Source organism: Anabrus simplex, chromosome 3, assembly GCF_040414725.1.
Source record: "Anabrus simplex isolate iqAnaSimp1 chromosome 3, ASM4041472v1, whole genome shotgun sequence".
Taxonomy (NCBI): domain Eukaryota; kingdom Metazoa; phylum Arthropoda; class Insecta; order Orthoptera; family Tettigoniidae; genus Anabrus; species Anabrus simplex.
Genome location: NC_090267.1, coordinates 299,719,623 through 299,791,711, shown reverse-complemented (window position 1 = coordinate 299,791,711; position 72,089 = coordinate 299,719,623). Strand labels below are relative to the sequence as shown.

Sequence of the window (72,089 nt, the reverse complement as noted above, 5' to 3'; positions counted from 1 at the left end):
TTCAAATATGTGAGTATTTTCAAAATCGGACAATTACTTTTTGAAATATAAATAAAAACAGCACGCGCTGTTTTGCATATCGCATCAGACGGCGTGAAGTCGGGCAAGGCCGTATTGTGGCGCAAGCTACTTCCTGGCCTTGATTCCAGCCACAGAACGGATACCAGGCATGAAACATAATGTGATGTACCGTAACATACCCTGGGTGTGCAACGTTATTGTATGACTGGCGAACACACAACGGGGAAGGGAGATTAAAGTTGTATTGTTTTGTTTTGAAATGTAATAGGCTGCACTCAGTTTAGCGTTTTTTTGACGGATGGGAATGGGAAGGATTTGGAAAGAAAATCGGCCATGGCCTATCACAAAGGTAGCTATCCGGTATTTGCCTGGTGTTGAACATGGGACACCATGAAAATCAATGTCAGGGTGGGCGAGGCAGGACTCGAACCTACGCTCTCCCGAATGCACGCTACTACAGTCGCGCCGGGGCTCTGCGGAAAATGAAATGGCGTATAGCTTTTAGTGCCGGGAGTGTCCGAGGACAAGTTCGGCTCGCCAGATGCAGGTCTTTCGATTTGACTCCCGTAGACGACCTGCGCGTCGTGGTGAGGATGAAATGATGATGAAGACGACAGATACACCCAGCCCCCGTGACAGTGAAATTAACCAATTAAGGTTAAAATTACCGACCCTGCCGGGAATCGAACCCGGGACCCCTGTGACCAAAGGCCAGCACGCTAACCATTTAGCCATGGGGCTGGACAGCTCTGCGGAGATTAATGCGTGTAAAATAAAACATAAATAATAGTGTTGCTGCATTCTCTCTACGATCAGCTCTGAATATTTGCTTCTCTAGAAGGAGCTCTTCCGGTGTTTTGTGAATGTTTATTTCTCAACTCATAGAGTAGTATGAACTGTACACTAAAACCAGTGACAATTATAGCTTCCGTTATGTTTCTTTCAAGGCAAAGTACTTATTTTTTATTCGTTTTAAACACATCAACCCTTTCTGTCCTGCCATGTGTTCGCCTGTCATGCACACTTTGCAACCCATCACATGTGTACGAGATGCTTACATGCCTGGTACCCATTCTGTGGCTGAACTCACTCCCAGGAAACTGCTTGCGCCTCAATATGTCCCTGCCCGGCTTAACGCCGTCCGATGCGATATGCAAAACAGCGCATGCTGTTCTTATTTAAAACTCAAAAATAATTGTCCTATTTTGAAAATACATATTTGAACTTGCACGCGGATGAACTTTTATATCAGCTGTATAAATTTGTGCCATTCCATTTTAAAATATGGAGTTAGTATCAATATCTCGGTTGCTAATCATCCCATGAGACTAAGTAGAACGTTATTTTACAAGACCCTGCGTACCATTTACGAATATGAAAACAGAATGCTGATATCTTTAATGGTTTAGAAATTTGCGTGTAAAATGTTAGGTGAATAACCCTGTATATAAAATAACTTGTCCTGACTGACTGACTGACTGACTGACTGACTGACTGACTGACTGAGTGATTCATCATCGCCGAGCCAAAACTACTGGACATAAATAAATGAAATTTTGGACATAGATTCATATTAAGATGTAGGTGCTTGCTAAGAGAGGATTTTTGGATATTCCTTCGCTAAGGGGGTGAAAAGGCGGTTGAAATTTTAAAATGAGTGTATCTATATCTCAAAACTTTAAAGGTTTACAGATGTAAAAATTGGTATTTAGAATCTTATTTAAGAATAAGGAAACACGTATTTTTTTGTTTTCAGAAAATCCGAATAGGAGGGGTGAAAAGTAGTGAAAACGGAGTTGAATGACTTTAATCAGGATACGGTACTTATATCTCAGAAACTGAAGATATTACAGACCTGAAAATTGCTACTTTTGATCTCTTTTAAAAAAAGCAGCACGTATATTTTATGTTTAGGAAAATCCAATTAATGGGAGGGTGAAAAGAGGGGTGAATTTTTAAAATGAGTGCATCTATATCTCAAAACTTTTAAAGTTTAAAGATGGAAAAATTGGTATTTAAAATCTTCATTAAAAATAAAGAAACACGTATTTTTTTTGTTTTCAGAAAATCCCAATAGGAGGGGTGAAAAGGGTAAAAAAAAATGGTTGAATGCCTTTAATTAGGCTACTTATATTTCAGAACCTGAAGATATTACAGACCTGAAAATAGGTGTTTGTGATCCCCTCTAAAAATAAAGAATCATATATTTTTTTTTTGAAAATCCAATTAAGGGGGAGGGGGGGGCTAATAGGGGGTGAAATTTTAAAATGAATGTATCTATATCTCAAAACTTTAAAGGTTTACAGATGAAAAAATTGGTATTTAGAATCTTATTTAAGAATAAGGAAACACGTATTTTTTTGTTTTCAGAAAATCCGAATAGGAGGGGTGAAAAGTGGTGAAAACGGAGTTGAATGACTTTAATCAGGATACGGTACTTATATCTCAGAAACTGAAGATGTTACAGACCTGAAAATTGCTACTTTTGATCTCTTTTAAAAAAAGCAGCACGTATATTTTATGTTTAGGAAAATCCAATTAATGGGAGGGTGAAAAGAGGGGTGAATTTTTAAAATGAGTGCATCTATATCTCAAAACTTTTAAAGTTTAAAGATGGAAAAATTGGTATTTAAAATCTTCATTAAAAATAAAGAAACAGGTATATTTTTTGTTTTCGGAAAATCCCAATAGGAGGGGTGAAAAGGGGTGCAAAAATGGTTGAATGCCTTTAATGAGGATACTTATATCTCAGAAACTGAAGATATTACAGACCTGAACATTGATACTTTTAATCTCTTTAAAAAATAAAGAAACACGTTTTATTTTGTTTTTGGAAAATCCAATTAATGGGAGGGTGAAAAGGGGGGGTGACGTTTTAAAGTGAGTGCATCTATATAAAGTTGATAGATGTAAAAATTGGTATTTACAATCTCCTTTAAAAATAAAGAAACACGTATTTTCTGTTTTCGGAAAATTCCAATAGGAAGGGTGGAATAGGATGAAAAATGGGTTGAATGCCTTTAATGAGGCTACTTATATTTCAGAACCTGAAGATATTACAGACCTGAAAATTGGTGTTTGTGATCTCCTCTAAAAATAAAGAATCGTATATTTTTTGTTTTTGGGATATCCAATTAATGGGGGGGGTTTAAAAGGGGGTGAAATTTTAAAATGAATGTATCTATATCTTAAAACTTTTAAAGTTTATTGATGTAAAAATTGGTATTTAGAATCTCCTTTAAAAATAAAGAAACACATACTTTTTTGTTTTCGGAAAATCCCAATAGGAAGGGTGGAAAAGGGTGAAAAATGGGGTTGAATGCCTTTAATTAGGCTACTTATATTTCAGAACCTGAAGATATTACAGACCTGAAAATTGGTGTTTGGGATCTCCTCTAAAAATAAAGAATCATATTTTTTTTTTGAAAATCCAATTAAGGGGGGGCTAATAGGGGGTGAAATTTTAAAATGAGTGTATCTATATCTTAAAACTTTTAAAGTTTATTGATGTAAAAATTGGTATTTAGAATCTCCTTTAAAAATATAGAAATACATATTTTTTTGTTTTCGGAAATCCCAATAGTAAGGGTGGAAAAGGGTGAAAATTGGGTTGAATGCCTTTAATGAGGCTACTTATATTTCAGAACCTGAAGATAATACAGACCTGAAAATTGGTGTTTGGGATCTACTCTAAAAATAAAGAAGCAGGTAGTTTTTCGTTTTAGGAAAATCCAAATAATGGGGGGGGGTGAAAAGGGGTGAATTTTTAAAATGAGTGTGCCTACATCTTAAAACTTTAAAAGTTAGCAGGTGTAAAAATTGGTATTCAGAATCTCCTTTAAAAATAAAAGAACACGCATTTTTTGTTTTCTCTAAATCCCCATAGGAGGGGTGTAAACGGGTTGAATGCCTCTAATGAGGATATATGTATCTCAGAAACAGAAGATATTACAGAACTGAAAATTTGTATATGGGATCTCCTTTAAAAATAAAGAAGCATGCATTTTTTGTTTTTGGAAAGTCTAATTAATGGCGGTTAAACAGGAGTGACAAATTGGGATGAATTTTTAGAAAGACTATATCTACAGAATATCTGAGAAACGTAAAATGTTACAGGCGTATAAAGTGCGTATTTGGAATTTCCTGTAAATATAAAGAAAGATATGTAATTTGTTTTTGGAAACTCCCCTTAAGGGGAAATAAAAAGGGGTGAAATTTTAAAATGAGAATTTCTACAGTATATATAAAAAAAAACTTAACATGTTACAGAAGTGAAAAATGGTATTTTTATCTCTATTAAAAATAAAGGAACGTGTATTTTTAGTTTTCGGCAATACCACTTGGGTGGAGGGGGGGGGGGGGGCTGAAATTGACTGAAAATGGTGTTGAATTTTTTTTAGGCTACTGATATCCCAAAAATGAAGATGTTACAGACGTGAAATTTGATATTTGGAATCTTCTTTATAAGTAAAGAAACACGTATTTTCGGAAAATCCAATGAAGTGGGGGTGGTGAAAGAATTGAAATATTAATTGACTTAATTGCATGAGAATACATACATCTAATACAAATAAATTTGTTACAGACGTGAAAATTGGTATTTGGATTTCCTTTAAAAACAAAGAAAAACGCGCTTTTTGGGGGGGGGGGGGAACCATCTTGCGCGGCGGGAGTGAAAAGGAGTTGAATTCCTTTCACGAGGACACATGAATAAAAAACTGAAGAAGTTAGAGTCGTGATAGTTGGTTTTAGAAGATCCTCTACTATTAAAGAAACAAGTAATTTTTTGCCGGAAAATTCACATAGGGGGGGGGGGGGCGGAAGTGTGAAAGGAAGTGAAAAAGGTGAATTATTTTCATGGGGATACTTATATCTCAAAACTGAAGGTAATAGACGTGAACATTTGTGTTTGGAATATCCTTTGAACACAAAGAAACACGCCTTCTTTTAATTTTTTTTTTTGGGGGGGGGGAATAAAGTTAACGGCGGTGGCCTGTAAAAGGAGGCGGGGCCAAATGATTTTACTGTTCATTATGTACTTATAAGGAGCCTCAGTTGCTCAGGCGGCAGCGCGCCTGCCTCTCACAGCTGGGTTCCGTGGTTCAAATCTCGGTCACTCCATGTGACATTTGTGCTGGACAAAACGGAGGCAGGACAGGTTTTTCTCCGGATACTCCGGTTTTCCCGGTCATCATTCATTCCAGCAACACTGTCCAATATTTCAATTCATTTGTCATTCATCGATCATTGCCCCACAGGAGTGCTTCGGCAGCCGGCTCAATTCCTATTGTCACCGCTAGATGGTGCTTTATTCATTCCATTCCTGACCCTGTCGAATGACTGAAAACAGGCTGTCGCTTTTCGATGTACTTATTCTGATCATAAACCGATAATTTTTAATCTTTCCTGGGTTCGAATTCAACAGCCATCTTTTCCTTCGGAGAACGTTCTTAGATATCAGTAGACTCTCCTGGCATATAAATAAAAATTTGAACACATTTGAAATAAACGATAGGAATTAGATTGACCGTCAAATTGTTCACCTCTATAATACGGTTAATAATGCACGGAAGTATGTCATTCGTATCGCCAGAAATCCCGCACTCTTGCCTACGCGCGACAATGGTGCTGGTCACATTGTCAACAATGAGAATGGTAGCAGATGTAATTTACCGCCAAGTAGCGGTCTTGCATCTTGCTGTGGGGTCCAGAACATCTAATAATAATAATAATAATAATAATAATAATAATAATAATAATAATAATAATAATAATAATAATAATAATAATAATAATGTTCTGGACCGTCGTCAAATTATGCGGACCGCGCTGGAAACGGATCCTGGCCTGGTAATGACTACGAATACAGTCCGGCCGCGGGTTCAGTACCGCCAAGGCACCCAAGACGACACCACGCAGGATCACCTTCGGGATTTGATCCATACTAAGAATGCTTATAGGAAAAGATGGCAAAGATTTATGGACCCAACTAACTGCGTGGAATACCTGGACCTAGCCCAGGAAGTACGAAATCGATTGCTGGAGAGAAAGATTGAAAAATGGGAGGAATTTTGCCGTAATCTCTCAGAAAACGAGTCAGATCGCGAATTTTGGCGGATTCTCTTCGAAAACGAGTTAGGTCGCGAATTTCGGAGGATTATATTTTAAATGTTAAGCATTCAATTATAAATTTCAGTATAATACCGTAGCGAAGCACGGGTATCTTGCTAGTTTCCACATAAAGTAAAAGCGTCAGTCCAAAAACTTAAATCAACGGGACACTAGGTTCAGCATTGTCATAGTCGTCTCGCATGTCTAAATTTACAATTGGGGCCGATGACCTTCGATGTTAGGCCCCTTAAACCAACAAGCATCATCATCATCAAGCAAATTTACAATTTCCCTGTACCTAGATTGGCCGAAATGTAATCTATACCCGCAGCCTATATATGAATTGCATATAACTGTCCAAAATAATGTTTATCTATTATTTATTATTTTCAAATATTATGCAGCGAATTCCTGTGTTATTTACACTTTTCACGAATTCCATAACCGTACCCAGTTCAAGCACTCTTTCTTACACGGCATGTTCACTTGTCCTCTTTGAGCACAAACACTTGCATGCCACGAACGTTGGTAAGACATGTGAGCTTATGCAGCGTTGCCAATATGTATATCCAAACTTTCTCAAAAATATCGATAATTTTACAAAGGGTTAAAGAACAAATGTTAGTTATTTTGTATCACATACAATTTTAAGTTACCCTATTTTTGTGTTTTGGTCCTATACACCCTTCATGGCACTAAAGGTCTTACGGGCTTTGGGTAGCCTTTATATAGCGCTGTCGGATTACGCTTGTCCTCAAATGCACGGCAACGCTCTTCACGTTTGACATACTTAAAAATTTCATCACCATCATAGTTACTTGACTGTTTGTGTAATACAATTTTTCTTACCGCCCACCTCAGCAGAGTAACGGTTAGTGTCATTAGCTGCCGTCTTCGAAAGGTCTGGCTTCGATTCCGGTATTTTCAGAGATTTAAAAATGACAGGAGGTCTGGCCTGTGGTTTAAATCAGACGTCATCACGTAGTTGCTCTAGGGAGCCGGTGTTACCTGCTCCGCACGGGACGGGTGATTGTCACGTGACAAGAGAGCAGCAGTACGGTGGGTTGCAGAACGTGGCCGTACTGTACTTGCGCGACTGGTCTTCAGCACATAGAGTACTACGTCATGCACTTCCCCTACTTCTTCCCCTACTTGCTCGCTAAGCTGCTCTCGTTAATCGAGAGCGGGGAGCAAACTGGCTCCGAAGGCATTTCGCTCTCTATTGACGATGCCTGGTTTAAATTATACATACAGCTCACCTCCTTGATGATTTACCTTGGAATGAGGACACGAGGTTAGGCCTACTTGTCGGGCTTCTTGGTTGAATGTTCAGCATAATGGCCTTAGATTTAGAGGTCTGCGGAAGCATTCTCGGCAAGACCCTGGATTTTAACTTCGTATGATTAATTCCTCTGGATCGGCGGCTGGTTGATTATTTTTCTTCTTAATACACTGACTGACAGAGCAAATGCAACACAAAGAAGGAGTGGTCAGAACTTTATGCCAATTGCAGGGTAGACATACGTCACTGAGGTATGCTCATGATGTGAAATGCGCCGCTGTGCTGCGCACGTAGCGAACGATAAATGGGACACGGCGTTGGCGAATGGCCCACTTCGTACCGTGATTTCTCAGCCGACAGTCATTGTAGAACGTGTTGGCGTGTGCCACAGGACACGTGTATAGCTAAGAATGCCAGGCCGCCGTCAACGGAGGCATTTCCAGCAGACAGACGACTTTACGAGGGGTATGGTGATCGGGCTGAGAAGGGCAGGTTGGTCGCTTCGTCAAATCGCAGCCGATACCCATAGGGATGTGTCCACGGTGCAGCGCCTGTGGCGAAGATGGTTGGCGCAGGGACATGTGGCACGTGCGAGGGGTCCAGGTGCAGCCCGAGTGACGTCAGCACGCGAGGATCGGCGCATCCGCCGCCAAGCGGTGGCAGCCCCGCACGCCACGTCAACCGCCATTCTTCAGCATGTGCAAGACACCCTGGCTGTTCCAATATCGACCAGAACAATTTCCCGTCGATTGGTTGAAGGAGGCCTGCACTCCCGGCGTCCGCTCAGAAGACTACCATTGACTCCACAGCATAGACGTGCACGCCTGGCATGGTGCCGGGCTAGAGCGACTTGGATGAGGGAATGGCGGAACGTCGTGTTCTCCGATGAGTCACGCTTCTGTTCTGTCAGTGATAGTCACCGCAGACGAGTGTGGCGTCGGCGTGGAGAAAGGTCAAATCCGGCAGTAACTGTGGAGCGCCCTACCGCTAGACAATGCGGCATCATGGTTTGAGGCGCTATTGCGTATGATTCCACGTCACCTCTAGTGCGTATTCAAGGCACGTTAAATGCCCACCGCTACGTGCAGCATGTGCTGCGGCCGGTGGCACTCCCGTACCTTCAGGGGCTGCCCAATGCTCTGTTTCAGCAGGATAATGCCCGCCCACACACTGCTCGCATCTCCCAACAGGCTCTACGAGGTGTACAGATGCTTCCGTGGCCAGTGTACTCTCCGGATCTCTCACCAATCGAACACGTGTGGGATCTCATTGGACGCCGTTTGCAAACTCTGCCCCAGCCTCGTACGGACGACCAACTGTGGAAAATGGTTGACAGAGAATCGAGAACCATCCCTCAGGACACCATCCGCACTCTTATTGACTCTGTACCTCGACGTGTTTCTGCGTGCATCGCCGCTCGCGGTGGTCCTACATCCTACTTTGTCGATGCCGTGCGCATTGTGTAACCTGCATATCGGTTTGAAATAAACATCAGTTATTCGCCCGTGCCGTCTCTGTTTTTTCCCCAACTTTCATCCCATTCGAACGACTCCTTCTTGGTGTTGCATTTGCTCTGTCAGTCAGTGTACATAGAAACACGCAACAACGAATACATCGCTCCACATAGGACTAGTGTCAGGAACGATAGCCTACCGTAAAACTGGGCCAGGTACACAAAAGTTCCGACGCAATAAAACTGAGACTAAGGCCGGGGAGGAGAAGAAAAAGGATATCGTTATTTATATTTTATAAACTTTAGATTAGATATTTCTCACATTTCCTTGAAAGCACGTTTCCAGGTGCGAGTGAGTTAAGGCTTACCATCGAAATTGCATTCTCGAATCATCGGACACGACCAGAGACCTATGAGCTTAACTTGAGATTTTAAATTTTTATTGTTAAATTTTTGTTTTATTTGGAAGTTATCTTCCTTGAATCTAACGTTTATTTTATATTTTTTATTGTTCCCATTTTCTGGAGAGGCGCGTTTCATGTTCACTCCGTATGTACGAAGAAAGTATTGAATTAATTAATCAATTTTGTTAGTTATTTATCGTATGGCTTCTAGTGCCGGGAGTATCCAAGGACCTCCGCGTCTTGATGTGGGATGGTGGTGGTGGTGATGATGATGATGATGAAGATGGTAATGAAGTAGGGAGAGGGGTTAAAACCGGTCTGAGCATATAACCTACTCCTGTGGAATAATACTTCACGGGCTTAATGTCTCCATCTGGCAGACGAATCACCGTCAACATCGTCATATTCCCTCACTCCATACGAATACTGCGGGGAGGTTTCTCGTTAGTTTCAGGCTTTTGGCACACAATTTAGTGATTAGAAATTGTATACCGGTACCACTATTTCTCCTACCCTGCCGGTAAACATTCTGATGGTGAAAACTGTTTCCACCAACGGGAATCGAACTGGGTAACTACGGTGTCAGACCATAGAGACTTCACGCCCCACCGGCGTGCTACACAAGCAGTATGTACCAGGGTAATTCCTGGGAGCAAAGGTGGCTGGACATGGAGCTAACCGCTCTATCCCAGTTAGTGTCGATGTTATGAATAGTGGAAACATTTACCTTCCTTCCTCCAGGGGCCTTCATGAACTTTCTTGGGAAGGGTTTACTCTGGATATATGTTCAGATTGTCTCAGTTAATACATTTCGGATTGTTCACTTTTAAAATGGTCTCCATAGTATCTTTGATAGCTAGTAAGTATTAAAGTGGTAGTACCGAAGAATAAAAGGATGAAAGACAATTCAGAGAATAATATTGAACAGCTTGGCGGAAGAACCAGATAGCACTAAACATTAAAATGAATAAAACTATTAAACTTCTAAAACGTGAGGTTAGTCAACGATGAATAGCTAGAAACAGTAGTACGAGTAATATTATACTGTATACAGAATATAAGTGCAGATTCAGCTATACATTTAGTTTAGTCTGTTCCTCCCAGTATGCATGCAATAACTGGTATCATTTATCATCTGTATATGTGTAACAATTTCATTACATTGAAATACATTTCTTACGTGCGAAGTATCCATTAAGTCCCAAGAAGTTTATATCAATACTCATCATCACCATCATCATCCGTATTCACAGCTGAAACTATTTGATTGTAGAACCACAAACAGTCGAGTTTAACATTATGTAGATGCTGTATCTGTAACGTCATTGCCCTTGTTCAAATTTTTTTAACACACTGTAATATATAATAATCTTACCATTACGGTCGAGCAGTAAATTACAGCAACAGCAACAGCAACAGCCAGACTGCTCCAAGCGCTGTCCATAGTCGAGTGCTGGCTGTAACAGAGAAACAAACCCAGGCTACACGATTCTCATTACTACTACAAACCACATCATCGATTATGTCTGTAGAGATAGACAGAGATTTTTTCATGATATTTATAGTTAAAAGTGTATTCAAAAAGTGGAATTGCGTGTTTCTTCCGCTGGCATCTTTAACTAAAACATAAATATAATTTCTGAAAGTCTGAGGAGGGTTAAGGGAAAAATACTGTCTTAAATTTTGTAGTTTATCGTACTGTACATGTCATTCTTTCTTTCTTCCTTTCCTTCTTTCTTTATTTCCTTCATTTTCCTTCTTTATTTCTACATTTCCTTTATCCATAAGAATCCCCTAACATACAGGAAAAATTCAGAAATTTGTTTCAAAATGACTTAAATTTACTTATGCATGCGTTTCCACTTATTAGCAGTTGCCTGTTCTCAGATGCCACGTATTCCTATCTTGCCTGTCTTCTTCGGATGGATATTTTCCTTCCATGGCTTTAGTTATCGTTCCATTCCAGGTTGCCCTTAGACTCCCTCGATATCATCTTTCTGGTGGAGACCAGTTGATCAAATACTGAGGCTATTTCTCAATCTGTCGGACATGTCCGTACAATCTCAGTGCTGAGACATTAATCCTTTCTGTAATCGGTTCTTCCGAGCCCACCTGTATTCCTGTATACCTCAGCCGATACAAACTCTCGTGTTACGCCGTAACACATCCATTTTCACAACCTCAATATCATCATTTTGTGTCTCCTTCGGTGTCCAACACTCCAAGGATAGAATGCACAGAGCACAGAATGCGTTCATTCTTTCTTTCTTCGTCTAGATATGTGCCGACACCAAAGGATCTCATTTAGATATATGATTGCTACCCTTGCTTGACTTATCATGTGGTATAAATCCAAGTACTTGGAAGCATCCACATTTCTCACCCAGCCGAACTCAAAATTCAAATCCTCACCTTGCTCGCTTCCAACAACAATATATTCTGTTTCATCCATATCGACTGCTAATCTACAATGTCTCTTTGACCCCAATACCTTTCGCATTTCATACACGGCGGCATCTCTGTCCAGAGCGAGAAATATTTGATCGTCAACAAACAGCAAAAAGTAGCGCCATTGGTCATGAAATGTTGCACTTTATTCAAAACTTACTTAACTCATGCTAATAAAGAAAATTGTGACTGATGAAGATTTTAACCAGCCAGGACGACTGCTGCCAATCCTGACAATCTACAAATATTGGAGTGAAATGTAGTCAACCTAACGAATTTCTCGCCATATTACTTCGCTTCCCTGTCTAATTTACGGAGATGGCAGTTAATGATGATGACAAAATAACTAATTATTCACAGCTGAAAGAAAATTGTCTAAAGTGAGTTAATCATATTCTAAAAAGTAGAACCTGTTGTTGAACTATACAGTGGCAAGTAGGCAGTATTATTGAACCTTTAAGTTCTCTTATATATAAATGATATGAGTAAAGAAGTTGAATCAGACTTAAGGCTTTTTGCGGATTGTATTATTCTGTACAGAGTAATAAATAAGTTACAGGATTGTGAGCAACTGCAAAATGACGTCTATAATGTTGTGAGATGGACATCAGGCAATGGTATGGTGATAAACAAGGTTGAAAGTAAGGTTGTGAGTTTCACAAATAGGAAAAGTGATCTCAGTTTTAATTACTGCTTTGAAGACGTGAAAGTTCCTTATGGGGATCACTATAAGTACCTAGGTGTTAATATAAGGAAAGGTACACATACACATGGTTATGAGGGTGTTTAGGGGTTGTAGTAAGGATGTAAAGCAGAGGGCATACAAGTCTCTGGTAAGACCCCAACTAGAGTATGGTTCCAGTGTACGGCACCCTCACCACGATTACTTGATTCATGAAGTGAAAAAATCAAAAGAAATGCAGCTCAATTTGTTCTGGGTGATTTCCGACAAAAGAGTAGCGTTAAAAAAATGCTGCAAAGTTTGGGCTGGGAAGACTTCGGAGAAAGAAGACGAGCTGCTCGACTAAGTGGTGTGTTCCAAGCTGTCCATGGAGATATAGCATGGAATGACGTTAGTAGACGAATAAATCTGAGTGGTGTCTTTAGAAGTAGGAAAGATCACAATATGAAGATAAAGTTCGAATTCAGGAGGACAAACTGGGGCAAATATTCGTTTATAGGAAAGGGAGTTAGGGATTGGAATAACTTACCAAGGGAGATGTTCAATAAATTTCCATTTTCTTTGAAATCATTAAAGAAAAGCCTAGGAAAACAACAGGTAGGGAATCTGCCACCTCGGCGACTGCCCTAACTGCAGATCAATATTTATTTATTTATTTATTTATTTATTGATTGATTGATTGATTGATTGATTGATTGATTGATTGATTGATTGATTGATTGATTGATTGATTGATTGATTGATTGATTGATTGATTGGATTGATTGATTGATTGATTGATTGATTGATTGAAGTATGGTCCGATTCATGACCACATGTTTATTCGTCCCATGAATAAATAAAATATTTTTTTGATGACGGTGATAATGTTGATGATCATGAAGACGAAGAACCTGACAGAGTATGAAAAATTATTTGGGTTAAATTGCATTTTTTTCGTACTGGTTCACTATGCATATGAATAATTCCTATAACTTAGTGATCTTGAACACATGAACATTTTTTTATCTGAGGTGTATAAGCAGGAGGAAAATGTATAAAAGTAAACCAATTAACCACATTTCTTTTTACAATCTCAGTAGCGCAGTCGGTTAGTCATTGTCTGCCTGTTCCCAAGATACTGGGTTCGAACCACGCTGAGGTCGGTGGTATTTGACGGTAATCAATTTCGAACACCCGACGTCACTTTCGATCACATTAGAGATGTTCTGCAAGACAAAATTCCCACACCCGACGTCTCTTAAAACCCATAGCAGTTGAAAAAACATTAAAAATGCCGTGCCTTCTTTAGCTCATCAGCCAAGGCACGGTCCCATTATCACACTTGCGGAGTCCGAGTTTGACACGGAGAATGAAGTCCCCTAATGAGGAAAAGGAACAAATTCCCTTATAGCTAGCTGGCCGGCTGCAGATTGGACCACGAAGTAGTACCAACTCCAAAAATGAAATTTGTCCCAGCTAAATCATGTTCCGAAAGGCAGGGCTAGATGGCGCGCAGATGAGGTGCAAGAGGGGTAGACTAATTGCAAGGGAGGCCGTAGGTCGTGTCACACTAAATATTCAGGTAAATATACACTGGCTGAGCAAATGTCATGGGATAGCGGAGCACTGATGCGCAGGTGTGTTGTCTGCGCACCACACGCCCCCTGAGCCAGCGGCAGTTGTATAGGCGACCTGTGAGCAGTGGCTGTGCATATGACAGGTGTAAAATGGAACGTCGTCGTGAGCTAACACCGTTCGAACGAGGTATGGTGGTCGGTGCCCGACGGATGGGAAGTGCGATTTCGGAAGTGGTGCGGGAATTTGGCTTCACACGATCAACCTGTCCAGGGTGTATCGTGAATTGTTGAATGCGGGTGTCAACGTCCACAACAGACGAACGACCGGCCGTCCAGCCACCCTCGATGACCGTGACCGGCGACATCTGAGACGGATTGTCAATAGTGACAGACGGGCAACCGTGCAACAAATCACGGCTCAGTTCAACACAGGCCGTGCTAGACACGTCTTCCAGTGGACGATCCGTATGAACATAGGTTCTATGGGATATGGGAACCGGCGCCGCACACGGGTGCCACTGTGTCTCTGTTATGGTCTGGGATGCATTTTCCTGGTATGGAATGGGCCGCATAGTTGTTCTGGAAGAGACTTTGAATGGTACGCGGTATGTTGAGCTGATCGGAGACCATCTCCACCCATTTTTGGCCTTCCAGCGCCCAGACGGTTCTGCGGTGTTTCAAGATGATAACGCGCCGCCACATCGCTGCCACGTCACCCGGGAATGGTTCCAGGAACATACAGCGGAGGTCCAACGACTGCCATAGCCACCCAGGAGCCCCGATATGATATGAAACCTATTGAGCATATCTGGGATGTTCTGGAACGCAGGCTCCGTGCCATGGATCCTGCACCCAAGAACAGACCAGCATTGGCGGCCGCTCTGCAAAGGATTTGGTGTCAGCTGCGTCCAGAGGACTACCAAGGATTTGTCGTTTCACTTCCACGGCGTCTCACTGCAGTTCGCAGGGCCAGAGGAGGCCCCACACGCTATTAGGTGATAATCCCATGACATTTGCTAAGTCAGTGTACATATGCCGAGCATTATTCATATCCAAATCCTCCCATCAGATTTCCACAGTTTATTACGAGCTTCATCACTATAACTTACCTCTTTCCACTGTTCCATCGGTGTCGCTCTTTTCACCACACCAGGCGGCATTTTTTATTAAGAGAGGAAATATTTTGTTTGTGGGCAGTAGTTCAACCTTGAAGCCCTATTATTTCTTTAATTCTCGACGCACTGTACTTTGCGTGGCACTTTAATATATCCTAGTGATTCTTCCTGCAGATAACCTACGATTTACTTAACACCATATATTAAAAGAACATAAGAAACTGTAATCTATGAATATTGAATTTTCATGACTGCAATGTAATCGTAATTAACTTTCAACCTATTAAGTCTTGTTCCGTACATCTAATACGACCTAATTGGTTGAAAGTTAATATCGAAAACTGAAAACCGTTCCTTTGTAGTCTTGATAGAAACAAGTTGTCATTGCTGTCGCTATTTGTACGTCCAATTGTTTAGAGTTTATTATTCAAGTCTGTTATAATCGCGTGGGGCAATTTCCCTTTTTGTGGTATGAACTTATTTGTTCCCGGACTTGTTAAAAACTTAACGAATTCCCAACTTATTTCACTGCTGTTTATTTACGCTTAACAATTTACTTTTAAAGACATTTCTCAGCAGCAATTTTTTTTTCTAGTTAGAAAGTTTGAGGGCAATTTTCTTGTTAACACTTATTGTCTTGTATAGGGAAGAAAATTGCTTGTGTGTTTTTTTATTACAAAGTGAATTAAAGAATAACATCAGAGAAGTTAACCTACATTCAGTATGAAATGCAGGATTGTGAAATAATTTCCATAGTTATATTTGTTTGTGTGTATGTTTGTGTAACTACAGTATAACTTAAACTATATTTTTTTGCAAAGAGATATTTATGTAACAGTATCCTTTCACGTGAACTCGATGTTTTCATTTTTGTACTTCTTCTAAAAGGGGCTGCCTGGCCGAGGTGGTAAAGGCGTGCTCGGTTCGCCCGGAAGGACCTGGGTTCGAATCCCCGCCACTACGTCGTAAAATTTAAGAAACGATATTTCCACTTCCGGAGGAGCACATGGCCCTGAGGTTCACTCAGCTTACACCAAAAATGAGTACCCGATTAATTCCTGGCGCAAAGGCGACCGAGCGTAGAGATGACGACTCCACACCATCAAGTGCCGAGGTTACGGATAGTGGAAGCCTTTACCTTCCACCCCTCCAAGGGCCTTCATGGCCTGTACGGAGATGACTTTGCTTTGCTTACTTCTTCTAGAGTTGTGCGCGATAAACTTAAAGAATATCAGGTAACATAATTATCAGAACATTCACTCCTGAGTACATCTTTCAGGTAGTCTATGAAGAATATTTACATTCATGTAATCATCATAATAATTGTATTTTATTGTTGTTAATGTCATTGAAAACATCCGCAGATGGCGTTTCAATAAATTTTGAATACTTGTAAAATATATTTAATTTTTCATTCCCTAAGTGTGATGGATAAAATGTCCATTATTATAATTCATTCATAATCGATTTTGACCACCTATGGACCATGTAAGTAACTCTTCATGATTTCAGTTTCCTGTGGCGCTAGTATTCCTTAATTCTCTTGCTTACAGCTTCTTTATTTTCAGACGTCCATTACTGTTCGTTCCTGGTTGCTTTTTCTGGCTCTGTGAACAGCTTAAATGTGTGTCTTGTTTCTGAGGTGGACAACGAAACACGACCTAATAAGATCAGAGTTAATTTCGATTACAATGCGGCCGTGAAAATTCAATATTCATCGATTACAGTTTCTTATGTTCTTTTAATGCATGGTGTTAAGTTGTTAAGGATTGAGACCACGAGTGGAAAAACGTTGTCAATTATATTGATATGACATACTTCTGATGGTATCGCGTGAATTGGGGGGTATAAAGAGGGACATAAATCATTAGGTTTTGAACAGTGGAGTAATCTAATTCAAGAAAGCAGAGTTCCTTAAATTACTGGCCCATTAGAGGAAATACCCTGTTGATATACACAAATACACACAAACACACACAAACACACACACACACACACACACACACACACACACACACACACACACACACACAAACACATAGAGTTGTCCATCTCAAGTTGTTCTGTTGTGGATGTCTTGATCCATGACGTTCATTTCTTGCAGATCCTTCATGGTGTTAATAAACCATTGGTCATAATAGTTGCCTTCCTTATTGGGCTGGTTGAAATGGTAAAAAAGAAAAGAAAAAGAATCTTTGTGAGTCTGTCGTTTGGCATTCTTGAAATTTGTCCAAAGAATTTAACCCTTCGTTTGCGTATGGTGTCTGAAATCCTAATAATGTTATTTGCTTTACGCCTCACTAACTACTTTTACGGTTTTCGGAGACGCTGAGGTGTCAGAATTTAGTCCCGTAGGAGTTATTTTAAGTGAAAGTAAATCTACCGACATGAGGCTGACGTATTTGAGCACCTTCAAATACCAGCGGCCTGAGTCAGTATCGAACCTGCCAAGTTGTGGTCAGAAGGCCTGCTCCTCAAATGTCCGAGCCACTCAGCCCGGCTCTGAAATCCTGCTGCATGTTTTATATACGTATTTGTTACTGCGTAATCGGTTTGTGTCAGTACATTGTTGGTCCGAAAAGTTTTCTTACAATATTTTTTTCCTTCTTCTCGATTTCTTCAATGTCTTTTCTGGTTGTTTATTCTAGGCATTCTGAAGCATACAGGCACTCTGGTTGGATTACTGTAATGATAATATTAAGAGATTTAATAATAATAATAATAATAATAATAATAATAATAATAATAATAATAATAATAATAATAATAATAATAATCTTAATTCGAAAGTCTTGCCAGAATATCTGAAAGAGCATCAGACGTTCCCTGAAGTACATACTGCTATATACTGTGCAGCACTTGCCGCAGTACGACTGAACAATGGAAAGCCACTTTTGCCTAACAATAAGTCTGTCAAGAAAAAATTGAGAGAACCACCTTGGGCAAAACGCCTGAAAGAACGCATCATCCAAATCCTCCAGGACGTGAATCGCCTGCAGCAATACAAGAATGGAGTAAGAGGAAAGCGCCTAAATAACAAAATTATACGAATTCTGAAAATCAGTTCAAGGCAGAGTCTGGAGGAACCTGGAAGCATAGTACTACAAGAAACCCTCGAAACCATAAAACAAAAGTTGGCCGCATTATCCAAGCGCCTCAAAAGATACCAAAACACCACAGAGAGAAAATCGCAGAACGCAATGTTCGAAAGAAATGAGAAACAGTTCTACAACAATCTGAGGGAGAGAACACAAGATGCAGCACAAGATGGAAATACGCCCAGCGAAGAAAAAATTCACAGTTATTGGTCGGGAGTATGGTCGAACCCAATAGAGCACAATGCGGAAGCCCATTGGATCAGTGAACTGAAAGATAGAACTAATGAAGTGAAGCATGTGGCAACCAAGGCTGTTGAGATCGGAGAAATACAACAGAGCATCAAGAAACTGCAGAACTGGAAGGCCCCAGGCATTGATCGTATACACAATTATTACTACTAGAACTTTACATGTACTCATTTCCTTCTGACTCAACATTTCCATAAATTTTTAGACAACCCGGCAACATTCCCAGCTTTCCTGTGCACTGGCATCACATATCTGAAACCAAAGGATGAAAATCTGAAAAATCCAGCAAAGTATCGGCCTATAACATGTCTATCTACTCTATATAAGATATTTACATATATAATAGCCAACAGAATTCGGAAACACTGCGAGGAAAACCACATCATTGCCGAGGAGCAAAAGGGTTGCAAGAAGAATATCAAGGGGTGCAAGGAGCAACTGATTTTCGACACTGTGGTCCTGGAACAAGCACACCATAAATCCAGGAACCTATACACGTGCTTCATTTACTATCAAAAGGCCTTTGATTCAGTACCACACACTTGGCTCATACATGTTCTGGAACTATATAAAGTTGACCCCTCAATCATTCACTTCCTGAAGACGGTAATGGCAGACTGGAACACCTCACTTCACGTTTCTCTAAGAAACTGCAGTGTTACAACAAGACCCATACCAATACGACGAGGGATCTTTCAAGGGGACTCACTGAGTCCATTACGGTTCTGCATGGCATTAAATCCACTATCCTACCTACTGAACACATGTGGGTATGGATTTAGCATTAAGAATAAGCGAGAAGAGCTATTCAGAATCAGCCACCTACTCTATATGGACGACATTAACCCTTTCATTCCCACATTATGAATTCAGCTGTGGAAAATTTTTAATTCAGTATTTTCTGTATTAATACAATGCACTAAACACAAACATTTGTTGTTTAATATTTTTTATCAAATAATTTATTTTTTACATCATGTTGTTCAGGAACAACAATGGGACTCGACGGTCAAATGAAAAGGGAAATATAATACTAACACAACAGATGGAAACTATTAAAAAACTGGAATAATATACACATTATTTGGTGAAATTTTCACTCTTAATCATACTAAGTACAAAAATGAAAATAATAATGAAAAATAAAATACAAACATTATGAAACAATTACATCCGAAATAAAGACACCAACGTTTTTTTCAACATGCAACGACTACTTCTTGTGATAGTCACTGAAGCAATTCTTTTTTGCTGTCAAGCACAAATGAACACCACATTTTCTGCACATGATATGTGCAAAGCCCTTTGGGCAAAGTTTGCACCGGCCTTGCTTCACATCATATTCTGGCCAATGGCCAATATTGTCATATCTGACATCAGCAATTGGATTTGTTGATACTTGCACCTTCCTCTTCTTTGGATTCTTCTCACTACTGCTGGGTCTCCCTTTCCTTTTCGCATCGACTTTCCCACTCTTTGTCAGGCCTGTTGATATATCAGCCTGAAATTGCATCAGAGAGTACTCACACTTTTTCCCTAGTTGCTCTTGATGTCGCCTGTACAACAGCCAGCTGTTTACGACTGCTACCCCTAGACACCAGAATACCAGTCGCATATACCACTTCTTCGATCGTATGTCAATTCTATAAAGCTCCAGAAGCATGTCAGCTTTATCGACCCCTCCCATGAATGTGTTGTACTCTTTTACAACAAATGGTCGATCCACCTCCACAGTCTTCTTTTCTGTAGCACACCACCTCTTACATTTCGATTCAGGCTCTATGGCAGCATATGATGATATGAAATTGATGGCTTTCCGATCGAACCACCGAATCAGGGAAAGGTTAGACTTGGTTTCAACTCTCCAGTCTTTACTACCACGCCCCATTTTCTTCAGATCTTGCTCATTTGCCAAAGGACATTTTCCCATTCTATCCTGTCTAATTGTCCCAACGCAGAGTATACCTCTAGCTTTTAGTGCTACTGCAAGTTGCAGGGATGAGAACCAGTTATCAAAGAAAACTTTGAAATTTTGTCCTTCGGGTAAATCTTGACAAAGTGCCATTACGATGTCCCCAGAAAAACCAAGTCCGAAATCACCACAGGTGCCTTTGCCCACATAAGGACGAAAATTATACATAATTCCAGATGAACCTGCTCGCATGAAAATTTTGAACCCCCATTTGTGGGGTTTGTTTCGAATATATTGTTTCAAGTAGCTGCGACCTTTGAATGGCACAATCTGTTCGTCGACAGAATTGTATTCTTCGACTGGAATTGCATTCATACCTTGAAGAAGAGTGTCAAGCAATGGCCTTATTTTAAATAATTTATCGTGTTCTGGGTGAGTGCTTGGTTTTTGTTTAGTGTTATCCACTATATGAAAATATTTCATAAGTTTTTGAAACCTATTTCGACTCATTATATCTGCAACAGGAGAGTATCTACATGATGAAGACCAGTACATTTTGGTAGCTGCCATTTTTACAATTCCCATATGGAGCAAAATCCCCAGAAGCTGCTCAGTTTCAACCTCAGTACAGTTGAGTACCTCTCCATCTTTTTGATGAGCATACAAATTGCTTTGAATACAGATTTCTTTTATAATATCATTTGTAATAAAAGTTTTAAAATACATTAGAGGAGTTTCCAAATTTGTTGGAGACGGGGGTAAATAATTGCCCCATGTGGTGTTTGGAGGTTCAAAATCTACTTTTTTGAATCTCCACTCATCTTTACGTTTAATTGTTTTGTTGGGGACACTGTTTGTTATTTCTGCACTTATTGTCTTAGACAATGAAGCACCACTGGATAAATTTGAAGTTATAGTAGTCCCTGGTGAAGACGAATTTACATCAGATACACTGCAGGTAGTTATTTCAGGGTTAAAAGGCAGAGACTGCTGTGAATGAACTTCACTAATGATATCGACATTCTGAGCTTTGTCAGTACCACACACTTTATCACATATACGGAAGAGCTCATCATCATCAATATCATCTGAGAAATCACTAATTTCTGATAAATTTCCATCATTTACACCATCAACAAGTTCATGAATTTCCTCAATAGTCATATTTTCTAAATCCAAATGTTCCATTGTAAAACTGTCTTTAGCTTACCAAAAGTTATAAACATACACAAGCTTTCGTAGTTTTAGCCTATAATTGAAACCCATCTAGTAGTCCAGTAATAGTACCACCTGAAATAAAGTAAATGGAATACTTGTGAGAATTGAATCTCCACTTTTCACTCATTTTATCAATCTAAACAGCCAAATATAGTATTATTTGGATCTTGACAATTACTAACCTTGCAGTCCCAATGTTGTTCATGGACAACACACATGTTTATTGAGGTGTATTATCAATTCATAAACTATTTAGTTGATAATTACTATATCACAGCAATAATGCAGGCATAACCTTCAACAAAGTAACAAAGAAATAACAATTCACTGCTGAAATAACAATCAAAAGATTATAAATACACTACACAAACAGCCATCCCTAGACAGCAACTTAACCTGACATCCAAGTCAAAGAGATTAATACATCTGAAGTAGATTCACGCACCACCAAGTGGCAAAATACCATACTAGAAGCTTGTTGTCCCTCAACAACAAGGGTATTTAAAGGATTGATAAACATAATACTGTACATAACAGCTTTAAATACGATGTTGTCTAGGAACAACACTGGGAATGAAAGGGTTAAGCTGTATGCCTCTACCAAACCCCATCTCCAACATCTCTTCTCAATTACCAAGACGTTTTCTTCAGATATAGGCATGCGGTTTGGATTGGACAAATGCAGAACCCAAACTGTCATCAGAGGATCCTACTCAGCACAAGGGACACCTTCTAGTTTAAGCGACGAATCCATACAACAGCTGGAGGAAGAAGGAATGTACAAATACCTCGGTTTTCATCAGAGCACTCGTATGAAACATGCCGACATCAAGAGAAATGTTACGCAGCAATATACAACACGTCTCAACAAGGTACTATCATCAAAACTGACAGCTAAACATCTTACCAAAGCAGTCAATACGTACGCCGTACCACTGCTCACATACTCCTTTGGTATCATAAAATGGACCCAAACAGAACTTCAGCAGTTACAAACGAAAACAGCAGTTTCACTCACCCGGTACCATATGCACCATCCTAAATCTGCAACCGAACGTCTTACACTCCCGAGATCAGAAGGTGGTAGGGGCTTCTTATCCATTGTCAATTTACACAGCAATCTGATATCAAATCTAAGAGAATATTTCCACTCGAGAGCTGATACATCGTGTCTTCATCATCCTGTTTGCAGAGCTGATATAAACTATACACCTCTCAATTTGTCGTCGCCAGAAATGCCTGTTTCTACCCCACCTACAAAAGAGATGAATATGGCCATGTGGAAACAAAAACCTCTTCACGGGAAATACCCCCATGAACTGGATCAGCCTCATATCGACAAACCTGCGTCGCACGCTTGGCTGACCTACTACGGTCTTTTCCCAGAAACAGAAGGATTTGTTCTGGCCATCCTAGGTCAAGTAATTGCTACACGGAACTACCGTAGATTTATCATGAATGATCCAACAGTTGTCTCAGACAACTGCCGCCGCTGTTCCAGAACTACAGAGAGCATACAGCACGTCATCTCTGGTTGCTCACACTTGGCCAACACCGATTATAAGCACCGACATGATCAGGTAGCAAAAATCATTCACCTGAAACTTGCTGTAAAATGTGGATTTCTTCAGTCATCAACTGCATATTGGAAATATACACCTCCACCCATTCTCGAAACTCTTCATATAAACTACTATGAGACCGAGAAGTCATAACCGATGTCACGCTCAGCAACAATAGTCCAGATATTATTCTAATCGATAAATCAAAAAGATCCGCATCCCTTATAGAAATTGCTTGTCCAAACACCTCCAATCTGCAAACAACAATAGCCACAAAGATATCAAAATACACAGAACTGGCAATAGAAATACAACGCCTGTGGAAACTAGAATCAGTCACCACAGTTCCAATAGTAATATCATGTACCGGTGTTATCCCAAAATACTTGCACAGCTCTCTGGCCGCATTAAACCTGCATCATCACACATACGTAGAACTACAGAAAGCCACCCTTCTGAGCACTTGCCACATTGTGAGAAAGTCCCTAGGAACGACTTTTCCTCTGACTCACGCCAAACAGCATGAAGTTCCAGGCCGCAGTTCCAGTAATACTGAAGAACAGATTCCCAAAACGGGGGCATAAGAAGTCTGAAGTTGTTTGTATTTATTGTATAAATGCATATCTTGTAATTATTTCTGTTGTAAATATTTGTACATATATGTACCTGTAGTTTCATAATCAAGAGGGTGACTCCTTGCTTAGGCCGAGTCAGCCCATTATGTTACCGGCACAAGCCGAGCCTTCCTAAATTGATACAAATAATAATAATAATAATAATAATAATAATAATAATAATAATAATAATAATAATAATAATAATAATAATAATGTTGTTGTTTTTTGGGTCATAAGACCTTAGACTGATTTGATGGAGCTTTCCATGCCACCCTATTCTGTGCAAACCTTTTCATTTCTATGTAACTACGATATTCTACATCTGCTCTAATCTGCTTGTCATATGCATACCTTGGTATACCCTGCCATTTTCACAGCCTGCACTTTCCTCAACAAATAACTGAAAAAGCCCTGGGTATCTAAGATGTGTCCTTATCATTCTATCCCTTCATCCGTCCGCCTCCGTAGCGTAGCGGTTAGCACTATTAGCTGCCGTCCTCGGCAGAACACTTGGTGAGTTTTGGAAACATGAACGTGTCTTTACAAATTGTTCTGACCGCTGCTTTATTTATTCATCCTCTTAACCCATGACAATAGTCACCTACCTCCTCTAAGGATGTCCTTCCCTTCTTCTAGAGTACAAACTGCATTTCAGTATTCCTTTGGCCATCCAAGTCTCTGGCATTCGCCTAGACGTCCCAGTTACTGTATTCTTTCGGCTTTTGTATAGGAAACATCTTCTTTTTTGAATAAAAATGCTATTGGTTCGGGGCGTCGACCTATAGAGATATTTCTCCCCTACTTGCACCATATGTTGTATGTTGGGTATTCAGCTCGAAGGCTGGTTTGATCCTCCACAGCTCCCCCAACAGCTATCATAAATAGCCTAGGCGTCACTGAAGAGGCATACTAGGGAAGTGGGGGAGTGAGGTAGTTTCCCGTTGCCTTGCTCACCGAGCCAGAAGTTGCTGTTGCACATCAGTCTGCCAAGCCCACTGAAATACATGCACCAACCGACCCTATGGGCGATATTTTCACACAATTTATAACAGGGACTGGCTGCATAAGGAATGGTATTACTAGCATCACTCATATCTCAGTTATTTCTATGTTGTCAAAGCCAAGGATGAGAATGAGACACTAACAAATTTATTCTACGCCATACCAGAAGACATAGTGTACTGTAAACACTACATGCACCATATGATATGAAAAGTGGCAAAGCAAAGTCATCTCCATACAGGCCATGAAGGCACTTGGAGGGGTGAAAGGCAAAGGCTTCCACTATCCGTAACCTCCACACTTGATGGGGTAGAGTGGTTAGCTCTACGCCCAGTCGCCTTTGCCCCCAGGAATTAACCTGGTACTCATTTTTGGTGTAGGCTGAGTAAACCTCAGGGCCATATGCCATATCCAGAAGTGGAAATCTCCTATCTTAAATTTTACGACTTCCTGACGGGGATTCGAAACCAAGTCCTTGCGGCCGAAGCGAGTATGCCTTTGCAACCTCGGCCAGGCAGCCCCTATATGATATAAACCTGCGTGTAATTATAATTGCGGAAGTGTAGAGCGTTGAATGTGAGGAAAGGAACGTTAAGGACAACACAAACCCCCAGTCCCCAGGCCAGGGATATTAATCATTTACAATTGAAAACCCCTGAGCCGGCCGGGAATCGAACCCGGGGCCGCCGGGTGACAGGCGGACGCGTTGCCTCCTACATCGCGGGGCCGGACCCATCTTGTTCTTTCTCCAATAGATAATAGAGAAACACCCAGCTACCTTCATTCCTAACAGGTCGTTAAATTCGACATCACTACCGCCAAATACCTCGAAATTAATGTGTGCACCGTCATTAAAATTGCCTTCATATTTCGATACTCCTCGGCTATAAAAAGTGCAACATTTAAAGATCTTGATACTTTTCCCTCGGTTACAGGTTAAAACGTATAATTTTGCCCTATTTCAATCTTTTGGCTCGTCTGGCAGATTGTGCCGCAATCTTGATTTTGGGCCGGGGGAGAGGAGGGGTTGTAATATTCAATACTTTCAGGTAATTATAGCTCAAACGTATGCAGGTGGTCATGATTACCCCTTAGTTGTACGAAAATTCCGCCAAAATAGTCAATGGACAGACACACAGTCGTTACTATTTTATTTATATAGGTAGATTAGCAGTTACGCGCGGCTTCGCTCGCGTCGATTACGTAATTTGATAAAAGTAATCGTTCCTCGCCACTGTACTAAGACATTATCTGAAAATCCTTAGGTATAAAAACTCACCGAAAAATAGAGTTTCATTTACGCCAGAAACTCTTTGTAAATCACGTTTGTTACCGAGCTCGATAGCTGCAGTCGCTTAAGTGCGGCCAGTATACAATATTCGGGAGATAGTGGGTTCGAACCCCCACTATCGGCAGCCCTGAAGTTGGTTTTCCGTAGTTTCCCATTTTCACACCAGGCAAATGCTGGGGCTGTACCTTAATTAAGGACACGGCCGCTTCCTTCCCAGTCCTAGCCCTTTCCTGTCCCATCGTTGCCACAAGACATATCTGCGTCGGTGCGACGTAAAAAAACTATAAAAAACATTTGCCTTTCCGGGATAAGACGACAATGCGACACAGAATTGTACATGTGAGAAACAGTCTTGCCTCAAGACGAAAAAATACACGTTTCTTTTAAAGGAGATTCCATATACCATTTTCCATGTCTGTAACATTTCCATTTTTTAAGATGTACGTATCCTCAAAAAAAATAATTCAACTCATTTTTCCACTTCCTTTCACCCCCGTTAAATGCCAGTTAAGTGCCATTTCCGAAAACAAAAACGTACCGGCTCCTGCATTTTTAAAGGACTTTCCAAATACCAAGTTTCTTGTCTCTCACATGTTAAGTTCTTGACAAATACTGTACATACCGGTACTTATTTTAAAAATTCACCCGCTTTTTCAATTCATTTCAGCCCCTAAAATGGATTTTCCGAAAGCGAAAAAATACGTGTTTCATTTTTTAAAGGAGTTTCTAAATACCAGTTTTCACGTCTGTATATGTCTGTAACACATTCAGTTTTTGAGATATAAGTATTGTCATGAAAATAATTCTAATTGTTCTTCACTTCTTTCCACCCTCTTAAGTGAACTTTACGAAAACAAAAAAGTACGTGTTCCTATATTTTTAAAGAAAATTCAATATACCAGCTATCACGACTGTGACAGCTTATACGTGATATGAGTATTCTCATGCACGGAATTCAACTACTTTTCAAACCCCCTTAAGTCGATTTTCCAAAACCTAACATACACCGCGTATCTTTATTTTTGAAAAAGATTCCAAATACCAATTTTCACGTCTGTAAAATAGTTAGTTTTTGAGATATAAGTATCATCATACAAAGATATCAACTAATTTTTCAATTAATTCACGCCCTGCCCCCGTAAGTGGATTTTCCGAAGACAAGAGAATAGGTATTTCTTTACTTTGAAGGAAGATTCCAAATACAAATTTTCATGTCTGTAACATCTTCTGCTTTTAAAATGTAAGTATCCTCATGAAAAAACTCCTTTTTCAGCCGCCCCCACCCTCGACCGTTAATTTGAAAACCCCCTCCCCCACTCAAAAATGCGTGTTTTCTTTTTAAAAGAGATTCCAAATTCCACTTTTCACGTCTGTAACCTTCAGTTTTTGAGACGTAAGTTTCGCCATAAAAAGAATTCAAATTTTTCCCTTCCTTTCACGCTCCCACTTAAGTAATTTTTCCGAAAACAAAAATATACGTGGTTCTTTATTTATAAAGGAGTTTCCAAATACCAATTATCACGACTGTAACATATTCAGTTTTGAGATATATGTATGCGCATAAAAGGTATTCAACCAATTTCCCCCCAACTTTTCACACCCCCCTTAAAGGAATTTTGCAAAAACAAAAAACAAGTGTTTCTTTATTTTTAAAGGAGATTCCAAATACCAAGTTTTACGTCTGTAAACTTTTCAGTTTTTGAGATATAGATACCCTCATTTAAACATTTCACCCCCCTATTCACCCCCTTAGCGACGGAATACCCAAAAATCCTTCCTTACTGATCACCTACACCCTAATACAAATGTATCCTATAATTTCTGTTCTTTATATCCAGTAGTTTTGGCTCGGCGATGATGAGTCAGTCAGTCAGTCAGTCAGTCTGTCTGTCTGTCTGTCTGTCTGTCTGTCTGTCTGTCTGTCTGTCTGTCTGTCTGTCTGTCTGTCTGTCAGGACATGTTATTTTACATATATAGATAAGAAATCTGCTCCACGTACGAATACAACACCTTTTGGGCTATTTCCACTGGACTTAGCCTGCAAAACCGACTTTTCATGGTATCTGCCTTATTAATTCTCGTATCGAAATGATGCATATGAAAAAATGTTTAGAAATTTATTTCCATTAAGGCAGCTAGATTTCCATTAAGTTTGGTTGTGTATATTTTGCAGGAGTGCAAAATCACGGTTTCGGCTTCGTATAAACCCCCAGTCATTTCAGGGATTTAGAAACAATATTGTTCCTAAAACCTACTCAAGGACAGGCGGATTCTAAACATGAATTTTGGTCGAAATATATCTAGTAATTTTCAAGTTATAGATAAACAGACAGACACCAAAGCTAAAAAATATGCGGATGGTCATTATTACACCTGAAACCGACAACTGTACGGAAATTTCGCCAAAATAGTAAATGTACAGGCACACGGTCGTTACGATTTTATTTATATAGATTTTTATTATTATTACCATTTTAATAATTAATGTGCTTAGCCATAGAAAAGCGATTTCATGCAGGTGTTCAACAATTTAAACTCACTGGAAAGGTACTCCTGTTTTACATTATGATAATTCGTGAGAGACTCCTACCAATTCAAGAACGCTTTAATTAGAAAGCTGACTCCTATATTTAGAAAGGGATACACAGGATGTTTCAAAAATGTATGTATTTATTTCAGGTATGTATTTATTATACACTGACTGACAGAGCAAATGCAACACCAAGAAGGAGTGGTTCGAAAGGGATGAAAGTTGGGGAAAAAACAGAGACGGCACGGACGAATAATTGATGTTTATTTCAAACCGATATGCAGGTTACACAATGCGCACGGCATCGACTCAGTAGGATGTAGGACCACCGCGAGCGGCGATGCACGCAGAAACACGTCGAGGTACAGAGTCAATAAGAGTGCGGATGGTGTCCTGAGGGATGGTTCTCCATTCTCTGTGAACCATTTGCCACAGTTGGTCGTCCGTACGAGGCTGGGGCAGAGTTTGCAAACGGCGTCCAATGAGATCCCACACTTGCTCGATTGGTGAGAGATCCGGAGAGTACGCTGGCCACGGAAGCATTTGTACACCTCGTAGAGCCTGTTGGGAGATGCGAGCAGTGTGTGGGTGGGCATTATCCTGCTGAAACAGAGCATTGGGCAGCCCCTGAAGGTACGGGAGTGCCACCGGCCGCAGCACATGCTGCACGTAGCGGTGGGCATTTAACGTGCCTTGAATACGCACTAGAGGTGACGTGGAATCATACGCAATAGCGCCCCAAACCATGATGCCGCCTTGTCTAGCGGTAGGGCGCTCCACAGTTACTGCCGGATTTGACCTTTCTCCACGCCGACGCCACACTCGTCTGCGGTGACTATCACTGACAGAACAGAAGCGTGACTCATCGGAGAACACGACGTTTCGCCATTCCCTCATCCAAGTCGCTCTAGCCCGGCACCATGCCAGGCGTGCACGTCTATGCTGTGGAGTCAATGGTAGTCTTCTGAGCGGACGCCGGGAGTGCAGGCCTCCTTCAACCAATCGACGGGAAATTGTTCTGGTCGATATTGGAACAGCCAGGGTATCTTGCACATGCTGAAGAATGGCGGTTGACGTGGCGTGCGGGGCTGCCACCGCTTGGCGGCGGATGCGCCGATCCTCGCGTGCTGACGTCACTCGGGCTGCGCCTGGACCCCTCACACGTGCCACATGTCCCTGCGCCAACCATCTTCGCCACAGGCGCTGCACCGTGGACACATCCCGATGGGTATCGGCTGCGTTTGACGAAGCGACCAACCTGCCCTTCTCAGCCCGATCACCATACCCCTCGTAAAGTCGTCTGTCTGCTGGAAATGCCTCCGTTGACGGCGGCCTGGCATTCTTAGCTATACACGTGTCCTGTGGCACACGACAACACGTTCTACAATGACTGTCGGCTGAGAAATCACGGTACGAAGTGGGCCATTCGCCAACGCCGTGTCCCATTTATCGTTCGCTACGTGCGCAGCACAGCGGCGCATTTCACATCATGAGCATACCTCAGTGACGTCAGTCTACCCTGCAATTGGCATAAAGTTCTGACCACTCCTTCTTGGTGTTGCATTTGCTCTGTCAGTCAGTGTATGTAGACAATCAAAATAGTTCATTACAACATGTGACGGATATGCTTCATTTCCGAGTTATGGCCTTCACAACACTGATCAATGGATAGGTAGAGGCGGCCCGATTGCTTGGTCTCCATGCTCACCTGATCTGAACCCTCTCGTTTTCTACTTGTGCGGCCATTTAAAATCATCGGCGTATTCATCTACGGTACCTGATGTGGAAACCCATCGGAATCGAATTGTGGCATCGTGTGAGGACATACGCAATACTCCTGGAGTTTGACATCGTGTTCGCAGGTCAATGAGACGTCGATGTGGGATCTGTATTCAGGCAGGCGGTGGACATTTTGAACTTCTTTTGTAATGACAATGACCTGCGGAAGAAAAACTTTTCGGTGAATTTCAGTGTTGTGAACTCCGTAACTCGGAAATGAAGCATTTCCGGACACATGTTGTAATGCACTATTTTGATTGTCTACATGTAACAAATACATACCTGAAATTATGCCCCCCTATTTTTGAAACCGATTCATAATGGTTATTGACGGATTATTCCTTGAAAATCTAGTGATCACGGATTTAATTCCTAGTTTTGATCAATATTTAAGAGATTTTTGAAAATATTAAGATATTAAAAGATTGTGGTGACTTGAACTCATGGAAACAATTCGGATATGGAATGATAAAAGCTGAACAGATTGCGTTCAGATGTCGCGAGTAGCATTTGGGAGATCATCTCCACGGATGTCACTTTTACGTAATCCATTAGCATAAGCAGGATATGTCTGGCCGAGACGGTAAAGATATCGTTGGTTCACCCAGAAGTACGTGGGTTCGATTGCCCACCAGAAAGTGAAACAATTAATTATACGAGTTTTCCACTTCTGGAGTATCTGTAGCCTTGATGTTCACTCGGCTTACATAAAAAAATACCAGGTTAATTCATGGTGGCGAACCACCATATCCTATTTAGTGTCGAGGTTGTCGATAGTGGAAGACTTTACCTTCTGCTCCTTCAAGGGCCTTCATGGTCTGTACAGAGGTGACGTTGCTTTGCTTTATTAGCATAAGTGATATGGCAGCCACCTTGATGTATCGTTGAGGCTGAAGAAACCACTGCATGGTAATTTTATGCGTGGCATGTTTACTCTGCGCGATATTTTATTCTACACTAGAAGGTAATTTATTTCCAAACGTCAGACTCTCTCGCGATATTTACAGATAGACACACAACACTAATGTTATTGCTTATGCATTTTACTGCAAAAGAAAATCGTCAACATCAGCAGCAAATTTTATTCGCTACAGGGCCCGTTTCACGCCATTTTGCGACTAAGTTTTGCATTGCAGACTTTGCTGGTGGTTTTTCCAAAACACTTCCAGTCTTAAACTCTTGCGCAAACAGCTCCGCGCAGGTTTGCCATGAATCGTACTTCGCATAACACTCGACAATGAACACGCGCTGTTTTATCATTAGCACCATTTTACGTTGCATTGAACTGGTCACTCCGCGTACTCGGGAGCTGCGTACGCGCAGACATGTGACAGCAGACGATTGGTGCATCCAAATCACGGTTTCCAGCATTTCCTGTGATGGGCAGTTCTGCTCTTCACTAACATGGGTCACTTCCGCGTCAGCCTTACAAATATTTTCCGGGCCAAATGTATTTTGCGCGTCCTTTGTGTATATATTATTATTGCATACTCCTTGGCTAAATGGTTAGTGTGCTGGCCTTTGGTCACAGCGGTCCCGGGTTCCGGCAGGGTCGGGAATTGTAACCATCATCAGTTAATTTCGCTGGCACGGGGACTGGGTGTATATGTCGTCTTCATCATCATTTCATCCTCATCACGATGCGCAGGTCGCCTACGGATGTCAAATCAAAAACTTGCACCTGGCGAGCCGAACATGTCCTCGGACACTCCTGGCACTAAAAGCCATACGCCATTTCATTTTCATTTAATTATTACATAATAACATCAACAACAAAGTGAGCTATGCATTCATCCCATATTCAAAGGCCACTGACCTTGTCGGGAATCGATCCCGATGATGGCATCCTAGAAGTTTGCCGTGGTCGTCTGTTGCATGCTGAAGGCTAGTAGAGAAGTGGAAACTAACTAGCAGCGCTACCACAAGCAAACCTCGACACAGAATATCTCCTCATTAAAGCCTGGGGTTCAGCTGGGGACCCCCATCACATTTCCGGGACTTGATGTTGCACTGGCTTTCACCAGCTTAAGTTTAGTAAAATAAAAATAATTGCTATAGGCTATTTCAGCAACTACAGTACAAATGCTTCCGAAACGAAATGTTAGATGCTTAATATACATTCGTTATAATTTATAATAAAATTGTTCGGAATGTTTTGAAGCGTGGGAATCAGCAATTAAATATGTTTTCTCTTTTGCGGCTAGATAGGGTTTGCATTACAAAGATACATAATTCATTTAATACTTCCATCATTATTTTCCTAAATAGCTTAAAAGTTATATCAACAACATCTTTTCCAATCTACTGGCCTTCAGTTCAGAAGTCCACGGGTTCGATCCCCGACTGGGTCAAGGGTTAACTTTCTCTGGTTAATTCCACTGGCTCGGGGGTGCGGTAAACATATTCTAGAATCTCTGAGATATTTCTTCGGAACTTTTTTTCTGATTATTGCTGTACAGATACATTAATTTAATGTTTTACGCTACCAATTACTTTCTGATGAAAAATTGGCTATGTTATAGAAAATAGTCTGGAACGAACTGTTAATAGGTATTAAATACATACACCATGCAAAATGTCATGAAAATAGCTTCTATTTGTTTTTCAGTCAGGATGAAAATCTTGTATACAAATTATACTTACGTCAGTCTGTCGAAACCAAGGCAGAACTAATCCTAGGAAATACCTCAAAAGGAAACAATTAAGCCCGGTTCACACTAGATGTGCCGAGCCGTTCTGAGCAAGACTGATCAAAAATCGCTTATATGTAATTTAATGGAATCGTTCTCACTTCATGTTCCGAGCTGTGCAAGGAAAGATCAACTGACCATCTCATCGGTCTCCATCCGATCTGAGACCGGAACGGCTCGGCTGGGATCGTCAATGATCGTCTAGTGGGAACGCGTGAAAGGCCAAGGGCGAATAATCAACAGGATGCCGCTCCTCACTTGTGCGATAACCATGGAAGACGAAAGATTAATCGAGTGCGTGCGTGATTATCAAGAACTGTATGATTTATCGCACAAAAAATACAGCGACATGAACCACAAGTTGAAGCTGTGGTCCGAAATCTCCAAGAAAGTTGGACAAGGTAAGTAAACAAGAGAGACAATAATTGTTTTTATTTTAAATTGAAATTGCTGATGGACATACAAATTATGTACAACAAGACGTACGAACATATAAGAAAATACATGTATAGTTCTGTAAAAATGGTATAAACTGAATCAACGTACAAAATAGAAATTTTTATAAGAGTGTAAAAAAAATCGGAGCCAAACACACGTTATCAACTGATTAATATTTTTCACTTTGACACTTGGCATTGGCTGAAGTTTTTCAATTTGTAATTAATTTAAAATGTTTGTAGATAAACTAAGAAGTAAATTTCAAATTATTTAGTTAATTAATGCAGTTCGAGGGACTTAACTAATTGTAAGTGAAATGAGAGACTATATTCTGTCATTTTGCCATGGTACACTACCTGCGGGGGAATTGAAGTATGTCTTGAATTTCTCTCTGGTGTTAAACGCGGCCTGTTGGGCATTTGCACAGAGACGTGGTAAATTAGTCAAAGCACTTGCAGTTTCTTCATTTGATGGCGCACTTTCCATGAGATGTAGTCGATCATAGCGCAAATAATTATGGAGGATGCAAGTGGTCAGAATTATATTTTCAACATAATCGGGCTTAGAATTAATTTTTCTTAGGTAAATGCGAAACCTCTGAGTTAGAATACCAAACGCGTTTTCCACCACTCTTCTCGCACGACAATGTCGGTAGTTGAAAATTCGTCTGTCAGTGTTATCTTGCACTTGATTCTCGGGGTAGGGCCTCATTAAATAGGTTTTTAGCGGAAATGCAGAATCTCCTAAAATCACGTGAGGTGCTGAAATATCTGATCCGGGCAGTACAGAGTCTTCTGCAATGTTAAAGGTCCCGTTATGAAATGCATTTCCTAATGGAGAAGACAAAAAAATGCCACTGTCACTGTTTTTGCCGTATGATCCTATGTCCACTGCTATGAAATTGTAATCAGCATCAACTAAAGCAAGCAGAACCACAGAAAAGGTCTTCTTGTAGTTAAAATAATTGGAACCACTATTAGAAGGGGCCATTATTTCGACATGCTTTCCATCAAGGCAGCCAATGCAGTTGGGAAAATCCCAGACATTCCGAAATGTGTTTGGAATCTGCTCCCAGTCACTTCTGCGCGGAGTAGGTATGTAGATTGATAGTAAATTATTTATTATCGCTTGGCACACCTGACGAACAATCGCATGCACTGTTGAGTGCCCAAGACGGTAACTAAACGCAATGGTTCGGAACGAATCTCCAGTTGCAAGAAATCTGAAACAAAAATAGACCAGAAATTGTAATTTAACCCGATTTTTTTTGCTATTTATTTTACATCGCACCGACACAGATAGGTCTTATGGCGACGATGGGATAGGAAAGGACTAGGAATGGGAAGGAAGCGGCCGTGGCCTTAATTAAGGTACAGCCCCAGCATTTGTCTTAACCCGAAATTATAATTGCGTACCTATTAAATTATTCTTTCTTATAACATACATCCATTGCATGATAGCTTATATTAAAAGAACCTAATCTATCAACAATCTTCGACAGCAGCCTATACTAGTAGTTCCGCGTCAAAACTGTACAGCGAATTTCGCGTGCCAATTTCGACCTGTACCGCGTCACAGACAGAAAGACAAACAGATAGATACATTTCTCTAAAATTCCAGATTTATGCACTGAAAAGGCCCCCAATATGAGAAAAAGACAGACTAGTCAAATTTCGTCAGTCTCACTGACATTCGTCCAACATGACGACCTTTTTTTGTTATTTACATCACAAAATATAATTTTTTGTCAATACCGGTATCGTCAACAGTCTGAAACGTGATTGTCTTTTATTTGCAGAACCGCACAAATGTAAAGGACGCTGGGAATCCCTCAGGGCTCAATACCGGAAACATACACGCAGCGCAAAAGCCACAACTGGACAGGAAGCTAACTCACCATCCAAATGGAAATACGGGGAACTGATGGAGTTTCTACGTCCTTATTTAAGGGACAAAAAAAGACTAACATCCATCATAAGGGACGATGGTGAACATGAATTTCACCCAGGTGAAGAGGACGAGGGTACCAATCAGTTATCACAGGTGAATGAGGAGCTTGATCACTCTTCAAAAGCAACATCTATAGCTAGTAGCAGCCCATCTACTTCACAGTGTAAAACTCCAGTAACGTTCACTCAAAGTAATAAAAAACAACGAACACAGCAGACTGCAACTAGCGTGCTGATGAAACATGTTCTGGAAACAGAAAAAAGAAAAGAAAGAGAAGACGATGAGATAGACCACTTTTTTTCGTCTATGAAGGGTACCTTCCGGAAATTTTCCAAATTCGATCAATTGGTAGCTAAGCAGCAAATCTTCAAAATTATAACAGATATTGAAGCACAAAGATGCCAGTCACAACATTTCTCTCAGTATAGCGAACAGCAACCTCAGCGTCCTCCTTATTACCATCCCTCTTCAAGAACTCCTTCGGAGCACACATTTCCTACACCATCACCCATTTCACCTCAGGAAAGGCTCACTTCACCATCGATGCCATCATCTCCCAATCCACAGTTCATACCAGCGAGCTACCCACAGAATCAAAACCAAATTTCTGCCCGTTCGGATTCATCTGTTGGGCAGCCGCCCGCCCAAGGGGACCTTATCCGTTTTATAGCAGCATTTCAAAAGAATGAGTTAAAATAGGCTACATTTTTCAACAAGCACTTAATTTATTTTACTGCATTTTTTCTGTAATGTGTTCATTAATATATTTCAATAAAGTTAATTTTTAGACTTTGCAATGGCATTTACCTGAATTTATCCCTAACCATCCCTATACAAAAAACAAAAATTTGGTTAACTTACCTCAAACATACAGCAAGTTTTTCAGCCGGCGTGATGCATTCTCGGAACGAAGTATTCATCTGTTGAATATCTGCTTCTATGAACCCCAACAACCGCATAAAATCGTAATGCGACATACGGAAGTACTGGTAGAATTTTGATTCATCGTCAACTAACTCGGGAAATAAGGTGAAAAATTCTCCTTCTCCTTTTCGCTTTGTCAGCATTTGATGCACCCAGAACCTCCGACTGGGCCTATTCTCCTCTTCTTCGTCCAAAATCAAGGCAATTTTAATTAATGATTCGATTGAAAAAGGCATTTTAATATTTGGCACTGCTGTTTACTAGCGGACCTACTGGGATAGACTGAACAGAACAGGGAGACCGAGCGTGGATCGGCTCGACCGCGGAACGTATAGTGTGAATTGGCCTGGATCGATCCACGCCCGGATCATGACTTGCTCAGAACGGCTCGGCACATCTAGTGTGAACCGGGCTTTAAAGACAGATTATTCCTCTAAAATTTTGCCTTTGGATAGACTGAAAAACTTAACAGTTATGGATTAACTCAGTTTAAACCGAAAACAAATGGCTTTCACTATAAAAAATTATATAAAATAAACACGAAATGCAGGGTGTTCGGAAACTATACGTTTGAACTTCGTGGCAGTGTATGGGACACTGAAATAAAGAAAAAAGTCCATATGAACTTAGGTCTGGAAACCAACCGTTTCCGAGATATGATAAATGATGCCATCTTCGTGGTCAGCCACACCCCGTACATTTGCAACCGTTTTCAAACGATGTTGATGTTCTTTCTTCTAAGTACCAAGCACCACAATGATTGTCAGCATCATCCAACAGTTGGTCGCAACATTTGAAACAGTTAAACATTTGTCATGATACCTCACGCGTTTTCCAACGAGGAGATTTCGGACGTCCATTTCATGTACAGATGTGCCAACGGCAATGCACGGGACGCAGTGCGATTGGACCACGGAGCTTATCCTGACAGAAAGCAGCCGGAGAGTCGTGTATTTACGAGATCTCATCAGTGGAAATTTCCGACTCGTTGGCTGAATGGTCAGCATATTGGCCTCCGGTTCAGAGGGGTCCTGGGTTCGATTCCCGGCTTGGTTAGGGATTTTAACCTTCATTGGTTAATTACAACGGCCAGGGGGCTGGCTGTTTGGGCTGTCCCCAACATCCCTGCAACTCACACATCACACATTACACTATCCTCCACCAAAATAACACGCAGTTACTTACACATGGCAGATGCCGCCCACCCTCATCGGAGGGACTGCCTTACAAGGGCTGCACTCGGCTAGAAATAGACACACAAAATTACAAATATTATCAATGGAAATTTTCCGTTAATGCTTGGGCAGGTATAATTAAGGAGCTTGGTTGTTCGGATCTCACTTCTTGCCTGGTAAACTTAATGGTCGAGCGTACTTCTATTTTTTGTCCAACACGAGCTAAGTGACGATTCGGAGGATATGCCTCTTCGGAACAGACAGCGTCTTTGCTACATGGATGACCCGGCACCGGCTCACTTTTATGTGAAAATCGACAGTTCTTATCCAGAAGCTTCCACAACAGCCGTATCGGCCATTGCTTACCAACATCATGGCCTCCAAGGTCCTCCGATTTGAATCCCCAGGACTGTTCTTCTTTGGAAACATTTGAAATATTTAATGTATTCGCACCCTATTGCTAACGTTCATTAACTTCAGAAACTAATTTACAATGGGGTTCAACTCATTAATGAGATGCCTGGGATATTTGAACGTGTACGTCTCGTAATGGGGAAATCATGATGATGGCCTACCTTATGAGGAACGGTGATCATTTTTGAGCATTTGTTATAAAGCTCTCGTCTACAGTGTTACGGTAGTGTTGCCACTGAGCACCTGTACTCACAATGATGTCTTATCTCGGAAACAGTCGGTTTCCAACCTAAGTTTGTTTGGACTTTATGCCTCTTTGCAGCGTTCCACACACAGCCCGGTCGTTTGTACCTACATGTGACGGAGTGGAACTTAGCCAGTGACATACATAGGCATCCTCTGAATCATTGGCATAGAAAACGTATTAACGGTAGAAAACAATATTTTCAGGGGAAGCAAGAAACTTATTTCTGATCACTTTATTTTATTACTGGAAGTGCTCAGCAATGGAGAGCATGCGCTTACGTTTCTTGATGCAAATAGAATTTTAAAATTGCAGTACAAATTTATCTGTAAAATCCTACTTTCTGGAAGTAAAACATAGAAAACCATTCCTTAGTCAAATTTGGAATTGCTGTTATTTATACATTATATACAAATTCTCCTCTAAAATAACCGATAGCGCTCATCCAGGAAATTCAACATTGATAAAAAGTTTGTCTTTTAGGCGTCACGAATAATAATTGGTCTTCTTTCAAGGTATTATTGATTGCCTGCGAGTGACAGTCCCGTTTACTCCTTTGCTCTTTTTGTTTTCCATTTTCGCACCAGGCAAATGCTGGGGCTGTACCTTGATTAAGGCCACGGCCGATACCTTCACTCTCCTAGGCCTTTTCTACCCCATCGTCACCGTAAGACCTATCTGCGTCGGTGCGACGTAAAGCTAGATTTTTAAAAATCCTATGCTCCTCCCATATTCCCATGTCATTAAATTATTTTTATATTAGGTGAAAGTAAAATTCGCTCTTAAGAGTCTAATCCAGCTGATAGCATTTATTTATTTATTTATTTATTTATTTATTTATTTATTTATTTATTTATTTATTTATTTATTTATTTATTTATTTATTTATTATTAACTTATATTTGTGGCGAAGTTAAGGCTCACGGCCCTCTCGTACACTTAGCCACTAATACTAGTTTTGATACAAGTTGTGTTAAAAGCATATCACATTCTGCAACAAAGACAAAGAAGTCCTCATTCATCATAAAGGCAATATTAGATTTGAAAAGAGTTACCGCTTCTTAATTGATACCATGGCCTTTCATGGTTTTCTTTCTTTCTTTCTTTCTAATACAGATTTCCCTGTCACACGGCATGTAGAAGTGTCCTGAAAGCAAGAAAATCATATCCCCAGAATCGAAATAGTTGTTTGCAATCATGTACGTCACGACCATTAAAATCATGGGATTCTTATGGCGCCTGTACATCAGTCAGCACATATCTACATATTTCATTTGACAGTCAAAAATGACAGCACTCTTCTGACACTAGGAGAGACCATATGTCCACTGCTACCAGCAATGCCGACGTATGAACTTTCTACCTTCTCCGCACCAACTGCTGTGCAATTACAAAGTAATACGAGGTTAACAACCACGTTTTCAGTGTCATTAAATGTCACATAGAAGTGCGACATTATCTGTGCCGTTGGCGTGGCCATTTACTATCTTCTCAATGAAAATGTAATAAAACTGGAATATTTGGCAGTTACTTTCTTTCCCTTGTCAATCCCCCAATCCTTTGCATCAGATTAAAGATGAAACTATATACTGTATAAAAGGAAAATAAAAAACTCAATTCTTCACCCTTAAAGGTATATACCTCTCTCCTTACGAGAGCTGTCGATAACAGCATAGATAGCCATATTTGAGTGTCATCAAAACATTATTTTAATGAATTCATGTTTATGAAGCGATTGGTGACTGAACTCTTTTAAAGGGTCGATAAATAACGACCCCGTTCTGGAAGGGGAGATGTATAATTTAATTTATTGAATATAGGTCTAATGTTTTCTGAGGTCAGGAAAATTGTTCACACAAGGCGAGTTAAGAAAGATGAGTAGAAACCGACACGGCGTATTTGGTCGGAGCAACAGAAATTACAACAATAGATGAAAATGAACTATTGTACAAGGAGGAAAGCTCAAGAAATGTTGATTCCGCGTGGTCTTAAGTGACCAATCCCCGTAGAAGAAGAAGAAGAAGATTTTTTCTTAGAGAAACAAGGACTCAGTGTTCTGCATGCGATTTGGATTTTATAATCCTTAAATTTAATACATACTAAGTCCAAATATACTACAAGTTCCGTATTAAAACATTTCTCTCGTAAGTATATACTATATAAAAGGCAAATCAAAAATTCAATTTTTCACCCTTAAAGTATATAGTTTCATCTTTAATCAGTTGTAAAGGATTGAGGTATTGACAAGGGAAAGGTTGTAACTGCCAAATATTCCAGTTTTAAAATATTTTCATTGAGATTACAGTAAATACATATTTATTTTGATCGCAGATTGGGCTAACGATTGTTGAAATCTCGATTTTTTCCCCACTCTACACATAAGTAACGTTTCGAGATGGAATACTTAAAACTTACAGATATTTCATGCAACTATTATTCTCTTCCTCCTGGACTCACTCACTGACTTGGGGTCGCCATTTTGTACGGCTTTACGACCGAATGCCTTTCCCGACGCCTTCCCCATGTGGGGGGCGCGGGGGAAGGGCGGTGGATTAATTTACTATTGCGCATTTTTGTGGGGGTTTGCATTGTTATATATTTAAACGAAGATCGGTATTAAGAAAAACGAAACACCCAGCCCCGGAGGCGAAGTAATTAACCATATGCACTCAAAATCCCCGAACTAATCGCGAATCGAATTCGGGGTCTTCTGAACCGAGGACCGCTATGCTGAACTTTTAGCCAAGGAGCCGGAAGTACTCTTCTAGATCGGTGAACCCCGATACTTCTTCCACACAGTGTAATTCGGACATTTCCGTGTAAAAACATATAAAATGCAGTATTTTTATTTCATTTCATTCTTACAATAACTGGAAAGGTTTTGTGTAACCTATAATGCTCAGCAGTTCTCTGTCACGTCCGATAATGGTGATGACATGTCTCTGGTAGCTCACAAATTAAATTAAATTACACTGGTTTAAAATACATTTATTCGAGCACTATTTTTAATTTAACTGAAAATAACTAATGCACTTCTTGACTGCACGCACATGGACTGGCGCCGAGACCGTTGGCTGAGACAATGGTTCCTAAAGTACAAGCCACGCTACCCTCTTGTCCCTTCATGCACCCCTTCCTCGCTCGCTACGGCTGCTTGACAAATGCTGCTATTGTTTCACGTGTTATCAGGTGAAGTATACAGGGCTAAGAAACTCAACGTAGATTCTTAATGCACCAAACAATATCCATTACTTACTTCCTCGCCATTCATTGAGAATATTGTAAAGGAAAGAGGGTGGTGTCCGCCTCTGTGGTGTAGTGGTTAGTGTGATTAGCTGCACCCCCGGAGGCCCGGGTTCGATTCCCGGCTCTGCCACGAAATTTGAAAAGTGGTACAAGGGCAGGAATGGGGTTCACTCAGCCTCGGGAGGTCAACTGAGTATAGGGCGGTTCGATTCCCTCCTCAGCCATCCTCGAAGTGATTTTCCGTTGTTTCTCCTCCAGTAAAATGCCGGGATGGTACCTAACTTAAGGCCACGGCCTCTTCATTCTCTCTTCCTTGTCTATCCCTTCAAATTTTTCCATCCCGCACAAGGCCCCTGCTCAGCATAGTAGGTGAGGCCTCCTGGGAGAGGTACTGGTCATCCTCCCCAGTTGTATGCTCCGACCCAGAGTCTGAAGCACCAGGATACTGCCCTTCAGGCAGTAGAGGTGGGATCCCTCGCTGAGTCCGAGAGAAAAACCAAACCTGGAGGGTATACCAATTAAGTAAGTAAGTAAGTAAGTAAGTAAGTAAGAATTATATTGAATTAATTCGTTTAGTTGTGGAACATTCTTCTTGCGCTGACGATATACTTTAGATCGCTGTGCACTCAATTTTTGGTCCCGCATGGTTAATGTTGGTCCAACATTGTTCAGAATGTTGTCCTGTTGTCAGACGTTTTCGCTTTTTTTATTGTGGTTTTATATTAGACGTTATTACCATTTCTAAAAAATTTCACAAAATATTTTCTTCAAAGAGACAGCCGTCGATAATGGCTTCATCCATTGAAAATATTTTGAAGTGGATTTGTAGAGTATTATATAAGCTTCCGAACGATACTTCGTTTTCGAAATCGGACTGACAGTTTCGAAGTTATAATGATTGCCCTCGAGCGCGTTAGACTTACAAAGCCAGGCTGTGTGGCTCAGGTGGTTAAGGCGCTGGCCTTCTGTCCTCAACTTGGCAACGTCACTGTTAAAAAAATGAAAATCCACAGCCTGTTTCCAGTCATTCGACTGCATCAGGAATGAAGTGAATGAAGCCCCCATCTAGTGGCGAGGATAGGAAATGTGCCGACTGCCGAAGCCTGTTGCACTTCTCTGCGGTAATGATAAATGACTGACAAATGAAATGTTAATGGAGAGTGTTGCTGGAGTGAAAGATGGCAAGGAAAAGTGGAGTACCCGGAGATAAACCTGTCCTGCCTCCTCTTTGTCCAGCACAAAGCTCACATGGAATGACCGGAATTTGAACCATGGTATCCGGTGGTGAGAGGCCGGCGCGCTGCCGCCTGAACCACGGAGGCTCCCCTTGAAAAAATATAGCTATAAAAGAGTAAGTTTTGTGATGATCTCTGAGCTAATAAAAAAAGGAGATAAGGGTTCAGAGTCTACCAAAACTGCGATAATAATGGTCTTTTGAGATTTTGATCCTATAGGCTACTATACAATAAAACTTCCATCAAAGAAACAATAATTACGCGTGTATAACATTTAAAACGCCTCTGTGGTGTAGTGGCTAGTGTGATTAGCTGTCACCCCCGGAGGACCGGGTTCGATTCCCGGCTCTGCCACGAACTTTTTTAAAGTGGTTCGAGGGCTAGAACGGGGTTCACTCAGCCTCGGGAGGTCAACTGAGTAGAGGGGGGTTCGAATCCATCCTCAGCCATCCTGGAAGTGTTTTTCCGTGGTTTCCCACTTCTCCTCCAGGCAAATGCCGGGATGGTACCTAACTTAAAGCCATGGCCGCTTCCTTCCCTCTTCCTTGTCTATCGCTTCCAATCATCCTATCCCCCACAAGGCCCCTTTTCAGCATAGCATGTGAGGCCGCCTGGGCGAGGTACTGGAGTTGTATACCAGACCCAGAGTCTGAAGCTCCAGGACACCGCCCTTGAGGCGGTAGAGGTGGGATCCCTCGCTGAGTCCGAGGGAAAAACTGACCCTGGAGGGTTAACAGATTAAGAAGAAGAAGTATAACATCTAAACAGAAGTACGCATGATTTTACAAGAAATTTAATTTAGTATTTGACTACACACTAACAGGGGCTTCCTGGCTGAGAAGGTAAAGGCGTGTTCGTTTCGCCCAGAAGGAAGTGGGTTCGAATCCCTGTCACGAAGTCGAAAAATTTAAGAAGCGAGATTTCCACTTTCGGATGTGCACATAGCCCTGTGGTTCACTCAGCCTACACCAAAAATGAGTACCAGGTTAATTCCCGGGGGCAGTGGTAGCCGGGCGTACAGGTAACGACTTTACGCCATCAAGTGCCGAGGTTACAGATAGTTGAAGCCTTTACCTTCCACCCCTCCAAGGGCCTTCTTGGCCTGTACGGAGATGGCTTAGCTTTTATTTGCTTTTGCTACTCACTAACAAAGTAACAGACACTAAATAGAACTACACGGACACATCGACTGAGTGAGACTCCTAGACTGATGAATGCGCGCGGCAAGCAGGTGAGTCATACCAGTGTTCATGACCTTGGAAAAAATATATACCCACCCTACGCTTCCTCACAGCACTGCGCGAGTCTCCACTACTTGCTGTGGTGCTGTACACGCATGCACGGAAATGGTATCCCGACATAAACAGTCAACATTGCCCCATTCCCGTACTGAAAAGGAGCGGAGGGAGTAAAAGGGGTAGTGTTGAAGGCCACTCCAGTACCAAAAAGAAGGGGAGTGAACAGGTATTGCTATACATCCACCACTATGTCCATTTCAATCACTACAGTCTTGTACCGGGCTGTCTACCTGCAGCAATGCATTAAGCGAGGAGGTGGGTGGACGCCATGCTTTGTTTATATCGAGACACCATTTCTGTGCATGCGTGTACGAATCGGTTAATCACTGCGAAAGATATTTTGTGCTAATTTCCGCTAAGAATTTTTCTTGATAAAAGAAATACAAGGAAAGGATTAGTTGATAAGACAGCAGGGTGTGTACATTTTAAAAATCCTATAATTCCTATTTTCAGGCGGAAAAAGTCGAATAAAAATGTAATAACTCCAAAAAGACGGGGGAAGGAATTTCCCATTTCGCCCCCCCCCTCCCACTCTTCTAATCACCACCACTGAACATCTTCACCGAGCTCGATAGCTGCAGTCGCCTAAGAGCGGCCAGTATCCAGTATTCGGAAGATAGTAGGTTCGAACCCCACTTTCGGCAGCTCTGAAAATGGTTTTCCGTGGTTTCCCGTTTTCACACCCGACAAAATTAAATCTCAGCCATAGACGCCCAAGAGAGATCCGGTTTACTCTAGGTCCGCTAGATGGCAGACAGAGTAAACCGGAACGTCGAAATTGACGAGCAGACAGCCAGATGGCGTCAAATCGAAATGTCTGCAAACGGTAGCTGAGGCCATACGATTATTATTATTATTATTATTTATCTGAGAGGAAGGGAGAAGCGGATGTTTATATAAACTTGGACATCACAGCGGAAAGGAACCACAACTGACACACTGTACGGGAATGAAGTAGTGCTGTTACACGGTACTGGAGTGAGACTGCTGTACTATACTGGACTGGACTTCAAACGTTCGTGGAACGTAGTCTTGTTATGTTCGTGGAAAGTGGATGATCGACAAGTTAAATATTGTAACACTTGTGGCGGCCTGGCAGTATATGTTGGTGAAAGCTATCTCAGACTTTCCATAATTTATGTTCAGGATCGACAAGCGTGTGTTGCTCAAATGTATGTATCTTTACAACAAGTGTTAAAGTCTGTGAACACAGTATTACGAGGTCAGTATCTGTGTGATATTATAAATGTCGATTATGAGAATTGGCAAGTCGTATTGATATAGAGACAGTGAAGGGTTCTTATATACATATATGTACATTGTTGAACGAACTAACTACAAATGGTGGCTTAGTTCTCGCTTTCGTTTTCCCACTGTTTTCATTGTTGTTGTAAATATGTAGTCTTCCAGTGTATTTTGGTGTATTCATGAGGTGCTCATGCACGGATTTTATTAAGAATATAGTTAGATATTTTAGAATCAGTGGAGTTATTGATGAACCTAGGTGCAGTTCCTACCTATTTAGCCGTTTTCAGAAGGTTAGGTAAGGCCTGAAGCAGATGTACCAGTACGCAGCATTATGTACACGCCCTGGGATATAAAGTTTATCATGCTCTATCTAAATTCGAGGGATCCATTCTGGTGAACTCTGGCGCCCGTACTACGGACATTTCGATTAACTATTTTTATTAATTTAATTTATTTCAAGTATTTTATGAAGTTTTTGTGTAATATCATTTATTTACATATTTAGAATATTATTCAGGATTTTATTTTTTAGTATTCATCAAATTGTTACAACACATGTACCAAAATGATATTAAACGAGCAACTACGGTTGCATTTCCTTGTACCTTGAGCAAATCCTTCTCACTGCAAGAATCAGGGTAACACGAGCACTGACATAGATGCTTGGTAGTCTGCACCTCTCCGCATTCACACAGTGGTAATACCGTGTCGTGCCATTTCGTCTTAATTCCACGAACAGACGCAGGTGGTTAACTCTCTACCGGCCCACCAGTGCTATTTCGTCAAAAACCTATGATTGACAGTTTGACAAGTCTACAATTACTGTTTCATTTCATTGCGTTCCTTGTTTAGTAATTTTTCTATGTTTGTAATAAAGGACGTTACTCGCTCCGCTCGTTTGCCACCAGTCAACTATATTTTACAATGAAATGCTTATAACGTAAACAACACATTTAAAATATTTTCACAAATCAGGTCATAATTAAAATATATACAAAATTGCATTACTAAACCATCTGTTTAAATAAATATCTTATCATATATCAAGCAGAAATATTTGTTTACTCATTAAAATTACATGGGGACTTTGAAGGGCTTTGGGGGGAGGGGCCCTAAGGGAATTTAAGGAAACCATGTCCTTTCAAAACAGCTAGGGAAAGTTCCCTTTAATTTGACACCTCAATCATCAAAATCGGACTTACAATAAAAAAGTAATTCAGTGGACAAAAAGTTCGAAACGGAATTAAATATAAGATAATTTACCCACCATTAACTGCGTTCCTCGAGACTGCCATGAAGTCACGTTCAGCCAATTTTCACATTACTACAAAGGTTTGATTACAAACCCAAACCAAATCTGGCAATGCTAAAAGTGGTCTTTCAGCCTTGTCAAGTTTTGTGTCTACAAATATCTACAGTGTGTACAATGTATGCAGCAGCTAATGCGTTGTCCGATGATGCAAATCAGTAATATTTTTATTCCTCTTAATCCATTTTAATTATGTAAGAGACGTTCCTCAAAAACTTTTCCATGTCTCGTGACTTCTCCAGTTTTTCGATGTCTCTTTCTATTCTGTTGTCCATTACAGTGTACTTGTTTCTCCTCTTTAGACCTTCTAAATTTAGGTCAATCCTGATTATTTTCGTGTCAGAATATTCTCCTTCTTTCTTTAGTGTCATACTTAGATATTTTATTCGAGGGTGTGGTTTGCCTACAATTGCATTCAAGCGATGGTTCCATCCTTCCACAGCGTTGTTGGTTCGATGTCGCCCGCTGGTACAATTCCATGCATCAATTGGGAAATGAGGGATTTCTAACCACTGGCCAATGAAATAGTCAAACAACTCATTGAGTTTCTCATGTGCTACAGCAACACTGCCAGCCTTCCTCCACATTTGTCGTCTTTAAAAAGGCCAGAGCAGCGCACATTCTCACAGAATCTCGTATTTCCTGGCGTGTATTGTTAACTTTGGCAAGCTCAAGGGTTTGTACACTCCTCCATAGACTTTGTGAAAAAAAAACCCATGAAATTCTGCACCAGGAAATACAGTGTTGTTGTCTCGATCACTCCAGCTTCGAAATCTGGGTTTACTGTCTCAGGGGACCTTCGAGGTCCACTCAGCCTACGTGATTAGAATTGAGGGGCTATCTGACGGTGAGATAGTGGCCCCGGTCTCGAAAGCCAAGAATAACGGCTGAGAAGATTCGTCGTGCTGACCACACGACACCTCGTAATCTGCAGGCCTTCGAGATGAAGAGCGGTAGCTTGGTAGGCCAAGGCCCTTCAGGAGCTGTAATGCCTTGGGGTTTGGTTTGATTCGTTTCGGGGGACCAGTCTGGAATCACCCGAAGAATGGCGTTAAACAGGCGAATGTAAGTTGACTTTCTCTTGTCAGGAAGTAATGTGAAAACTACGGGGGTTACTTGTGTTTCTTCCACAGTGCTTCCTAAATCTACATGGATGGACAACTGAGAAGATTGTTTGCTAACACTCTTAAAAGAGCCATCCATGATAAATTTCTTATTTTCTTTTAATGCAGTTTTTTCCTGTGGATCTGGCAAATATAAGTATCCGCTCACCATCACAGTCGTCAGCTAATAAGAAATTATTTCCATTTGCCATGTTCAACCGTTGTGAATCCAACTCAAGCTTCATCTCTGTGATTGAGTTCAGCCTGAATTCCTTGAGCATACCTTCGCTGTCTATGGAGAGTAGACTTGCAGTTATATAACTGAGGAATTCTGGTAACTAGTTCAAATTCGGATTGTAGAAGAGGTTTGAATTCGTCGTCAAAAATCTGAAACCAAGAGGAACTAACTATGCTATCTATATAAATAAAATAAGAGTTATGTACGTTACTTGGAATAGTGAAATTTTGGCATAATTTCATGTATTTTACGTCGTAGAAGTCGAATCAACCTTTATCTCAATTTCTGTCTGTCTATCCAGCAAGACGTCGCTCGCAGAATGTAAACTCGCGAAATGCAAACTCAATTCGCTAGTTTACTTCCTTCGGCCTTCAGCCTCAGGATTTGCAAAGAGTTCAAATACAGTTTAAATTAATATATGTCCATTTAAAAGCCAGTGGGCGGAGTCCTAGAGTCTGGGGCGTAAATATTGTCACTAATAAAAATATAAACCTACCTGTGAAATAGATTTATCAGTTTCTTCGCGGGTTCTCCTCTTTCTCTGTGTCATAGCCTTGTGGACTTCTTGTGCAGCCACATCAGGAACACAAGTACTATGGATCTCTTCTTTAATAATTTCTCGGTTTATAGTAAACACTTTTCCACTACAAGGACGACTAACACAACGCCACACAACTTCACCGCACTTCTCATTCCTAACCGTATACCGATACCCGTTAAGTAATAAACTAGATTGGCCCCTTGTGGTGGTTGAAAACTCCATAATTAACAAAGATGTTAATTCATAGAGATCATTCGAACGAATTAAGTCTCTGTTCATAAACAAAGGTGGGGAGGGGACGAATTGAATTTCACAGCAGGGGTGGGTGGGAAATCCCGCAGCCTGTGGTTGTGCACGTAAGCGCAGGGGTCATTGACCTCCGACTACCTGCACTGCCTCAACCCTTGTCAACATTTCGTCTGGACGAGATGGCACTTATTAACTTGTGTAATAATTTGTAAAGCCGAGCTAGACGAAATGGCACGTGTTTTAAGGAAATTTGTTGCTGGAAGAAATGGCACTTAACCGGTGATACATCCAAATATCCCCGTTTCATTAGGTCCTTAAAATTTCCAACACCTGTTCTTAACCTTTTCATCATCATCATCATCATCATCATACATATCTTTATTACCCACCCTAGAATACACCATCGGCTTTACAGGTAATAAAGACAGACAGAGCGAAACCCAAAAACAAAAAGAACAAACAAACAAACACTAGGCACTACATCTCTCCTAAAACTACTTAGCTAAATTATTTACCTCTAAATCTACTCAGTGTCCTTCCACACGCACGCGGATAGCCGGCAAACGTGCAGGAAGCACCGCACTACAAATTACCCTATTTCCCTATTCCCCTATTCCTACCAAACACCTAGAGAAAAAAATAGTAGACTGGTCTCTGCGTCAGCCCTGGTATGGAATACATGCCCACCAACCCGTTGATCGCAGGGACCAGCCTCGCCACGTGAGAACTGATCTTATTTCTCACCTACACCTGCTGACAATGTATTCCTTACCTACCATGTGTGACAAGCCAGCTTGGCGGAAACCAGACCCATCACATGGCTTGTCACACACTTCCGCTATATACGTCACACCTTCTCTGTTCATTGTCAGCTCACTACCTTCCCTCTTCTTTTTCTTTTCTTGCCGTGCAGACATGCTAAAGCCTAGCTTCCTTGGGTTGGGTCAAGCCCCAACCCCTCCCTCTTCCCTTGATACGCCACCTTCTCCTCTCTCGCACTATTCTCACCCACTACATCTCACCTTCTTAAACTTAAGACTTAAACATCAACAATTTTTCTTTTCACTTACACGCAAACAGACAGTTTCCATTCCAAGTCCATCAGTTCACTCAGTCTTCACAATCTACAACACCACACTTGCCTCAAACTGTTAAACTTAATTTTTATACTGCCAACATTTTCTCCTTAACTACAGTCCCCCTTAATCTATCTAAATTACTATTACACACACGATCTTTATCCTCCCTCCTCACACAAATACTTTTTTTTACACCTCATATACACACAAACAAATAGTACTCCATTCCAAGTTCATTAGTTCGCTCAGCCATCTCACTACTTATTTTTTTACCTAAGCTTCATTACAACCATCCACGGTAAACTTAAACTATATAACAGCTTCTTAAATTTACACTACCCTCAAGCCAATTCAACCTCCCCTATTCTCAACTCTTACCCAATTTTCTCAGTCTTTCCCTTGTTACCAACTATTCTCTTAAACACCTTTGCTCTCATATTCCTCAAGTCAGTAATCTATCACCTTCTCCCATCCTACTACTTCCCTATCTACTTCCCAACACCCTGCCCCAGGCGGATCACCTTTTCCACAGGGCAAGGTGCTCACCCCCTTTCCCCTAACACTACAGCCCCCTTTTCTGATATCATCCCCTTCCCGCATCTGCTCAGGGCGGATATTCATTCCTCTGAGCAGAATGCCCTCCCCCTTCCTCCCTCGGCAAGAACCACATTATCTGCACATCCCCTGTTACTCCCTCAATTTCTTTATAAATCTAGCTCTGGCCACATTTAAGAATTTCGCTATATTCGTTCCTTTCTCCCACTCTCTACATAACCAAGATGTCATCTTATAACTTTCCCCTATCAAATCCAGCTCCTTCTTACTTAGTAGTTTAAACTTTATCTCCTCCAAAGCTCGGCAGATCCTCCCACATCCCTCCACATAACACACATCTATCACTATTCTCACTGCCTACCCATCCCCTGTTCCTCGGAACCCCCAATACCCACCAATACAAATCTCTCTTATCCCTTCTACCCTCAAACTCCGTTTTCGGGTTTATTATTTCCACCAATTTATTTAATACTGATAAAGAGACTCTCTCTCTACATTCCCCTATTAAGCTCTGTCTTTCAATATCTAGTAGTCTTCCCTTTATCCTCTCCCATACCCATTTATTCCTACCACCCCCCCCCCCCCAGGCCTCTCCATATTCCCCCAAACCAACCTGTTGTAACCATGTTTTGCACTTATTCACCCAGTAACTTTCATTCGTCATACCTTTCTGAAAATTAAACGTTTCTTGTACAAATGCCCCGCCCTTCCCTTCCTCCAATCTAATCCAATACTTAAACACCCTCTTAGCTATTTCAACCTCTATGGATTCTTTACAGACTAATCTGGCACCGGCATTGGCTGTACAGTTCGGTAGGTCCATCATAATCTTACTAAATTTCACCATCACCTGGTTTAGTTCACCCCTACCCTCCTCCATTCCCCATACTTCGACCCCAAATAGCATTTTGCCCATTACCAGTGATTTGAACACCGTTTTCTGAATTTTGTATTTAACATCTGGGAATTTCTTCTCTAAAACCCCCACTACCGCAAGTGCTCCTCTACCTTTGAATTTTGCGTTCCTACACTGATTTTTCCAAGAACCATTCTTACTAATTATTACACTTAGATACTCCATTTTTCCTCCTGGTCTAATTTTTTCCTGGTCTAGCCTCCAAACTTCCTTATTCTTTCTCCCACCCCTTTTCCTACATACCATTATCTGAGTCTTCCTTGCATTTACTTTGAGAGACCACTTCCTAGTATACTCAACTACCTTGTCCAACCCTTTCTGCAATCCACTTTCCGTCAACGCCAAAATCAATAGGTCATCCGCAAATAACAACCCCGGAACCTCCATTTTTCCTATCCAAGGGCACTGCCATGCCTCTCCACCATGACCCTCTAAAATATTATTTATAAATAATATAAATAATATAAATAATATAAATAATATCGGGGATAGTTTACACCCCTGTCTCACCCCACTCTTCGATTCGAAACACTTACTCAACCTTCCATCCTGCAATTTAATCATCACAAACACTTCCTCATAAATTGTCTGTATTGCCACCCTCATTTTTTTGACATTCCAACCTCCCTTAGTCTCAAAAATAGCGCCTCCCTACTGACCGTATCGAAGGCTTTTTCTAAATCAATCGCTGCTACATATAATTTACGCCCTGCTATCCTCACATACTTTGTAATCAAAGTGTCCAGAATCCAAACATTATCGACTGTGTACCTTCCTTTCCTAAATCCATTTTGGATCTCAGATATCCTACCGTACTGTTCCGCCCAACTTGTTATCCTATTCGCCAAACACCATGTGTACACCTTCGACAACGTGTCTAGGAGTGTAATTCCTCTATAGTTGTTAGGATCGCTCCTAGCTCCTTTATTTTTATAAATAGGGCATAATACCCCCTTCCTCCATTCTCTGGGAAATTTCCCCTTTTCCAGCAACCTATTGAAGAACTTCACGATCCCCCTCAACATCGATTCATTTGCCCCAACCTCCTTCCATACACTATTGGCAATATCGTTCACACCTCCTGCAGCCTTGGGTCTAGCATTTTTTAATACTCTAATTACCTCCTGGCTTGTTATCTCCCCATCCAAAATTGTAATGCCTACCTCCAATTCACTTCCTATATATGACTTGTCTAATTCTCTACCCAATTTCCCCTCCCCTTCTAAAAGCCTTTTAAAATGCCTAAGCCACTCGTTTTCTCCTATTTTATCCCCCTTCCCCACCTGTTTCGTTCTTCTGATCTTGTTTATTACCTCCCATAGCCTCTCAAATTTCTTCTCTCTACAATAACTATTTATTTTATTAGCTTCCGCCTCCTTCCATCCTCTTTTCTTCTCATTCAATACATCCTTATATTCCCTTCTCAATTTACAATATTCCTTCCTCTTTTCTTGCTCACCCTCCTTCCTAAACTCCGCTAGGGCTCTCATTACAACCTCACGTTTTCTCCTGCATTCTTCATCAAACCATCCATTCATTTCATTCTTTCTTACCTCTACCCTCCTCCTTACTTTCTTTCCCACCCTCCACACAGGGAGTTCTATTTATTTTACCACGCTATCCATGTCGTTCCCTTCTGCCGCCCTTTCAATTCCTACCCTTAATATATCTCCCTCCTCTTTCAAATGCCGTCCCAATTTCTCTTTAGTATTGTCATCGCATATATACTTCAATTCCTACCCTTAATATATCTCCCTCCTCTTTCAAATGCCGTCCCAATTTCTCTTTAGTATTGTCATCGCATATATACTTCCATCCTCCATTCCTATATCTATCCCTACTTTCCTCCATCTTTCCCTTCTCATCAGCAACCAAAGTTCTCAATTTTATTTTGATAGGCATATGTTCCGTTAACCCACATTCTAACACCTCAAAACTTATTATTCTCCTTAACGCTATCTCTGATCTTATTCCTATATCCACTACACTTCCTCCATTTGATGTAATATACGTCAAATCTCCCACACTATCCCCCTTCATGCACCCATTTAAAATAAATTAATGTTCTATAGCACACAGCTCTAATAACCTTTCTCCATAACTATTTACAATATTATCCTTACTCTTCCTTTGCAGTTCCCCTTCTACTTTTACTTCTTTCCCGTACACCGGTACCCTATTGCTCACTCTCGCATTCCAATCCCCCAATAAGATCATCCCATCTTCTACATATATCCCTTTAATTGTATTTATTTCTTCAATCAATTCGTCAAAAAATATTTATTAGCATAAACTGAATCGCTCGGATGGTTATACAGCAGTGCCAGACAAATTGCTTCCGTTGCCCCCTTCCGCATTTGTACTCTCAGCCACACTACCCCTTCTACCCCAGTCTGTAACGTCTCCACCCATTCCGCTACCTCATTTCTTATTAAAACTACTATGCCCCCTGGGTTTCGGCCTCTCTTCCCTATTTTTTTTCTTAACACGTTAACTACTCTATAACCGTCCCATGTAATTTCAACCCCTTTCCCTAACCACGTCTCTACTAGCGCAATTATCTCAAAATCTTTCACTAGATCCAAAATTTCCATATTCCCTAACTTCCCCATCAACCCCTCAATATTCAGCACCCCTATCGCCATCTCTAGTTATTTATTTCCTCCCCCTCCCTCTCTATCCTTCTGCGTTTCACCACTTCCCCCCTTACTTCTCGTAATTCTTCCTTTTGGCTCCACCACGTTACTCTCCCCTTCCCTCCCTTTCTTCTCCCCCCCAGTCTCCCCCTTTTCCGTGCCAGAGCCTTTCTTCCCACCCCATAGATCTTTTAAACTTAACGATCTCGCCTTATTCAACGCCTGTTTTCTCTCCAGGTTTCTTTCTGCATTTCTCTTATTCGGGGAGGTTGAGTCACTACCCTGACTGCTTTCCCTTCCCGTCACCTCTTCACTACCTGTATCCACTTCACTTCGGTCTAGTGTCCTACTTGTTGATTCACTCCTTCCTGGGTTATTCTGACTCACCAAGGACTCTGCTGTCTCCGCCACCTGACCGCTGACACCGCAGTCCCGTCTTCTCTCTTCCTTCTCCATACTGATGTCGCCCTGCTCTCGATTTCTGCAACTCATTTCCTCCTCACATTTCTCCAGCCTCAGCAGTTCCTCCTGAGTCCACGATCGCGACCAATTTCTGCCTGAAATTGCCAGACACCTCCCCACAATCTTGGTTCGCAATCCATGAGCTCTAGCCCGCCAAATATGCCGCTTATAGACATCCAACCGCATCCTGTCTTCTTTATCTGTCTCAGCTTTCAAATAAATGTTCGATCCTTTTAGATTTCCAGCATTCCTAAGAATTATATCTGCCATCAGGGTTGAAATTAGCCTTAACTTCACCGGCCTATGACCCTTGTTTCTTCCTACTCTATATTATATCATCTATATCAACTTCAGAAAAATTTATCTTCATTTTGTTCGAAACTATGTCCACCACTTTCAATACTAATTCGACTTTTGATTCTGTTCCTTCCTCAGGTACACCATACACAAACACATTTTTTCTTGCTGATTCGTTCCTCGCTAACCTCACTTCTCTCTTCATTGCTGTCAGTTTCTCTTCCAGTACCACCACCTTCTTTTTCAAGCTCCCCAACTCATCTTCTATCTCCACTACCTTACCATTTAGCCCACCAATTTCTTCTTTTATAAAATTTTTTAAGTCCTTCATCTCCTGCGTTTGGTTTGCCTGGTGTTCCTGCATCATTTCCTTTATTTCATCTCCTTTACTCGCTTCCTTCACCACTCTCTTGATCTCTTCAAGTTCCTCCCATCCGAACGGTCCCTGGTTTGGCCCCGGGTTCATTTCTATACCTCCTACCACCAGCATTGTCGCAATCACCGCCGCACACAACATAATCTCCAACCGTCCTTTATAACCACTAATTTCTCTCCCTCTCTCAGATCCACCTTCCTTCCAACTCCCTCTTGCACCATGCCATCTTCCAATTCTCATCCTGTATTGCTGTAGCGTTATTCCCATATTGCGCACCTCGTCTTACTCACACGTCTGCACTTCCCGATGTCTCGCTCGTGACTGCTTAACCTTTTCAGTGATCTCCATGTGATCCAGTCCGAGTTGTGTCCGGTTGGTAAGCATTCAGCTGGTTATGTCATGTTTGAAGAAGATTTGTTCTGCCTGCCCACAATTTTTCCGAGATGTATTTAGTGGAGATGTTGACTGTAGGAAACGTGTCTGCTAATATAAAAAACAAAAACAAAATCTTCCTCTAGTGGGCCTACCATAAGGTGAGCGATATTTAGTCTAGCACACATCACTCACAAGTGTATCAGTCCAAGTTTGTAAAGAAGTAATCCTAGCACACATCGTGTGGATCTTCATGGAAACTTGAGGACACGCATCTTGTCGCAGTAGCTGCCCCATTGCACACACATTACTATCCTCTTTCTCCACCATCACCTAACTACCCACCCACCCACCCACCCACCCACCCACCCACACACACACACACACACACACACACACACACACACACACACACACACACACACACACACACACACACACACACAGAGGTAACCTTGTAGACGCTTGCTATTCCAGTTGGTTCTTCTACTTTCAATATTCTCCAGCTCTCTCGAACTATAGCAAATTTGTTGATCATTATAGACTTTTATTTTTTTGGTACTTGCTTTACGTCGCGCCGACACAGATAGGTCTTATGGCGACGATGGGACAGGGAAGGGCTAGGAGTGGGAAGGAAGCGGCCGTGGCCTTAAGGTACAGCCCCAGCATTTGCCTGGTGTGAAAATGGGAAACCACGGAAAACCATTTTCAGGGCTGCCGACAGTGGGGTTCAAACCTACTATCTCCCGAATACTGGATACTGGCCGCACTGAAGCGACTGCAGCTATCGAGCTCGGTGATCATTATAGACTAACGAATTAGAATTGAAAACAGGTTTTAACCATTAAGTGTTTCGTCCCTTATCCGACATGGGAGTAATTTAGTTTCGTAATAATATTAATGGTCCGCCTCTGTTGTGTAGTGGTTAGTCTGATTAGCTGCCACCCCCGGAGGCCCGGGTTCGATTCCCGGCTCTGTCACGAAATTTGAAAAGTGGTACGAGGGCTGGAACATGGTCCACTCTGGCTCGGGAGGTCAAGTGAGTAGAGGTGGTTTGGATTCCACACCTCAGCCATCCTGGAAGTGGTTTTCCGTGGTTTTCCACTTCTCCTCCAGGTAAATGCCTGTATGGTACCTAACTTAAGGCCACGACCACTTCCTTGTCTATCCCTTCCAATATTCCCATCTCCCCCCAAAGCCTCTGTTCAGCATAGCCGGTGAATCCGCCTGGGTGAGGTAATGGTGATCCTCCCCAGTTGTATCCAGCGACCCAATGTCTCACGCTCCTGGACACTGCCATTGAGGCGATAGAGGTGCAACCCCTCGCCGAGTCCGAGGGAAAAACCAACCGTGGAGCGTAAACAGAATAAGAAGACGAAGAAGAATCTTAATAATAATAATAATAATAATAATAATAATAATAATAATAATAATAATAATATAATAATGTTAGACCTATAGGCCTATGTTTAAAGTCACACTAACTAGATTATAGGCGACATGACGATGGATATGAAAGAACTGGAATTGGGAAAGAAAATTGAACAATCTTTTATTGTATGATTCTTCTTGCTACAGCCTCCGGGGCTCAGGCGGCAGCGTACCGGCCTCTCACCGCTGGGTTCCCTGGTTCAAATCCCGGTCATTCCATGTGAGATTTGTGTTGGACAAAGCGGAGGCGAGACAGGTTTTTCTCCAGGTACTCCGGTTTTCCCTGTCATCTTTCATTTCAGCAACACACTCCAATATCATTTCATTTCATACGTCAGTCATTAATCATTGCCCCAGAGGAGTGCGACAGGTTTCGTCAGCCGGGACAATTCCTATCCTCGCCGCTAGATGGGGCTTCATTCATTCCATTCCTGACTCGGTCAAACGACCGGAAACAGGCTGTAGATTTTCATTCAATCTTGTTAATCAGCTGGAGTGAAGTGTAAAGTTTAAACATTAAAGTAAAACAAATAAAATTTTGTTTAACTCAGAGAATTCGTGAGCAAGGACATCTCTAAGGTTGACGTGTGGCAGAGTTAAAGTAATCGTACAGCTGTGCATACTCCGGTACGTAAACCATTCAAAACTCGTAACCTTTTTGACTGATCCAAATAAATAAAAGGTATTTATTTTGATAATTTAAAATATATTCTTCTGACTTTTGAAGTTAAAAACCATCATATTTAAAAGAAGTAATAACTTGCGCATTTAAGGGTTAAGAAAGTATTATTATTATTATTATTATTATTATTATTATTATTATTATTATTATTATTATTATTATTTATTATTATTTATTATTATTATTAAACTTCAGAATGGTTTATGGTGGCGTGCGACTATGTTGTCTACATCGAAGACTGTAAGGTTATTTATTTAGGTCAATAAGGTTATTGTAGTGCGCCTATGTGGTGTAGTGGTTAGTGTGATTAGCTGCCACCCCCAGAGGCCCGAGTTCGATTCCCGGCTCTGCCACGAAATTTGAAATGTGGTACGAAGGCTGCAACGGGGTCCACTCAGCCTCGAGAAGTCAACAGAGTAGAGGGCGGTTTGACTCCCACCTACGCCATCCTCGAAGTGGTTTTCTGTTGTTTCCCACTTTTCCTCCAAGCAAATGCCGGGACGGAACCTAACTTAAGTCCACGGCCGCTTCCCTGCCTCTGCATTGTCTATCCCTTCCAATTTTACCACCCCCGCCACAAGGTCCCTGTTCAGCATAGCAGGTGAGGCCACCTGGGCGACGCACTAGTCATCCTCCCCAGTTGTATTACCGATCCAAATAATCATGCTCCAAGACACTACCCTTGAGGCTGTAGAGGTGGGATCCCTCACTGAGTCCGAGAGAAAAACCAACCCTGGAGGGTAAACGAATTAAGCAATAAAGAAAGAAAGAAAGAAAGAAAGAAAGAAAGAAAGAAAGAAAGTTTATTGTAAAAGAAAAAGCATTTTCAATCGGGTCAGGAATATCCATAATAGTGAAAGGTACCGATTTTCCTCATTCGTAACCTCGTGTCTAAGCGATATGCCTGGTCGTCTTTGCCCGCAGTAACTTAGCTGCTGCTCTTATGTAGTGTAGGTTAGATGGCCGGAACCTCAGTGTCCTGGGCCCCAAGATCTCTCCAAATGTGAAAGTCGCGTTCATAAATTCTGCCAGGCAGTGTAACTCACGACCTTCTGAGTAGTATCGAGAACATCTTTATTGCCTTGGCTTGGTAGCACGCAATAATTTTATTGCCTCCACCAATCATGCCACAAGTCACAAATTGATTGTTCCATAAACGTAAGAATGCCTTTATATTATTGTTGCAATGCTATGTAGCTTAGGTGGCAGAGCGCTGGCCTTCTGAGCTCAAGTTAGTGGGTTCGATCCCGGTTCAACCCGGTGGTATTTGAAGGTGCTCAAATAGGTGAGCTATTTGTCGGAAGATTTACCGTTACATTAAAGAACTCCAGCGGGACAAAATTTTGGCACCTCGGCGTCACCGAAAACTGTAAAAGTAGTTACAGGGACGTAAAACAAATAGCATTATTATTAACTTATAGCTGGTATCATCCGACGTAAAGCAGAAAACAATTAAAAATGAATGTTATTGTTTCTTTATTTCTTTCTTTCATTCTTTCTTTCTTTCTTAATCGGTTTACTCTCCAGAATTGGTTTTTCCCTCGGACACACCGAGGGATTTCACCTCTACTGCCTCAAGGGCAGTGTCCTGGAGCGTGAGGTTTTGGGTCGGGGGATACAACTGGAAGTAGGACCACTACCTCGCCCAGGCAGCCTCACCTGCTGTGCTGAACAGGGACTTTGTGGTCGAATGGGAAGATTGGAAGGGATAGACAAGGAAGAGGGAAGGAAGCGGCCGTGGCCTGAAGTTAGGTACCATCCCGGTATTCGCCTCCAGGCGAAACGGGAAACCACGGTAAACCACTTCGAGGATGGCTGGGGTGGGAATCAAACTCCCTCTACTCAGTTGACCTCCCGAGGCTGAGTGGACGCCGTTCCAGCCCTCATACCACTTTTGTTGACCTATTTTAGTTATTATCGTTTTTTAAGGGCCACAGAAATGTCAGATTTTTTTCCACTGTTCTTTATTTACCACGCTATCAACCACTACAGAATCACGATTTAGTCGACGACACTTCCCTTCACATGGGGTTGACGTCAGAAAGAGCTTTCGGCCATAAAACTATGCTTCTCATTCTGCCGACCTACGATTATGGGGGTAAGTCCAGGAAACAAAGAAAGGGAGTTATTTAAGGTGTCGAAAGCCATGGAGTGTTGTGCCACTGTAACACCCTCAAACTCCATTGATTTCAACCGGGTTTGCCGGGATGAGTGGCTCAGATGGTTGAGGCGCTGGCCTTCCGAGCCCAGCTTGGTAGGTTCGATCCTGGTTCAGTCCGGTGGTATTTGAAGGAACTCAAATACGTCAGGTTCGTGTCAGTAGATTTACCGGCACGTAAAAGACCTCCTGCGGGACAAAATTCCGGCACCTCGACGTCTCCGAAATCCGAAAAAGTAGTTAGTGGAACGTAAGACCAATAAAATTATTATTATTATTATTATTATTGTTACTTCAGCCGTGATCGAACCCGTTATCGAAGGAACATAATAACAACAGCTAACCTACTGCGCCACTGAGGTTGGAGGAAAGAGAAACGTGAAGAAATAAAATCGTTTACCGACCACGTTAAGTGAACCTCGAAAACTATCGTGAGTGCTGTTACTAAATTTCTAACCAACTCAATTTACTTGTTCTATAATTATATTCGAACACTTTTGAATGTTCATCGGCACCTGCTGCGATTTGAAACCGTAAACTTGAAAACCGAGCTGCACGGTTGGTCTAAAACTACAGCAACTATAATGGGGCCTTTATTCATTTTACCCAATTCAGGTTCATTCAATTCACTGATCAGGAAATCTGGCGTTAATGACAGTTGGCATTCTCAAGCTGTTGTCACATATTGTCCAGTAACTATGCGGTTAATCTCAGCTTTATCTAGGATTCGTGTTACGGTAATGTAGTTTAATTTCCATACTGTATATCCTGCCTTTTCTTTCATCATCTGCATCCACTATTATATCGTACTTACAGGCAAAGGGACTAATTTCTATTTAGTGGTTGGTGTTCGCCCTTATTTTACCCTCGACGTAATTATCAATGGACGTATTGACGGAGTCAAGTTTAACATCAATCGCGTGCGCGCCCCAGCGCATGCGCAACACTGTCGTGTGTGAAGGAAGCGGACAGTTGTTGCCGCGCTCGAATACGTAACACATGGTCTTCTCTTCCGGTGCCGGTTGACTGAACAGAGATCGCCGTCTACGGCGACGATCACTTTGGTGTGTCGAGTCAAGGTAAAGTGAATTCCCATGCACGTTATTTCACTTAATTTAATTGCCGCCGGTACAAACTTCAACATGCTATCCATTCCAGTATGACTTTATCATATTTTTTTCAGCACATTATTCAACATAAACAAATATCTCCTACTCGTCAAATGATGCAATCACGCCGGCCAGCGTGACACTGTTGGTTAGATGTACGCTTTCTTTTCACGCACAAAGGCCGGGTCGATCTTAACAGATGTACATTACATTTGAGGGTGGTTAAAATGGGACAATTCCGTGCTGGCTTTCAGTACGTTAAAAGTACCTCATGAGCGATAAATTTCAGACACCCCAGCGTCCACCAAGATAATTAGAGATTGGAAGAGAGGTTAAAATTTTAGTTTTGCAATTCGAAGTAATGTCTTATGGGTAGGAATTTATTCATACGCACACTAATCATGTCGGTCCAATGAAGTGAACGCGGGACTTCGCTTGTAATAGACAGTTATGGTAATCCGTTAAGCAGAATATAAAGCTTTCCTTAAAAGTAAATGCAAAAACTTAAGACCTACCTTGTCAATTCCTACAGTGAACTAATGTTCCTGTGGATTAGTTGTAAGGGTTTTGATGCTTAGACGCCTGGAACATATTTACTTATTTTGTATAATCTCTCTACTAACCTTCGTTACACTGAACCGACTTTTCAGTCTATATTTGTAAGGTTATGAAGGATTCCGTTGTGCCCTCTGTAAAGAGCACAATCCAAACCTTTTTACTTCATTGACGGGCTGAGTGACTCGGACGGTTGAGGTGATGTCCTTCTGAACCCATCTTACTGCGTCAGTCCGGTGGTATTTGTAGGTGCTCAAATACGTCAGCCTCGTATCGGCAGATTTACTATTACGTAAAAGAACTCCTGTAGGACTATATTCGGTCACATCAGCGTCTCCAAAAACCGTAAAAATGTAATTAGTGCGACGTAAAGAAAATAACATATTTACATAATTGAAATCAGAAAAACTAATTAAATGGAATCCAATGTTTGACTGACAAATTTTAATTCATATGCTTCTTGAGTCCTTGGACAATAACAACTATAGCTAGTACCTCAACGTACTGACTAAAACTAGTTTGGTAATTCACGCGGATAATGGGGTTCTAAATCCGTGGCACTTTATTTAAATCATCGTAACGAAATATTTTATTTTATTTTACAATAATTTCGTATGGATACACTCTCAATTCAACTTCTGGATCATGTGTCTCTTCAACCAGATGCATTGTCCGATTCGTTGGCTGAATGGTCAGCGTACTGGCCTTCGGTTCAGAGGGTTCCGGGTTCGATTCCCGAACGGGTCGGGAATTCTAACCTTCATTGGTTAATTCCAATGGCTCGGGGGCTGGGTGTTTGTGCTGTCCCCAACATCCCTGCGACTCACACACCACACATAACACTATCCTCCACCACAACAACACGCAGTTACCTACGCATAGCAGATGCCGCCCACCCTCATCGGAGGGTCTGCCTTACAAGGGCTACACTCGGCTAGAAATAGCCACACGAAATTTTTACCAGATGCATTGCCAAAGAAAAAGATAAATCCTCGATAAGTTTAATTGTTCTGTTCTAGTCGAGAACGTTACCCTGGCTTGCTGTTATAGGCATAATGCCCTAGAGTACTAATCTTGCTCCAAGACGCAAATCATTGCTGGCAAATGCACACCTACAGGTTGTGGGTTTTTCCTTCTATTGGTTTAACGAATCATGAACACATTGAAGGATTTCCGGTGTCGCAAGGAAGGTATTTTTTGCTATTTGTTTTACGTCGCACCAACACAGATAGGTCTTATGGCGACGATGGCATAGGAAAGGTCTAGGTATGGGAAGGAAGCAGTCGTGGCCTTAATTAGATACATCCCCAGCATTTGCCTGGTGTGAAAATGGGAAACCATTTAAAACCATCTTCAGGGCTGCCGACAGTGGGGTCCGAACCTAGCAAGGATGAGAAAGGGCCTAGAATTGGTAAGGTAGCGGCCATGGACTCAATGAAGGTACAGCCCCTACATTTACCTACAGATAGTATAAAGGCACAGCTACTGGATAGGCTCTCAATGCACATTCACAAGCTGTTCAACAGAGGCGTTCTTTAAAGTGTCGGTGTCGTTGTCATATTTTTTTTTCTTCTTCTTCTTCATCACCTTTTTCATTATAATAAATTATTTATGTAACCTTAGGTTAGATTAATAATAATAATTCTATAGTTTATACGTCCTATTAGATACTTCTGGCGGTTTTCGGAGAATTAGATTAATGATTAACTGGACGGAAATCAGATGTTCATTATGACAGAAGATAGATTAAAAAACTGATGTTCACAAAGTCGTATTCGGCATAAGTTAGTTAACTCGCGTGTTTCTTGATTGGAGGAATTAGAAGCGTGAAATGTATTCTTCTTTATTAGTTTTGCTTTACATTGCGATATGAAGGCTTCCTACTACGATATATAACAATTTTCATTAGAGAAATTCCAAACTTTATCACTCATAAGCCTATATTTGCTAACCCAATCAACATTTTTATTTTTATTTTCCCGATACAAAGATTAAATAATCTATCTGTGATATAATGTCGGGCACTGTTTAATAATAATAATAATAATAATAATAATAATAATAATAATAATAATAATAATAATAATAATAATGGGCTGATGACCTCGATGTTAAGCCCCTTTAAACAACAAGCATCATCATCAATAATGTTATTTGCTTTACCTTCCACGATCTACTTTTTCGGTTTTCGGAGACGCCGAGGTGCCGGAATTTTGTCCCGCACATTTTCTTTTACGTGCCAGTAAATCTACCGACACGACGTTGACGTATATGAGCACGTTCAAATACCACCGGACTGAGCCAGGATCGAACCCGCCAAGTTGGAGTCAGAAAAACAGCGCCTCAATCGTCTGAGCCACTCAGCCCGGCCGGGCTCTGTTTCATATATCACATTATTATACTCCAGTATAATTGACATACGCTGGAATATTCATGAAAACCTGCAGCCTGTTTTCCAGTCAATGACGGGGTCAAGAATGGAATGAATGAAGCCCCCATCTTGCGGCTAGGATATGAACTGTGCCGGCTGCCGAGGCCTGTCGCACTCCTCTGCGGCAGTGATTAATGACCGACAGATTAAATTAAATGATAGTGGAGAGTGTTGCTGGAATGAAAGATGACTTGGAAAACCGGAGTACCCGGAGAATAACCTGTCCCGCCTCCGCTTTGTCCAGCACAAATCTCACATGGAGTGACAGGGATTTGAACCACGGTACCCAGCGGTGAGAGGCCGGCGCGCTGCCGCCTGAGCCACGGAGGCTCTATACGCTGGACTATTTATAAGTTCGGAAGAAACAGAACAAGACATACCTCACTAAAAAGCGGAGACAATACTTAATTGCAAGGCATTCATACTAAAGCGAGAATTAAGATGTGCATTAAGTTTAATCCTAGACTTTTTGCAGTCTTTAATGTACTAACATTACATTATAGGAAGATGAACAGTTAAGAACATACAGTATATTATCTTATGAGTCCGTCTCCTTAGCTAAATGGCTAGCAACCGAGCTCGATAGCTGCAGTTGCTTAAGCGCAGCCAGTATCCAGTATTTCGGAGAGAGTGGGTTCGAACCCCACTGTCGGCAGCCCTGAAGATGGTTTTCCGTGGTTTCCCATTTTCACACGAGACAAATGCTGGGGCTGTATCTTAATAAGGCCACGGCTGCTTCTTTCCCAGTCCTAGCACTTTCCTGTCCCATGGTCGCCGTAAGATCTATCTGTGTCGGTGCAACGTAAAGGAAAAAAAAAGGGCTAGCATCGTGGCGTTCGGTTCAAACGGTGGCTTGTTCGATGTCCGATCGGGTCGGAGATCTCCAATTGCGTCTAATTAATTATTGTAACTCGGGGACTGAGGGGTTGTGTGTGTCCCAATACACTCTTCGTTTACATACACCACACCATACTACCAATCCCCGCTGAAACACACACTAGTTCGTACATCCCTTCACACAGGATTGGGGTCACAAAGGACATCGAGCTGTTAAAACGGGTCCAAATCCTCATACGAGACAGAGTTCGTACCACGATAGCACAGGGTGTAGGAAAAGTTGTGAAAAAAAAAGAAGTCACTGGGCCAGACAGTGCTATTGCAACACGATTGATCCTACCAGTAAGGCCGCGTGCACACCGAGCGCGCTTCGCATAGTGTGTCGCGTGTAGCGTAAAATGCTATGCATAGCGCAGGACGTGCTTGCTGTTCACACCGAAAACTCTACGCCGTGCTCTCAGCTTAGTTTGGCGCGAGGCGTTTTAGGGTGGTCACAGACTAGGCCTAATACCGTTATCCAAGTACACTAGAAACAGTCTACTGATGGATAACAGTTATCTAAAATTGAAAATTAGAAAGAAGAAGTGGGTTCATGAATGTAATGAAGAACGAATTACTTTCGGAGAATTCCATCGTTTGTACAGAGATGCAAGACTTTACCGCGATAAATTTTATGATTACTTACGAATGACAAATACCTTTGACCCTCCAAACCCTGCAACTGAAATGTGGCAAGTAGCAGAAAAGTGTTAAGAGAAATGCAATTTTCCCAATTGTCTAGGAGCACCGGCCAGCAAACACGTTGAAATTAAATTTCCGGCTAAATCACGTTCTTTATATCATAATATTATAAATAGTATTTTGCAATATTGTTACAATTAGCATACACAATTTATCATCGTAACAAAAGTGGAGTAAGTGCGTGACAAATATAATTCATAAACAGAAATATTTACTTCCAAGCCCCATACTTGCCTGCAGAGGGATATTTATCATGTTACCACCCTCCATTGGCAAAATTATAACCCGATATTACAGAGTTTGGGAGATTCTACGCACTTTGTCACAAAGTGTTCGACTACATGGCTAAATGGTTATCGTACTGGACTTTGGTCACAGGAGTCCCGGGTTCGATTCTCGGCAGAGTCGGGAATTGTAATAATAATTAGTAAATTCCATTGGCACGGGGGCTGGGTGTGTGTGTGTATTCATAATAATTTCATCCTCATAACGACGCAGGTCACCTACGGGAACCTGGCAAGCCGAACTTCTCCTCGGACACTTCCGACAATAAAATCCAAACGCAATTTCATCCTGTCACAATGTTAAGCCCAGTAAAGTGTGACAGTAGAAGTAATATTACTGTATATGTTTACTGTAGGAATGCGATAAAACTGTTGTAGATACTTAAGTCCACATATTTTGCAAAACAGTTACATTTTTATAGTTTTTGTGTCTTGGGGGCCATATTTCTTCTCTTTGAAACACTGCATGAATAATTTCTTCTTCCATAGCGTCAGAACCAGCTATACTATATAGGTAACGCTAAGCAATTAACCAACACTGCGCGTTGCCTGCCGCTTCGGTTAGCTGTAAGGTAGGCGTTCAGCGTAGCAGAGCGCGGACGGTGTGAACACCTGGCTTAACAACAAAGCAGTGGTTATGCTTAGCATGACGCTTAGCGTTGAGCAACACGCGACACACTATGATAAGCGCGCTCGGTGTGCACGCAGCCTAACACCTTTCATAGCACAAAGATCCACCCTTCGCACACCATCCATACCTCAGGTTTACGTACAGTCACAGTCGTGGATAAGACGACTGGGACTGAGGTGGAAGCTAGTCCGGCCCCGACCGGGCGAGTTGGCTGTGCGCGTAGAGGCGCGCGGCTGTGAGCTTGCATCCGGGAGATAGTAGGTTCGAATCCCACTATCGGCAGCCCTGAAGATGGTTTTCCGTGGTTTCCCATTTTCACACCAGGCAAATGCTGGGGCTGTACCTTAATTAAGGCCACGGCCGCTTCCTTCCAACTCCCAGGCCTTTCCTATCCCATCGTCGCCATAAGACCTATCTGTGTCGGTGCGACGTAAAGCCCCTAGCAAAAAAAAAGTCCGGCCCCGCGGTGTAGGGGGCAACGCGTCCGCCTGTCAGCCGGCGGCCCCGCGTTCAATTTCTTCCATTCCAATTACACGCAGGTTCGTATCAACATGGTGCAAGTAGGGGCAAAAGACCTCTATAGGTCGACGCCCCGAACAAATAGCATTTTTAAAAGAAAAGGAAAAAAAAAGAGGTGGAAGCTATGGTTTTCTCTGGCCGTTGCCAACAGGCATATGAAAAAGTAATGCAACCGTCAAGAAAAGGCAGCAGGCGGAATCATGTATAATATATAATTTCATATCATATATATCATATCATATCTCATATATCATATATCATATATCATTAGCAAATGTACCCGTGCTTCGCTACGGTATTCTACATTGTATACGGATATCGAAGTCAATTACTGTACATGAAGAGAATAAGAATTTTTAAATTGCATGTCTCTTGCCGTTAATCCGAGAAAAAAACATAGGGATGTCCGCGGACGTTGTTTCCAAAGTAAAGTGTGAATTGCGGAGTTGTGATGATAACGACAGGTCCACTTGTCTACCGCAATTCACTATGCGTAACGTCAGTCACATTTTGATGGGTAAATTTGTTTATAATCGGGGGCACCTATACCTATACCTAATGATAAAGATAATCATGTAAAAGAGTTTTGAAAAAAATGCACGCTCCCTTGCCTTCTGCTAGTCAAATCGAGGAGGGAATTATTCATTAGAATGGTACACAGGCTTTGGAAAAGGGCCCCATTCCTACTGCCAGTTAAAGTCGGTGTGGGGAGTACTGATTACAACAGCAGACGCCCTCCTGCTGATAGTCACTATTGATTTGTAAAGTATTAATTACAATGTCAGACACACCCCTTCTAGATCGCTTCAAAAAGACTTAAATGAATAAATGTAGATCGACATACGGACGTATATGCATGTTCACCTTCATTTACAGAATAACTGCTGCTAAACGGTGCACCATATCGTAAAACGGATTGTACGAAAAGACGCCTCTGGCCTCATTTAGCGATCTAACTGGCTGGCCCTATGATATTTCCTCGTATCTCATCTATTTAAAGGTAAAAATGTTTTAGAAACGTTGAATAGAGTGAAATTTGCGTAAGATTTTCACACCGTGAATTATCAGATACTTGTGCGACAGCTTCAAACATAGAATTTGGCTCACATATGACTACTGGGTGGGCCAATATTCGTGTAGAATTTGATGATCCCATATTTCGTATAAGTGAATCTAACCATCAATTATACGTGTACAAAGTGCAAAATTTAGGTAAATCCAGAAATAGAGTCAATTTAACGTATAAGGGATAGAGATACGACAAAAAGTCATAGGACCAAAGTTGTAGATCACTCCAAATTAAATCGAGATTGTGCCATCCGTTTTGTGATACGACTTACCGTTTAGCCACGAAATACTTCGAAAGGAAGGTCTGCACTGTCATTAAAATTGCCTCCATATTTCGATATTTTTCGGGGGTAAAAAATAAAACTTTTAAACATCTCGTAAATTTTCCGTCGGTTACAGGCTAAAAGCTATAATTTTGCCAAATTTATATTTTCTAACTTGTCTGGGAGATTGTGCTGACATATTAATATGGGGGAGGGGATTAAAAATTAGGACTTTCAGGAAATTTTTAAGTCCATGAAACCTATAGGTTATCGTTTTGGATAAATATCACCGACTGTGTTCTTATGCAGATTTGAAACTCCCAGCGTGTGCCTTTCAGTGAATTTTGAGAATTATAGATTTTTCCAGGGATGCTGAATTCATCAGCTTGTCTAGTACCAAGTTTTAAGATCCTAAGATGCCTAGAATGGTCTCATTAACTCAAGTCTGTTTTCATTTTTATGCCTTAATTTATATATATAGTACAATATATCTAGATCGCGCCAAACTGACTACAATTTATTAATATGGATAATATTTCACCGCTTCCCTAGTGGTTCTAGGGGAGTCCTGCTCCCACAGTATGCTTTCCAGGTAGTAAGCCACACTTGAAAGTCATACTCGATCATACACACGTCCATTATCTCGGTCATTTTTGACAATTTATTTTTTCACCCTTTCTCACCCCCTATGCCAAAGCGGGCTGTAGTTGGACTTTAAAAATCCGGAATGTTACTATTCATCTCAGCGACCCGGAAAACTATGGATTCGGCAGATTATTCGATTATTATTATATCTCACTCCCCCTCCCCCTCCCCCTCCCTAAAGGGGGCTAAACTTTGAGTTTTATAATATCATGAGTGTTACTATTCATCTTAACGACCCCGAAACTATGGATTCGACACTAGTATCGATTGTTTTATATATCACTCTCCCATTGCCCCCCCACCACGAAGGGGCTGAACTTTAAAAAAATCGGAGTGTCACTGTTCATCTCAGCGACCCGAAAAGAATGGATTCGACACTACTTTCGATGAAGTTTATATCTCAGCCCTCGCCCCGCCCCCCCCGCCCCTAATGGTTCCTGGGGTGTCCTACCCCTACGTGGTTTGTCTACTGATACTAAAAATTCGAAGTGTACAATTCACCTTGGCGACCCCGAAAGTTATTAATTCGACACCATTTTCGATTAATTGTAGGGCTATATATCACTCCTCAATGGCCCTCCCCCATAACGAAGATGGCTTAATAAATTCTGGAGTGTTGCTGTTCATTTCAGCGAGCCCGAAAAGTATGGATTCGACACTACCTTCGATGATATTTTAATCTCACCCCCTCGCCCCACGCCGCCCATAAGCGTTCTTGGGGTGTTCTACCCGCACGTGGTTTGTCTCCTGATACTAAAAATCCGAAGTGTACAATTCACCAAGGTGACCCCGAAAACTATGTATTCGGCACTATTTTCGATTAATTTTATATATCACTCCCCCCTCGCCCCCATCCCAAAGTAGGGTGAACTTGGACTTATAAAATATCCGGAGTCACACTATTCATCTCAGCGACCCTGACAACTATGGATTCGACACTATTTTCGATTATTTTTATATATCACTCTCCCATCGCCTCCCCATCACCACGAACGGGGCTGAACTTAAAAAAAATCCGGAGTGTCGCTATTCATCTCAGCGACCACGAAAAGTATAGATTCAACGCTACTTTCGATGATTTTTATATCTCAGTCACCTTGCCCCCTGTCCCTAAGGGTTCCTGGGGTGTATTACCCACACGTGGTTTGTCTCCTGATACTAAAAATCCGAAGTGTCACTATTCATCTCAGCGACCACGAAAAATATGGATTCGACACTATTTTCTATTATTTTTATATATTACTCTCCCATCGACCCCCACCCCTAAGGGGGCTGAACTTAGACATACAAATTTCCTGAGTGTCACTATTCATTTCAGCGTGCCCCAAAAGTATAAATTCGACACCACTTTCGATGATTTTTATATCTCAGGGCCCTCACCCCACGCCCCAATCCCCCGCCTAGGGTTTACTCCCACGTGGTTTGTCTCCTGATACTAAAAATCCGGAGTGTACAATTCACCTCGGCGACCCCGAAAACTATGTATTCGACACTATTTTCGTTTAATTTTATATATCACTCCCCCTCACTCCCCAATCCCAAAGGTGGGTTAACTTGGATTTTAAAAAATCCGGAGTATCACTATTCATCTCAGCGACCACGAAAAATATGGATTCGACACTATTTTCTTTTACTTTGTATGCCAATTTCCCCTCACCCTCCACCCAAAAGGGAGCTGAACTTTGACTTTTAAAAAATCGCGAGTGTCATTATTCATCTCAGCGATCCCGAAAACTCTGGATTCGGCACATTTTTCGATTATTTTTATACATTGACCCCTTTGACCCCCCACCCGTAAGGAAGCTACGGATGGCTTACCCCCACAGTGCTCTCCAGATAGTAAGTCATAAGCTTACCAAGTTTGGTTGAAATTGCTCCAGTGGTTAAGGAGATGTGTCATTTACATGCACACATACATGCATACATTTATATATAATATAATATAATATAATATAATATAATATAATATAATATAATATAATATAATATAATATAATATAATATAATCATCATCGGTTCTCTGCCTATCAGCAGGTTTTCGCATGCATTTTCCAAGCCGACCTGTCTTCTGCCATCCTTTTAGTCTTCCAGTATCAACCATAAATCTTCACACTGTCCATCATCTGATACCTCTTTCTTCCTCTCTCTCGCCGGGCTGAGTGGATCAGACGGTTGAGGCGCTGGCCTTCTGACCCCAACTCGGCAGGTTTGATCCTGGCTCAGTCCGTTGGTATTGGAAGGTGCTGAAATGCGTCTGCCTCGTGTCGGCAGATATACTGGCACTTAAAATAACCCTTCCGGATCTAAATTCCGGCACATCGGAGTCTCCGAAAACCGTAAAAGTAGTTAGTGGGACGTAAAGAAATTTACATTATTATTATTATTATTATTATTATTATTATTATTATTATTATTATTATTATTATTATTATTATTATTATTATATCTTCCTCTCAATCTTCTTCCTGCAACTTTTCCTTCCAATGCCTGTGTTAATAGACATATAATTACAGAGCGTACGTATTTCCGCTAGAAGTTGAAATAATAAGACCAATAACATTTTGCGCAATGGCTGCAGAAACCATAGAACATATAAATTGAACACTGCTGGACTAATGCATGTGTCATTTATCCGATATAGCTACTGTGGGTTGTATGAGCTCGCTACTCGGGGAAACCCATGTCACTGAGGGAAATGCTTGGCAGTGGTTAGGGCGACTGTGATATCACATGAATATCTAGTTCACGAGAGAGAAGGAATGGTTAATAAAGGCCCTCCTTGCCCAGACCATCGCTGGTATAACAAATAATAATAATAATAATAATAATAATAATAATAATAATAATAATAATAATAATAATAATAATAATAATAATAATAATAATACCGGGCGAGTTGGCCGTGCGTGTAGAGGCGCGCGGCTGTGAGCTTGCATCCGGGAGATAGTAGGTTCGAATCCCACTATCGGCAGCCCTGAAGATGGTTTTCCGTGGTTTCCCATTTTCACACCAGGCAAATGCTGGGGCTGTACCTTAATTAAGGCCACGGCCGCTTCCTTCCAACTCCTAGGCCTTTCCTATCCCATCGTCGCCATAAGACCTATCTGTGTCGGTGCGACGTAAAGCCCCTAGCAAAATAATAATAATAATAATAATAATAATAATAATAATAATAATAATAATAATAATAATAATAATAATAATAATAGTAATGCCTCAGCTACCGTGGGCAGTATTACAATTTGACGCCATTTAAGCTGTCTATGCATATTAATTTCTTTCCTTTCTTTCTTTTTTTAATTTTGCTTTACGTCGCACCGACAAAGATAGGTGTTATGGCGACGACGGGATAGGAAAGATCTAGGAGTGGGAAAGAAGTGGCCGTGGCCTAAATTAAGGCACAGCAG

At 41.3% G+C, this 72,089-nt stretch overlaps 1 protein-coding gene across 1 annotated transcript; it reads right to left on the bottom strand.

The window, feature by feature from the left end:
- Window positions 1-33,742: 33,742 nt before the first annotated feature.
- On the bottom strand, window positions 33,743-39,852 carry LOC137498957 (uncharacterized). The gene is made up of 3 exons (XM_068226843.1): window positions 39,810-39,852; window positions 36,273-36,585; window positions 33,743-34,683 (listed from the first exon to the last, which is right to left on the bottom strand). Exons 1-3 carry the CDS (start codon window positions 39,850-39,852, stop codon window positions 33,786-33,788), a joined length of 1,254 nt encoding a protein of 417 aa, XP_068082944.1. The 3' UTR covers window positions 33,743-33,785.
- Between the last annotated feature and the right edge of the window lie 32,237 nt (window positions 39,853-72,089).

Excerpts from the sequence above, each read along its gene's own strand:
- LOC137498957 (XM_068226843.1), bottom strand. The coding sequence starts at position 39,852 with ATGGCTATCTATGCTGTTATCGACAGCTCTCGTAAGGAGAGAG. Across the intron at positions 36,586-39,809 it reads CAGCTCTCGTAAGGAGAGAG|TGCCAAATATTAAAATGCCT; the intron begins GTATATACCTTT and ends AGTAAACAGCAG. Across the intron at positions 34,684-36,272 it reads AAACTTGCTGTATGTTTGAG|ATTTCTTGCAACTGGAGATT; the intron begins GTAAGTTAACCA and ends TTTTTGTTTCAG.